Source organism: Salarias fasciatus, chromosome 4 (assembly GCF_902148845.1).
Source record: "Salarias fasciatus chromosome 4, fSalaFa1.1, whole genome shotgun sequence".
NCBI lineage: Eukaryota > Metazoa > Chordata > Actinopteri > Blenniiformes > Blenniidae > Salarias > Salarias fasciatus.
The window spans coordinates 7,613,919-7,684,613 of record NC_043748.1 but is presented as its reverse complement, the minus strand read 5'-3'; the positions used below and the strand labels follow the sequence as shown (position 1 = coordinate 7,684,613).

The window sequence follows — 70,695 nt, the reverse complement described above, 5'->3', positions numbered from 1 at the left end:
GATCAGAAAGTCCCAGCTGCTAACCTAAAGCACAGAACACAACCGTGCTTTGAGACAGCTGGAATATTTTTGGGATACTGACCCGGGCCTACGCCCTAATATCTCCCATCTGGACTGAATAAAGCAATACTGTTCATAAAATTCCCATACCTAGATCTGTTACGGCTGATTGTACAGCTGCAGGAGCCCGGAGGGTTCCCGAGTTTGAAAGGTTTGAAAAATACGATGGCGCAGTGATCTTTACAAAGGTGCTCTGTTCAGACAATCTCAACAAGTTGAAACTGAAGCTTCTTCAGAAGAGCTTTGTTTTTGTGACAGACAGCAAAAAGTAAACGGCGGGCGGCTTCTGAAAGCAGTGGTCTGGTCTGAGCATCCATAAATCAACGCCCAGGCAACGGTTCAAACGTCAGGAAAAGCCTATAGCATAAACGTAAAAGTTGAAGCAGAGGTGAGTTTTTATTAAACAGACGCTGAGCAGAAGCAGACATAATATTCCAGTGTCAGAAACTTCATGATCTCTTCAACTCTGGACATTTCTCTTCTGCTGTTCAGGAAGGTCTGATCGGTTTTTTTTGTTTTTTTTTCCAATAACTGTTTCTTTCCCGGAGATGAGCCATTTCCCCCATTTTCTCCTGCTCAGTTTTCACCTCGACTACCTGTTCAGGTGTTACCCTAAACAATAGCCATCTTGTCCGAGCTGTCACCCTTCGCATTCCTAAACCCTTGTAATCCCAGCTCCACTACATCATAGTGTTACCACAGGTGACGAATATCTGCAGCACACACACTGCGCCCTTTGTTCCCCTCTGATGTTTGGTTTTCCTTTTAAAAAAAACACGGGACGGCCAAGAATGGACACAGACGCTGGTGATCTGCACAGAATAGGATTCATTAGGAATCTGAGTCCCAGGCAGGTGCACGGCTTTGACACCGACACCCGGCACCTGTTAGGCACAGCAGACTGCAGGCCCATCCACTCCACTCAAAACATTTGTGACACTGTGAGGAACATGAATTCAAATCCCTGCTCATGAGACACATGTAACTCTCAGAGGTAAATCTTCTGCACCAAATAAAAAAAATAAATAAAAATGTACAGCTACACCTAATCCAGTAGGTGGCATCACTACACAGCAGAGAGTGACTAACACTTGTTGACTGACAACACACTGCAGGGTTTCTCACACACATTTTACATTTCCAGATATTTACATCCTTCAAAAAATATCTCAACATATATTGAGTCAGTAAGGTTAGTTAAACCATGCCTGATAAAACATGTAGTTATATCTTTATAGGAAGGTTCATGTGGACTTTAGCCAACACACACACATACATGCACACACATCCCAAATCTCCCCAGTAAATTACGCTACTAGCTTCTCGTCCCAGTTCTCCTTTGTTTTCTTGGACAGTCTCTGTTGGATTCTTCCCTCCTGCTATCGAAGTCACTGTGCTGTTGTACTCCGATAAGCCACCGCTGAAGGTGTGAGCTCTGTGTTCTCCTGTGGTCACACTTCACAATACGGTCCACAGTGTGAGGAACTGCTAAGGAAGCAGTGAGGAATGAGGACAGACTTATTAAATTAATCATCAGCAAGTTGATCCTTAATGACTGAACTGAGAAACAAACACTAGATGGTGAGAAGTCAGTTTATGTAAAAAACTGAAGATGATGGCTTCCCTTCTTATTCATTTATAATTCATAATATTTCATGATGATGTCTCATAGACTATTGAAAAGGTCAGAAATTCCCATTTTGGGTGTAAAAAACAAAAAACATATCAAACCCCTACAGCTCGGCTTCAACTTAACCGGTTGTCAGTCGGCGCTGAGACATGGACAGTCAGTAATCTGCCTCCGCACCGCTGAAATTACACATCAGGACTTGGAGTGGGTCTCTACGTAATCAGCTCAGAGTCCATGAAAACAGAGCGTGAGATTACTTCCCTCTGTCTCAGCATCGAGCGCTCGTCTGCTACGCCGCATCATCACGAGCAGCTTCACACACAATGCTTTGACAGTTGACAGGTCAAGCTAACAAATCCATCTTCAATCCTGGCAGAGGCTTTCCAGGAAGGCTCGAGGTGTGGGATCATCTCATAAAAACAACCAACAATACAGTGCAAAGCATGATGGGATGGAACCAATGACAGTTCTACAGGAATTCATTCAATCAAACTGGCAAAAAGTGAATATTATTGCTTTAATTTTGTAAACATCAGACACTCAGACTTTAAAAAATTGCACCATCATAACAAATAGAGGCCACCTGTATTTTTTTTTTCTCCATACTCACCCGTCCTGCCTGAAATCAGCAAAATTGCTTTGCCTGTTTATCTCTGTGTTCCCGTCAGTCACGGCTCTGAGACATATTGTGACTTCAGAGCAAATGCGGGCATAAAGTTTAAATATTTTAACCTTCAATCTCCTTTCGGTTGCATGAAAATATGCTCTTGACTGAAATCGCCTCCCAGCTGCCGGCCGAGGTAGACGTCTGAGAGATCACTTGAGAGATTTCTAGCCCTGCAAAGACGTCCCACTCATCTCTGATTCAGTGGCAGAGCTTAAAAAGACAGAGAGCGGGCCGAGAGAGCTCATAATCTTGTAAATCTTTCTGAATAGGCAGTAAGCTCCGCATCCCCAAACGGATCAAATCTCACATATGTATCTATACGACTCTTATATCACCACAGGGAAATAAAACTAGAACGAACTGCAAAGCTTTGCTTGTAAATCTTTAATTCCCAGAATCGATGCAACCATATCTAAACATGACTCTAGGATATTAAAGCAGGCTGCCAACTTCTTTATAAACAGCTTGTTCAGTATTGTTGTCTTGTATTTTCTCTTTTCTTGTCCCTCTTGTTTCCTCTTAAATCCATTGTAATCTCCCGTGAGGCGCTTTGAGTTGACATTAAACGTTGATTGATCGATCACGCAGTGAGCGGAGACGGCGGCGTGCGTTTGTGAGCGTTACAAGGGCGCGCATCTCAGCATGCTCAGCTGCAGTGTGAAATCTCTCGAGGACCTCTTCCTGTGGCTACGGCTGCAGGGAAGCCTTGTCTTTCAAGCCTCTCAATGACACACTGAGCCCAGCAGACCGTGATTCCCCATCACCGATCACGCTTTTCCATGTTCGGTTAAGATCCACAACGGAACCGCGGAGCTGGAAGTGAGGATTTAATTTCAAGTGAAGCTTATTTCAACAAGTTGTAATTGATGCAGGCTTAAGCCTGTTGGGCTGTTGCAATGCTCCGAGGATTGATTGGAGTAGCTACCTTTCAGCCAAAAACGCCATCTGCCTTTCCTCCCCCCACCCCCCCCCCCCCCCCCCCCTCCTCTATTTGTTTCATCGATTTCAGAAAGAAAGCCAGGAACACCCAGAGAGCTCTGTTGATTTTCCACTGTCTTCCAGTCATTTACACCAAATTACTCTGCAGTTCATTCTTTATTTTACAGATCTCGTTTTTCAACTGTTCAAACGGTTCGATGAAGCAGAAAAGTACCGCAGTGGTGCGAGGACGTTCAGGAAATGGCAGAGTGGCTGCAGATTCACAGCAGGAGCACGGTTCACGCCCGTGTTGAAATATATATAACTATTTGCAAAAAAATACATGTGTGGGTCGGAAAAAAAAATATCCTCACATGCAAACAACACTTGACATTTCAATGTACACTGTTTTTTTCTCATGGCTGATGAACCTTTCAGCATCCTGTTCTCAGACCTTCGCCCTCTTTAGATAAAGCTCACAGGCCAGTTTCACTCTGCGCGCTGTTCCTTCTGTATACAAATAACGAATGAAGACGTCAGGCCTTTGACATTCAGCAGACGCTAATGAGGAGTGTTTTGTTTTAATAGGTTGCCTTTGCATATAGTCTCCGCTCCAGGCCTGGCATTTCGGCGTGTAGCTCGTCCAGTAATTGCAGCGCTGTCGTGAACCCACGTACACAGTGTAAACTGTCTGAGCCGTAGCGGAAATCACACTCTTTCCTCTTGTCTGCTATAATTAAAAATTCCGTGTATTAAAACCCTCTGAATGAGTATAAAAGGTTATATCCCACAGGAATGTATCTGAAGGGAGTCGCTGCCAGCGCTGTTACGGCGTAACATTTCATCCAATTTTTAGAAGATTACAAACCTGCCACATGACTGTAGCACCACGCAGGCAAAATTCCTTCAGACTAGATATACAAAGTGGTAAGATCACCAGTCTATCAATCAATGGTTTTTTTTTCATGGAGGATTTTTCAAAATAATTAAATTCAGCACAACACGATGTTTCAGTGTCCATTGAACTGACAGCTGGTCGGAGAGACTTTGTCCTGAAATCCAATACGTCCTTTCTGTTTGATCACCTTTCTTGTCTGCATGCCACATTAACCAAGCAGCTATCAGGAAAGGCAGAATACAAATAAAACGCTGAAGAAATGGGTTAAACGCTCCAGCAAGCTGTCGATCAGAAAACAGTGTGCTGCAATATTTAAGGAAAGATGGGTTGGAACATGTCCTGCTTCCTGCCACATCTTTATCCTAATTTTGACTTGTCTGCATGATGCTGGGGTCTTAGATCCATCGGGGATCACCCTGCCTCCACCCTTCCATTGACCCAGAGTTGGATGAAGAACTATAAAAGACGGGTCGATGGATCGACACGATCCTCCAGCTCCCACTGCAAAGCTAACAACAGCATGAAGAGCAAACGTCAAATCATTGTGCTCGCAACATTTTTTTTTTTCTGTTTGGCCATGAATATCATCGATTTCAGGATATATTTAGCATCTTGTCAAAGAAAACCAGGCTTCAATAAACTGTTACGAGTCTGTGCCGTGGCAGAGCGTTCAATGCAGACGAGCTGCGATGACAGTATGGATGGCTCTCGTCCACGGACAATTACCTGCTGCCACTTTGCGGCCGCGATTCCAAAGGCAATTTCATCCACAATGTGCAGGACAGGATTTCCAATACAGTAAATGAGCGGCAAACAAGATTTGTATTATCCACAGCTGTGCCTTTGTTATTGTCGAATATGATGGATTTAACAGCTTGATTAGATCTTGCTGTGGCATCGGCCGAGCCGCTGTCCGCTCGGACAAGGCTTGACTCGACTCGAAGGCAACATCGTCCAGCAAAGATTCATTAGAGTGTGGAACTGGAGGGTAAGACCCAGAAATGGATGACGTATCAGTTTAAGAGTTCCTCTAACACAGGTCAACAAGCACAGCGAGCTTTGTGTGTAGATGCTCCTCTGCCAGCAGATCATTTCAGCGTATGCTGTCTCTCTGCTAAAATGGAAAACACATTAGAAGTGGAGCCGGCCTGCATTTTCTCATTTGAAAGATCACTTGGGGAGAGTTTTTCCCACTTAAAAGATATTGGATTTACATATTTGGGGAAAGAAAACAAAACCTTCAGCTTGCAGTGACTCGTATTTGGCCCATTAGTGCAGATAAAATATGAATGAGACCAAAAAAAAATATAAAAGGAGCTTATAGCAATATTATTGGCTCTAAAACATCATGCTGTATCAAATGCAAAAATGCTCACTTGTTTTCAGTCTGTACTGCTGTTTACTGAACCCAGGGATGTCAAACACCTTGGTGCTGCGACACATCCTGAGCTTCAGTCACAAAGACAAAAAGCCAAAGCTTCTTGAAACAGGCACGAAACGCGGAAAATAAAAATTTGTCTTATGGAGAACATGAATGTGAAGGCCTGTAGACCCGGTTTATGAGACTTTTATTGTTGTTTAGACATGTGGAGGGGCTCCTTTCATTGATGGACAGAGCGAGGACAAAACAAAGATGATAGCGCAGCTTCGACCAATACCCATAAAGCATCACCTGCAGGCCTGTGCAGACGCTCCCAGGCAAGCAGCTGATCTTTAACGAAAACCGCAGAGCGCGTGCTCCGAGATGCGATTCACTTCCAGCAGTAAAAAGAGCTGGGCGGCGTCCGACAAGACACAGAAAATGCATTTCGAATTCCGATCGATATCAACATTAAGCGCAGAAATGTGGCACAAACTGGAACTCATCTACTGCACCCTCCTGTATCATAGATTCCATCTGTCAGGCTGTTTATCCACATTCAAAAAGGTTAATAGTCAATTTACTCAAACTGTAAAAGTTGACATTCGCCTTTTGATATGTATGAAAACAAATGGGAACATTTGAAATGCAATAATGAGACTTTCAGAACTATCAGATGTAACTTCGAGGCTTCTAGCTTGAACCCCCCCCCATTATGTAACAGTGACTGGCCAGGTGTCTGTCTGGCTGATCTGGGTAACAGGGTACAGTATGTCTACTCTGAGAGGCAGCTGGCCTGACAGCGAGGGAGGGAGGTGAGAAGTTCCTGTGGCTCGCCAACTGCTCCCATGTCCTCACAAAAGACTCCGAGTATAAGACCAACTATCTGAATGTCGAGTGTGACATGCGGTAACCGTGGTGACGACCCCGCCGATTTAGTCAGAAAAGATCTTCGGCACAAGTTTGATGACAGGGAGACAAATGTGCACTGAATGAGTGTGTGTAGGCTAGAAGAATGAAGGCTGAGGGATACAATGGTGCATCCTGGTGGTTCAGTTTGTTAGAACATGTGGGACATTTTGCTCTCAGCTCGAGCTGCTCCCCCCACCCCCCCCCCCCCCCAAAAAAAAAAAAAAAAACAACCCTCAATTATCATTAAAAAGCTACTGGAAAGACTGTGCAGCCTGTATTGCCTCTGCACCGAGTGTTTCACCTTGAGCCGGCGAGATGTGACTCTTCCCAGCATTTCTCCTCATTTTGAAATAAATTCTGCAGCAGAATCGACTCTGTCATGAAACTGAGTCACTCCAAACCGAGGAACGTGAGTCACTCTTTAAAAATACTGACTGAGTCTCGGCTCGCTGGTGGGACAGCTCCCTCGCTGTCAAGCTGTCTTTCAGGCAGGGTCAGGGTTGAGAAATGCGGCGTGAGAACCGCGACGGAGGATTTATTGGCCCTGCAGGAGAGTGACAGATGGGTCACTGACACTGGTTATGAAATCGAGAGGGGGTTGCACCACAAGCAACCCAGGATGAGCCACCAAGCCTAAAGAATTACAGTATGTACAGCCACAGGCTGTAGATCATAAGAACCATGACAATAGTGACATTGCAAAAATATACAAAGTCAATGAGGCAATAATGTCCTGTGTGAAGACAAATGATATCATTTGTGATGTGAGGGAAAAACTGGAGGTAGGTCAAACTGTTTTCCTGGTATCGTTCAATAATTCAATACCAAAGCTCCTGAGGGCAGAACAGGTATTGCAGGATATTAGCAGGAAATTGCAGACCGATATCTTGCCTGTTTGTGATATTCTGCGCGGTGAACACCAGCTTTTAATATTTCACCCGGTGATTCTAACGGGAGCCTCTCAGCCTTAAAACTCACCCGAGGTCTGTTTGTTGTGAGATCTTTTGCACTGCTGACCGGTGAATGATGCTGCAAAGAACCAACATTGCTCATCAGTACAGAAACTGTGTTCTACTAAGACCAGTCAGAATCTGATTAATGAAATCTGATGACAGTCCAGTTAAACGCCCGGCCGTGAGTACGCGTCTGAAGGGTCAATGCAGGAGATTCCTTTGTCTTGAGAATAACACGTCTCTCAACAGTTTGCAGCTTTGAAAGTGACACCTCCTAATGTGCAAATGAAATTAGAGACCGATTAGTCTGCTCCTGACGACACTGCTGTTAACATTATGACACATCCAATAATAGAAGTCTGTCTGAGGTGAGTGAAGACAAAGCGCTCAGGCGGGAAAAGCTCTAAAAGATCCTTAAATCCTGACGGTCTTAACTCTGTAACAAGCTGTTCCTTTACATGTATCTCTGCAAGTCCAGAGCTGGTTTCAAGCAGCAGGATTTTACTGAAATATATGTCTAAATATTAATATTTTCCAACTCTCGGTTTCATTGATATTTTCGTCTGCCCACCTCTTCACTTCATTATGCTCGGCACTTTCCCGATACCCTGAGACTGAAGTCAGCCGTGAATCACTACCCTCCTTTTCGCTCCATCTGGCCACACCTGCCGCGTCTGGCTCCATGCAGCACGTCTTCAGGGAGCTTCAGTGAGCAGCAGCTGGAGCGTTACTGCTGACTCTGCTGAGCTTTGTGGGGAAGAAGAAAAAAAAAAAAATCATGCAGCCATTTATCTCTAACACTTTATTCAACCAAGAGTTGCAGGGAGCTGATCCCAGCTGACCATGGTCATCAGTCCATATGACTATAAAGGGATCAGCACAACTGTATGTAAATGATGAGAGCTACCGGTATGATAGTGAAGAAAATCAAAGTGATAGCCGAGCTCATGGTTGTTTAGTGCAGAGTTGCCGTCAGCAGCTTGTTGATGTGTCAGACTGGGACGTTTCGTGCCACTGAAGCCGATAAACAGGCTGAGTGAACCTGACGGGGAGATAATGTGCAGATGCTGTGAAGTGATTTTCATTTCCACAGCAGGGGGATCTTCGAATGACAAAAACAAAAAGAAATACAACCCAATGATCCCAATAATGGATGAAGAAAAAGAATGATTTGATCCATATCTTGTAGCTTTGTAAGATCTGACCTAAAGACAACAGATGTAATTCAAAGGGGCAAGATAAAAGAAAAAATTCAGGTGGAAAAAAAACAAAAACGTGCTTCAGAATCCCTTATCTTCACCAACCTGCAAATCACAGCCGATAGTTCAACTGTTGGCCAAGACTAAGCTTGTCTCCTTGTGAGATTGGCTTGTCATATATTGATTGTGTAAAACACACAGCTGACAGAAATCTGGAATGAAAAGCGTTCCTCACAAAGATTAAGAGTCTGGCTCTCACTATCAGCGGACAATCCGCTCACAGCCTTTTCAAAAGGGAGGAAAATACGGTAATCTCCCTTGTAAATCAGCGTGTCCTCTCAGTCCAAAGCTCCCAGGTGAAGCCGGGCCGACAGCTGCTTAGCTTTGGTCGACGTCCATTGGCATCGCGATCTCTGAGGTGTGTGTGTGAAATTTAAATATTGAAATCGCTGGTCAGAAATTCACACAGTGAAGCATGGATATCTGCTAAGATGCAGTTCTTTTCATTTCTTAGTTTGAGATATTATACCTAATCCCCTAAAAAGGCTTCAAAGATGAAAAAAAAAAAAAAAATCCCTGGGAGAGACATTAAGAGGAACAAAGAAAAAGTCATTTTGCTGTGCCGAGCTTATCGGGATGGCATTTCGAGCCGCATTCCCAGCCGTTATTACCTCTCAACGCACGATGAGAAATGCTTTCAGTGACAACTTTTCTTAAAGTTAGGCCCAAGAGGAGAAGGTTAATTAAATATATTATGTGACAGTATCGACTGCGTGTATTTCATTTACTTTGAGGGAGTGAAACGGACGCACGGTGAAAATGGATTTCAGACAGACCCATCACATGCTCACCTGAGTGGAATACTGAAGCCAGTGCTGGCCACAGTGCAGATGTCCCACTGAGGGATGTGATGATTTAAATCTCTCCCAACAGGTGTGTCCTGGATAATTCCACCATTTGTGGCATAAATACACCCAGAGCATTCAGAGATATTGAGTTTGCTCACACTGAGCCCTGCATGGAACAAAACCCAGCAGAAATTACAGGATTCATCAGGCTATTAGAGCAATGATAATGGGGATTATAATGGATTCTTGTGTCTGGAACTGCCTTTCAGGGCATTTGAATTGAAGCTTTTTAAGCCGTTCAATCAGAACAGCACATTTCACATCGTGAAGTACAAGTTGAATCCTGTCTGACGCCAAACACCGCCGGTTAGCCAAAAGCTAAAGGCTAAAGGGTTCAACCCAGCCTGTGGGAGGAAGATACAGCTCTGTGACTGCAGTGTCAGCCTGTTGCTGGTGGTAAAGTGGTCAAGTGCATGAATAAAGCACTAATTGGGCTTATTGATTGGTATTTCTGGTACCGATGAGAGAGGGCAGATGTTTAATCATTTAACAAGCTAATTACACACATCTCTAGTTCCTGATTTGTCCCCATGCTGTACAGTTTTGATTATGAAATGTCAAAATGCATCAATGTAGCCCAGAACTGAGCAGCAGATGATAACACTACCTTTAAGCTCTCCATTTGCTGCCCTCTTTGATACCCCTCTCTAATTACCTTTACACTATCCATAAGTTTCTGCTTTGTTTAAATATGAATTTTAAGCATTGGGCTCTGCTTTCTAATAGAAAGACAGAAATACGACAAAAGATTTGATTCCTAATATGGGTGTTTCTTCCTTCATCTCGGAGATAATTTCCATCATCTCATTAACCAAGTTTCACTAAAATTCCCACAAACAATCACACACAAACATAAATAGGGCGTTTCAGTGAGATTTCGTTTCCCAGTAGTGGGAACCTAATTAGTGATAAAATCTTTAAGCACGCGCCACCAAAGAGGTCACTCGCCAAGCGTGTTATTCTGCACGGAGAAGGAAAAGTGGAGCATTCGCCTGCAGTCTCTTGAATTCTCAAAGCACGATATAAGTCACCAGCTGAGAATGTATGAGGACGGTTCCATATTGTTAGTGAAAACCTTGTGGCTTCAGAAGCGACACGTGCGCTCCTCAATGCTTCAAGTGCGTGCCACACCGTGATTTTCCAAAAGCCTCATTTGCTGCGTTGTTCCACACTCCAGACTGTGTTCATCAAGATTAAGTATTCCGCTTTGAAATAGATGAGAAAAGAGATGAAGGAGGGAGGGGGCGGTCGTGTTTTCTTTTCTATAGCGCTTGAAGACCTGATGCAAAGACAGATATGAGCACGACTCCTGGACGAGGGTCTGCAGATGAGCAGTCAAACAGTGGCTGGCGAATGATTGAAAACATCGCTGGAGTGTCTGCTGTCACTGTAAAGTGTTAATTGAGAGACATGATGCCGGGTCGCAGACAGTAATGAGAAGCTGAATGAGAGCAGCTCGATTATCACAACGTACGTCCACGAGCTGAGGAATAATCCGAGAGGACATCATGCAAAATGTGCACAGTCTGCGTGACTGAACTGTAAAAGCTTTCAAGCCCTGAGACAGCGACACAGTTCATGTTTTGTCCTGTTCAGCCTCGAGCAGTTTTTATATTTGTTCAGAAGTTGCAGAGGAACGCAATGAACATGATGGAAGCTCAAACAGGTCAGGATGACCCGATAATCAATCAGCTGTCAGAGACAGTCCGAGTAGATCTCTTCACGAATGCAGCGCACTTCTTTGTTTAGAGTGGAAAAAAAAAAAAACATAATGAGATGAAATGGAGGGAAGCACAGCATGTCCCGTGTCAAACAGAGAGGAGGGGAGTGCTGTGGACTCGGATTATTGACACTGGAAGAATTTTGGGGGGAAATTTGTTACAGAGTGTAAAAACAACTCTAAATACAGAGAAAATCCAGACAAAAGAAAGAAAATAAAAGGAACAGTCTCTTTTTGAAACATGTGAGTGACTAAATCCAAATTAAAACCCCTGGAGATGAATTTTAGAAAGCTCTTGGTAAAACTGAAGGTTTCTGAAGAATGAGTGAAGCGGTGCGTGGAGGCAAACTTAATAAGCATATAAACCCAACTCTTCTGATTTTGCACTCATTTTCCAAAATCCAAGTTTAAAAACAAAACAAAAAAAAAACAAAAAACAAATCTGTGTTAATGAGCACTTCTGGAGATAATCCATCCAGCTCACCGGCGTGGCAGATCAGGATGCGGATGTGTGTCTTTTGGCTGGACACAGTTAAATCCCACTCTAAGCAGGTGTTTGAGAAACTCTGGTCAGCACCGATGATTCACTACTTTACTGTTTATATTCCACATAATGATGTTTTTCAAAGCACCCGAGCTGCAATTGCCAGAAATCTGACTTGCGATGAGAAAATGCTGTTTCGTTCAGTATCAGTTCTCTTTTTGATTAAATTTCATGTTAACGAATTGAATGCAGTGAATCGTCAAACTATCAGGTCTGCAGTCACTATTAAGGAAATAAATACCTATTCTTAGTTTTTTATTATTAGCAATTAATAAGCCGTTTTAGTTCCCAAATATAAAATTGGCATCATCTATCAGTAAAAGGTAACGGCGTACCACTCCTCCGTTGCGTGCTGGGTTTGCAAAAACAGCTTCCTATGCTTAGAGCTTAATTAAAAAGAGGTTGCTGTGTGTTATTTCCAAAAATATGTTTCCTCTTAGAGGAACTGACACAGAAAGTCTAGCCACACACAGAAAAGAAACTCAAATCTCAAGAAAAGGATTCAAACTTGCAAAAAACGATAAACTGATCGACAGCTCAATATTTCCTGTGTTTTGGTTTTTTTCCCAGGTTTACCTGAAAGCTCTCTGTCTCAGGAAGCTCTCTTCTCATCATACCGGATTCTCTCTGAGCCCACAGCTGAAGCAACAAATGCCCACTAAGCTTTAGCCCAGCCAGCAGCCCCCTTCATAATAAAGCTATTTAAATTCCACGGAGAAAGTGGTGGATAAAACTACTCCTTCTCTGACTCCGACAGCCAATCAGAACAGGGAAATAAATCCTCCCCTGCTGATTAAACTGTGCCACTTCACAACATTTCCTACAATAAGTTTTATGAGTCTCCATTAAATGGGATCAGAGTGGTTCCAGGGTCGCTGTGATGCATCTTCACAGGTGAGCCATTACTTTGCCGAACGTCAGAAGAAGTGATGGGTGGACCGAGACGTGGTACACTCGGCCCTCGGTGACTCCTGGATGGAACACGACGTGATTAGCTGGGTCACAGCGGACATGGCGCCGGCTCTGATTGCACTGATACAGCCAAGGTTTGTGAAAACCAGTGTTTGAGAGAACATTTAAGGTCTGAAGAGCGTTGCAATCTCACAGCTGAGTGTTTTAACTGTCAGGAGGCTTTATGTAATTCCCAGTCAGGTTTAGCTGAAGAGCACCTCCATCCATCCATCTTCTATAAAATGTCATACTTGGGTTCTCAGAGCTCTGAAGCTGATCCCAGCCGACTGAATGCGAAGACAGAGTGACAGTCACACACTCTCACATTCACACCGTGGGCCATCGAACGTCCCCAATCAACCTCGAATTTCTTGTTTTTTGATTATGGGAGGAAAAAACAATCACAGGCACTCTTAGGAAAGACAATCTCCACATGGAAAGATCCTAAAGTCCAACCTGGAGTCAATCAACTTCTCTCTCACGCCTGAATGGTACCGGTGGACAGACGACATCAACTTTGCCACAGACTTGATGCTTGTAGCCGAGTCCCATCTGTTGTTTTCTCTTCTCCGTGGGGTCCAGGCCGTCGTCCACGTCGGACGCGCCTCGGCCGAGGCAGGTACGGGCCTCAGAGTGCTAAACTGTCACTTCCAGTTTGGTGAACATAAGCGGCAAGCTGTGGAAAGTCTCGGCCGCGCATGTGTGACAGTGATTGGAAGGGACTCGGTCGCGGGTAACATTTGGTGTGAAAGGAGTGGGCAGACTTCTCCTCTCGCCGATTCTTTAGTCAGAGTTGAGCAGAAAACGCTCTCACCGCTGCAGCGTGCAGCCCGGTTTCCTGTGTTGACTTGTCATTATTCGCTCACATTCATACGAAGCCGTTCGTCACTAAACAAACGCAGCGTTGTGTGTTTTAATGAGACATAATTCATATGGAAGGAAACCTTGTTTGCTGGTAAATACTAAACACCACAACAGCTCTCAGTGCTCCGTTTGTAATCTGTTTTGTTGCTCATAATTTAAGATTATTTATATGCAACTACTGAATAATTCACACACATCCTCCTCAATTACGCAGCCCAAAACACATGGCAGCTTCCAATAACAGCGGCGCCCTCGGTTTGTTTTAATATTAAACATTCATTTACAGGCAGGCGATGCTTTATTGAAACAGGGCTTCTCGTCGTGGCGCGAGGCAGCCGGGCTCTCCATCTCTGTCACGGCATCTCCGGTCGTGCCGGGTAACACACTGGCGCCGTTGCCACAGGAAAGCAGCCCTCACACACACTCGCTCCTGCCCTCTTGATCAGCAGCAGCGTCTCTCCCCCTACAAAGCCATCTGTCTCCGGCCTGTGTGTGTTTTCTGCTGCTGAGCAAATATTATACAAGGCTTCATTGATTCAGTTTCCAGAAGCTAAAATCTGCAAGCCATGCCTGAGCAGCAGATACGCACATCCTAAAAACAGATTTTTCTATGGTAACGCATGTTCTCCAGGTGGATTTAAGTGACGACAAGAAGTGAAAGCAAGATTAAGACATGCTGGAGCTGACTTCACCTCAGAGTGGCTGTTTCTGCTTTTCCCAGGGTGCCTTTGAGATTTAAAGGAATGTCATTTATTTATAAGACATCCTTTATACAACTTAATATCTTACTTAAAAAAACTAAATAAAAGCTTTAACTGTGAGTGGGACAACTGCAACAATTAATAGAAGAAATATTACTTGTCCTTAGGACTCAAAAGTAATTGAAAATTGTATGATTCATTTTGCAGTTTATCAAGATATATTAAATCTGGCAAATGGTGTGAGATGTGTGTGTGTGTGTGTGTGTGTGTGTGTGTGTGTGTGTGTGTGTGTGTGTGTGTGTGTGAGTTGTAGGGGGCCTGCCGGTCTTGGCACTAGGGGTCCCGGCCAGGGCTTTCCTCTGCCCTTTTCTGGACCGGCGTGTTGGTATCTGCCTGGGGGAGTGGCTCCAATCTGGGCTCTGGGAGGGATGGCCGCCAGTTGTGGACCCTGAGGGCATCTCTGGCCTGCTTCTGGTCTTCTCAGGGGTCAGAGGTCATATATGCATGATCACTATCACTATCACAATTACATGATCACGCTGATCTTTAATCACTCTTCACATTCTACCTGTGGACACAGTCACCTGGCTCTCTTGTGGTGAGTTAGGCTAATGGCGATCTAGTAGGCCTCTCCTGATGCTCTGGTGTAATTTCATACCTTAATCCTCAGTTTGCACGCCCTAGTTCATTACCAGTTATATTCCCCAACAAAAAGTCCATAAGATGCCCTCTGTCATATCTTTTCTTTATGTAGGTGCAGTAGCCGATTGTCTAGAGTGTATAAAACAATAAATAAATTGTTGTATCCTAGTTCTACCTCTTCTTTCTCTTCACTCCCTTTTGTTGGTGTTGGCTTGTCTGTTCACTCATTTGTTTCTTTCACTTTCTGTCCCCCTGTCAGGTCATGTATTAGATTAGTACTCAAAATAAATAAAATAAAATACTATAAAAAAAAGCATGTTAATACGAGGAGCTTAACACTTATAAGCTCCTCTTGGAAAAGCAAATCTGTAGGCATATAGCAGCCAGACTCCCATTCTGCTGCTTCCATGCTGGACAGGACAGGTTGAATAAAAAAAAAGTTTAAATAAAAAAAAGATTATTTAGAATTGGAAATGTAACACTCTACTCTACTCTACTCTACTCTACTCTACTGTAGTATTAAAAATTAGAAAGATTTTGAAAATGACTCCTTTTGAAAAAAATGACTGCAGTAGTAAGACTGGCAGGACACCTCTGATGGGTTCAGACAAGTTTAATTTGTTACAGTGAAGTTATTTGAATTTCATTATGCACAAAATCCTTCAAACTATAAAAAAAGTTGGTTTTTAATATCAGAGTGTTTTTCTATTATTACACGAGACAAGTGAAGGTTGTAGTAATTATGGTGAGACTCCAGTGAATCTCAACGGTGGTATTACAATACTCTTGTATTTACTAAAAATGCATTTCCCCTTAATAAAATACAGAGAAACCATATCACTTGATGGGTATGTGATCACAAAACATTATGTCAGCCTCTGAGCTATGACGTCATCATTGGTTGCCATAGTGACCGCCACTTCAAAGGAGCCTTTTGACTTCATCAGAAGATCAGAATTACTTGTTTGCATCTGCCCGGCTTGAGATCACTTGGATTTCATTCCCGGAGCGAATTCAGCTTGTAGAAGAACTTCAGCTTTTGTTGTCTTTTACAGACTTTTTGCGATTTTCGAACGTTTTACAAGCCTTACTGTGAACAGTTTAACAAGAAGCCCAGAGCTACTTGTTTGTATCTGCCTAGCTTGAGATCACTTGTATTTGATTCCCAGAGCGAATTTAGCTTGTAGAACAACTTCAGCTTTTGTTGTCTTCTACAGACTTTTTGCTATTTTTGAACGTTTTACAAGCCTTACTCTGAACAGTTTAACCACAGGAAGTTCAATATGAACAATTCATATCTGCCAAATATGACTTCCCCAGAGACGAACCAGGACTGCAACCCACAGGTAAGACAAGAGCATTCAGTTCTTATAAACACAATTATTACATGTTAATATTTACCTGTAAATATTTACCTATTTACAACTTAGGACTAATACTAGACCAGTCAAGTTCCAGCATTCATGAGCCCTTAATTTAGCAGTGAGGTATTTCTTAACTTGAGTTGCAACTGTACCATCAGATACACCACTAAATTCATTTTTGACCGAAGCTACAATAATCAAAAATGCTTAGTTTTATTTTCCAGCAGCTATTAGCTACTTTAATGTTGCTCAAACATCAGATTTGTTTGCATTCACTATTTTCCATTTTTTTCTGCTAACGCGAACTCTGTATTCTCTATTTGTGTCTTGTTGTCTTCACAGCCCAAGGAAACTGGGGTTCAAGCTATCTGCTTGAAGGATGGTGAACTCAATAAGTGCAACAACGCTTGGAGACCCAGAATGAAGAGGAGCTCTCCTGCGAAGGACCCAGAAATGCTGCAAACGGAGGGCCTCCTGCGGAACATGCGGGCCATCTTGAATAAACTGACTCCGGAGAGGTTCAACCGGCTGGTGGAGCAGGTGCTGGAGCTGAACATCGACTCCGAGGAGAGGCTGAACGGTGTCGTGGACCTGGTCTTTGAGAAGGCCATTGACGAGCCCAGCTTCTCCGTCATGTACGGCCAGCTGTGCCACCGCCTCGCCCACTTGAAGGTGCAGATGGCCGAGAAAGCCGGCAGCCCCGTGACCTTCCGCAGGCTGCTGCTTAACCGCTGCCAGAAGGAGTTTGATGTGGAGAGAAGTGACGATGTGGTGGTTCAGAGGAAGCAGGCGAAGCTGGACTCTTCTTCTTCCACCACAGAGCGTGAGCAGCTTCAGGAGGAGCTGGAGGATGTGAAGAACAAGGCTCGGAGGCGCTCAGTCGGACTCGTCAAGCTCATTGGGGAACTCTTCAAGTTGAAGATGTTGACGGCGGCCATTATTTTCAGCTGTATCTTCCAGCTGTTAAAGAAGCAGGATGAGGTCTCGCTGCAGCAGCTGTGCACGCTGCTCACGACTGTCGGCAAAGAGCTCAACACTAATGGAGCCAAGCCAAAAATGGATCAGATGTTCAACCAGATAACAAAACTGATCGAGGAGTGCCAGACATCAACACAAATCCGCTTCATGCTGCAGGACGTGGTGGCATTAAAAGAGAAAAACTGGGTTCCTCGGAAGGCCGACCAGGGCCCAAAGACCATCCTCCAGGTCCACAAAGAGGCTGAGATGGAGCAACAGGAGGAGCAGCTCAAAATCATGAAGCAGCTGTTCTCCAACAATGACTGGAGACAAGCAGGAACCTCGGTCACTTCTCAGGACCGGCACGAAGAAACCAGTTCCACTGCTCCCACCAGGCTCTTCATCCCTCGTGAGACCCCCAGGATTTCAAAGTGGCCACAGTTGGATGAGGAGATCCAGCTGCGCCCACAGGGTCTGGCGTCATGGGCACAGGGATGTCGTGGATGGACTCCAGCTGCCAACTCTGAAACAAGAGTTTCCAAGACCGCCTGCCCCAAACCAAACTCTGTGCTGCAGTCTGCGCCTTTGTCTCGGCTCTCCACTCCCCCCACAAGACCCAGACATGTCAGTGCTGGAAAGAACACAGATATGAAGCAGAGACACAGTGAGACCAGCGAGATAGAGCGAAACTGGGTTGAGCCAATGAAAGCGGTGGAACCAGTGGAGCCATTGAAACCAGTGGAGCAGGTGGAGCAGGTGGGACCGATGGAGACTGTTCAGCCAGTTCAACAGGTGGAACAGGTGAAGCAGGTGGAACCAGTGGAGCCCATTCAGCCAGTGGAACAGGTGGAACAGGTGGAGCAGGTTGAACCGCTGGAGCCTGTTCAGCCAGTGGAACTGGTGGAACAGGTGGAGCAGGTGGAACTGCTGGAGCCCGTTCAGCCAGTGGAACTGGTGGAACAGGTGGAGCAGGTGGAACCGCTGGAACCCGTTCAGCCAGTGGAACAGGTGAAGCTGGCGGAACCACTGAAGCCCGTTCAGCCAGTGGAACTGGTGGAGCCGGTGCAACCGCTGGAGCCAGCTGAATGTAATTCTGAGGAACCATTGAAGATAGTAAAGAAGAAGAAAGCCAAGAAACAGAGACAAAGAGAGGCCAGAGAAAAAGTACCCATGGAGAAAAATAGAGTGGAGCCAGTGAAAGCGGTGGAACCAGTGGAGCCTTTTCAGCAAGTGGAACAGGTGGAACAGGTGGAGCTGGTGGAACCAGTGGCGCCTGTGGAGCCCGTACAGCCAGTGGAACAGGTGGAGCAGGTGGAGCTGGTGGAACCAGTGGCGCCTGTGGAGCCCGTACAGCCAGTGGAACAGGTGGAGCAGGTGGAACCAGTGGAGCCTGTTCATCAAGTGGAACAGGTGGAGCATTTGGAACCAGTGGAGCCTGTTCAGCCAGTGGAAAAGGTGGAACCGCTGGAGCCCATTCAGCCAGTGCAACCGCTGGAGCCAGCTGAAAGTCATTCTGAGGACCCATGGAAGATAGTGAAGAAGAAGAAAGCCAAGAAACAGAGACAAAGAGAGGCCAGAGAAAAAGCACCCATGGAGGAAAACAGAGTAGAGCCAGTGAAAGCGGTGGAACCAGTGGAGCCTGTTCAGCAAGTGGAACAGGTGGAGCAGGTGGAACCGCTGGAGCCTGTTCAGCAAGTGGAACAGGTGGAGCTGGTGGAACCACCGAAGCCCGTTCAGCCAGTGGAACAGGTGGAACGGGTGGAGCTGGTGGAACCAGTGGAGCCTGTTCAGTCAGTGGAGCAGGTGGAGCCGGTGCAACCAATGGCGCCAGTGGAGCTGGTGGAGGCCGCAGAGCCTTTAGAGCCGGTGTGTTTCTCTCTTTTTCAGGCCACCGTGGAAGAATGTCAGCTGAACTCGTCCTCCTTCATGGGAGCTGTGGTGAAGGCAGTGCATCAGCCCGCAGTGAACGATATTGAGGCCAGCTGTCTCGTGGACACAGTCGTCCTAAAGAAGAGCTTGCCACTCCTACGAAAATACCTGGAGTCCGACGATGAGCGACAGCTGCAGGCACTTTATGCCCTTCAGGCTCTGAACGAGTCCCTTGGTCACCCTAGAAACTTCCTGCGGATGTTGTTCGATTTCTTCTACGACTGGAGACTGATCTCAGCTGCCACGTTCTGCAAGTGGCAGATGAGCAGAGACGATGCCGAGCAGAAGGGAAAAGCCAAGGCCATCGAGTCCACCATGCCCTTCTTCACCTTCCTGCGGGTGTGTGAGGGACTCTGAGCTACGGACGAGAAGAGGAACAGAGGTGCCGGAATTTAGAACGAGGGGTGGAGAATTTAGAATGAGGTGTAGCGAAGTAGTGGAAGTTAGTAGCTAATTTCCAGTCCACAAATAGGTTGAAAACGAACAAAAAAGGAAAGCTAATTTCAAGACACAAAAAGGTCAAAACAAAGAAAGCTAATTTCCAGGACAAAAATATGTTAGACAAGAAGAAAACTGTTAAATTCAAGGCAATGGCAGCAGTGATGTGTAGTCAGAGGAGGCAGGGCCTCCCTTGCCATCATGGAAAGACAAAAAAAATAAAAATCAAAAAATCAAAACCAAAAAAAATCATTGTATTGTGCTCTGTGTGTGTGTGTGTGTGTGTGTGTGTGTGTGTGTGTGTGTGTGTGTGTGTGTGTCTTTCTGCATATATTCTGATCCCCGGCAGCACGAATGAATAAAATTATATTAAACTTGCTTAATATTTCCCTCTCGTTTAATGAGAGATCACTGTATCTACTTAAAATATGCTACCTGGGAGAGATAAGCATGGATGGAAACGTGCCAAGCAGCTTTTTGCCATTGCTGGTTCCCCTCTGGGGCTGCGAGCGGTGATTTGGTGATTTAGAGTTTTGAAGCTGACTTGGGAACAACTTAATTTCAAGGAGCGTGATTAGGACGCCTTTGCTCCACCAACCTCAACCCTGAGGGTCCTGAAAGCCTGAACTGTCCAAAGACTCAAATGAATTCTGGGCTACAGCAGCAGCAGCCTGGATGCTAAAATAAAAAAAAATAAAAAAAGAATAGCCGAAATTACATTTTAATCAAATCCTAACATGATGTGCAATTGATTAAAAAAAATTAACATATAAATTAATCTAGTGCAAAATACAACATAAAACAATCCCACTGCAGTCTTCGATGTGCAGGAGACATCTGGGGGAATAAGAGAGTGAAACTGTGAAATTAACTTTTTGTTAGCTAAATCTTTAATCATTCGTGGCAGCCTTCAAACTCAATGTTATCAAGTTCAGATGAGCAATAAAACTGCCTCATTATGAGTTTGAACGGGATAGAAATAAACTCGAGTTGTTTTGATTTTTTAGGAATATTGGCACGCCTTCACACACATATTTGTGGAAAAAAAAAGAAAAAAGTCACGCAGTTTGTTGTATTATGAGCAACTTTCAGTCGTTCTCCCTGCACAGATTGAGACTTCAGCAGCCTTTGATCACAGTCGAAGAAATAACTGGCTGACCTCTTCACTCACCAAGTAACTCAACTCACATCATTTGCATAAGTTCCATGACAAATCAACACTTGGTGCAACGGAATCACAAAACTTCATCGCATTCCACTGGGAAGTCCTTCAAACAGCCACTATCGGAGACAGCTCTCTGCTGGAGACCAAGAAATTCAGAGAAATCTGTGTATAAAAGTGGCTGATATATATGATATGCATGACTGAAAACAGGAGAAAAAAACTCTGTAAATTAATGGAAAAACTAGGGTTTACTATTAGGGATGTCGAAAACAATAACTTCAGTTTTAATCCATGAATTTTGCATAAATGTATATTGAAAGACGCAACAGTTGGCATTTAAATACTGTGAATATGCAGACTTTTTGCACTTCGTACAATCAGACTCTCAGGCTGCACATTCTGAGTGTGAGTGCAGTGCGAGGCGAGAGCGGTTCATCTGGACAGAGAACTCCACACAGCAGGTCGCCTCTAGTCTTATTCAACCAAGACTTTCATTGTGTGGTCCAACTCTTCCTCCGGCACCTCCCACCTGCACATGCATATATGGAACACGGTGGCAAGTGGTTGAATTTGAGACCGATAGTTACTGTGAGATTTCTTTCTTAAGATTTAATGTATTGATGCACAAATGTGCAACAACAGATAGCAAGTGGCTCTGCGGCTCTTTCTAAATGCACATATATCATTCTTGAGCACGGTAAATAAATTAACAGCAAATGCTGAGAGAGGCCTGCTGTCAGATGAAACCTCTGGCTCACCTCAAGGCATGCTTTGCCTTGACAAGGATTCTGAATGCTGGCAGGTGTTTTAGGGGGAGCTGCTGGGTGTGATGCCTGGGTTCTGTTTACACGACTGTTCTGCCCGACAGCCAGAACTGCAGCCAAATCTGTCCGTCCTGTTACTGAATGAACACCGATGTAGTATCTTGACTGGCTTTACAGTTGGCTGTAAGAAGAAAATCAATATTATGCCATTTTTAATGTGTGATCATGGCGTAAAATATAGAGAAACGTCTAAAACCCTTGTGAACCTGTGAAGAAAGGACCAAAGGGAATTCGTGACATTCAAACACATCTTTATGCTGCAACTACAGAACGCAGCCGACGTGCGACGTGTGATGTAACGTCTCCATTTGCTTCCCGTTCATTATCAGGCCGGGCACTTTAACAGCAATCCAACGTTTTGTGAGAAATTTGCAGCTTTATTAATGCTGAGCTTTTATCAGCTGTGGTTCAATTTATCCATTAATGAAAGTAAAGAAAATGCAGCCATTAGTGTTGCATTATTCGCCCCATTAGTTGCTCCAAAATCCTGGAACAATTATTAAATAAAATGTACTTCAAAGTCCAGGTTCAAGCTGTGTGCAGAGAAGCGAGGATTTTCTAAATATATACCACATGTCACAACTTTAATAAGAGCACAATACAGAATATAGACTAACTCATATGCAAAACATTAAGAAAAAACAAGTTTAGAGTTTGGATCAAAGTATGAAGAAACTTGCTTCCTTTTAAATCCTTTTTAAGAAGGATGATCACAAGTAAGTTTACAATATTTAGGACCATTTAAAGGAATACTCCGAAGATTTTGGACCCACGCCCTATCCCGATCATTTACACAGTGAGATAAGCTCATAAATACCTTTTTTGTGTCAGTTTGTCCGGAGCACAGCAGTAGAAGTCATAGACTCAGCGGCTGTGCGCCGGTATATCCTTCCGCAGCGCACTATGCTTGTGCAGGTCTGTGTGTGTCAAAATGCTATTTTAACAGACTGAAAAGATAACAGTCTTTTAAAATGTTTTATAACCATTCGGATTTACTTCACGTGCTAATACGCCGTCCCCTGGACCACTGGAAGGAGTATTTTGTCCACTTTTGTCAGTCCGGCTCTGTCTCCTCTTCACCTCCCGCAGCTGAGCTAAGCTAACTACGATGCTAACAGCTGGGAGCCCGCGGCTGGATGCACAGACACAAATAAGGTATTTATGAGCTTATCTCACTTTGTAAATGATCGGGATAGGGCGTGGGTCCAAAATCTTCGGAGTATTCTTTTAAAGAGCCCATATAAGGCAAAATTAAGTATTACTTAGGTTGTTTGTCTTGACCAAAACGGTAGTTTGAATGATGCCATAGTAAGAAACTGCATAATCGTTTAATGCTGCATTTTATATCTTTTTTTAACCTCTGGAAAAAAAAAAAAAAAAAAAAAAAAACTGGATTTGCAATCCAGTTTTCTCTCTTTCTCTTTCCAAACATTGAACACATTCCTGATTGCCTTCCTGATGTTGGCAATAGGTAATTGGCCCAATGAAAGATCAAAAACACAAGTACGTAGAAATCATAGAATGGTTTGTATATTGCTTGTACAATGTGCATTAATGGAACACTGCTTTGTCCATGAATAGTTACATCGATAACCCATGGCTGAAGAAAAGAACCACGAGGTGCAGAAAATGGCTATCTGCCTGTATATGACCAGATGAAGCTGTTAAAAGTCCAAAAATGATCCATAATAGGTCCTTTTTTCAAAAAAGAAACCTTTAAGAAATGGCTAGCAGAGCAAAGAGCACTGGTGAAATTGCAATGGCAATTTCCCCATCTCTAAAGGAAGCTCTGCACGCCACATAATGGGATGTCTGGATTCAGTGGAGCTGGAGATTTAAAATGACAGGCGAAATAAAACTTAAGCTGCTGTTTGAACCAATGGGCTTCATTTATCTGCAGTGCGCCCTGATCCTAAGATTATAGCTGTGAGGAGGTGGGGTGTGTGTGTTGCCAGACAGTGCGCCGTGAATCACGGCCGGCCGAGCGCGGCGGTCTGCGCCGCTGACAGCTCATTCAGACCAGCCCCACCTGAGAAATCTTATCCAGCGCCTGCCTCCCTGCTTGAGCCATATTATCTGTCATCTGTGCACTCTGAAAAGAAGAGTGAAAACCAATTGGTTTTCATGAAATTAGAAAGCTGCACGCAGTGACCGGCGGCTCCACTTCGCAGCTTGTACTCTCACGCGAGCGTGGTGAGGAGAAAGGACGGTTCACCGAAACAACGAGGGAATGATTTCCAACTAAGTACTGGCACACCTACAGGAATGTCACTGGTAGATCTATAAGCACCATTCCAGCCAGTAATATAAAATAAACTGTACTCTATCCATAAAAACAGGAATAGCTGCATGCATGACATAATCCATCACACAATCTGAAGATTCGGGCTCACCACAGCTGCCTCTGTGAAGCAAACCCAACACTAATGGAAAAAAGTTCTAACCACACCCAAGACACAAGGCGCTTCTTCTCTACTGTACTGGAATGGCTCAATCAATCCAATTCACCCACAATCCTCATCTCATTGTCATTCATAATTGAACTTTAGATGGCATGAATTATATCAGCATAATTGGCTGTTATTCACACGTCTCTTTGTCAAACCTCGCTTTCATATCTATTTCCAGAAATGTGGAAATTCATCATTGATTGCATCTTTTGTCAATCACTATAATTTGCTCTGCTAATTAAAATATATTTCATCATATACAGGTGTTTCTGCAGGAACCCTGGATTGGAGTGGCAGATGTGATTGCTCCCGTTTCCTTTTCTCCACTCGCCTTTTTAATTGGACGAAACGGGGACTGAACTTTACTTTTCGCTTTCTGACACCAGACCAGAGAACAGCTGATGGCTTCATCACCGCAAGGCCTCCAAGACAAGATCCTAATTACAGAGTCTGACAACTCTTGTTGAAACCCCAGAAAAAAAAAAAAAGCAAGAGTGGTTCCTGGCCTGTAATGAAGCTTCTCTACAATGAGATGCAAGTCACAGAAGTGTCCAAGTGTTTTCAGAGGCAGAGCGTAAAAACAGCTATAGTGAGAGACAAGACGAATGTTTCTGTATTCCTTTGTGCTCACTGCTCGAATGAGCACCAGGAAAAAACATCAAAACACAGACAAATTGTCCAGAATCAGCCAGTCGGCGCAGCCACGTTTCCCTGGAGTTGGAGTCATGCTCGCCGGGCTTTATCACAGCGGCTCAGACCTGCTTTATGTAAATGAACCGCAATGTGTAAAGAGCACAGACAGAGCCCAAAGCAACCCATCCGGCTTTTTGTTGACATAAGTTAACATGAGGCAGCAGGCGAGACTGTGGATGATCACGCCTGTTTCTTATGGGGTGAAAAATCCCTTTGAATAACGGAACCTCTCCAAACCTGCAACGATTCTGAAACTCAGTCCAAACTACAGCAGCAGGGCTGAGTCTGTCTGCAGCTCACATGGTACACAGACAACTTGAAAACATCACGCAAACTGGAACTGAATTGAGTTAAGAAGTTGGGTTAACTAGAAAACACCGGACTCTCACGGGATTTCGGACGATCCACCCCTTACCAGCCAGTCCGCAGCTAAAAAAACTCTTTTCTCTGCAGAGTCTGCATGTTTTCCCACCCATCTCCACCCATGTCACTGACGCAGGCATTAGATGAAACACTGATTCGCAATCAGGTGATAAATTGGTGTGAATGTGTGATTTTAAGTCTCAGTGTGTTTGGCTTAATGAAGTACTGTAAAGCATGAAGCTGCTTTTCATCCATTCTCAGGAGGGATCGACTCCATAAAACGAGCCCAGCAGATGGATGGAAACTCATCACACAGTGACATTTACAAAAACTGATCTGACAAATGCAGAAGACTGTGAAGCTCACCAATCAAACCTGAGGCTCGCATAAACAAGTGTAATTTGTCAATTAATGAATGTGAAAATGAGAGAAAGTTTTTACCAGCCACTGGAAAACAATTGCTTTTGTTCCGCGCTCAGACTTCTCACAAATACTTTCCAAGCCACTTATTTAATGTGTTTTTCTCGGAGCAGAATCACCGCGCAGAGAAATGTTCAGGGCGTCAGAGTCGTTCGCTTAATTTCGTGCGGCCGCCGCTGGCTGCTAAATGTTTGTCAGTTTACTGCATGTATAATCAATACCTTCACTTCACACTCCGAGACGCGCAGATGCTTGATCACGCCCTGGTAATTAAAAAGGAAACAAAGACCTGAGGTTGGGAGCAAATTAAGATTTCATTCAGCTGTGTCGTTTGTCGTTATGTAAGGGCGCGCCTCCTTCACCCTGACAGACGCCCCCCCGTTCGCCTCCATGTTCCAGGAATCCGAAGGGGAACACAATTCTACATGAAATGTTAATGTCAAAGTGTCACATGAAAATGATGACATCGCTCCATTTGGCTGTAAGTCAGGCTAATGGGGAATTGATTATCTGTTGGCGGTTACAGCGTGCCCGTGTTCTTCTTCTTTTCTTAAGTGCTATTCAAGCCAAACAAAAAATTGAAATCACAGCGCTGGGGCAAATTAATAAGAAACCAAGCAGCCACAGTGCACAACGCAAAAAAAACCATCTTTTCCCCTCCAATGCTCGGGTGTAGAAAACAAGTTGCACTTCTGAATTGCTAATGCACACTGTAAATTAGTAAATAATGTTATGTAAAAAAAATCCAAAGCCGAGGCGACGCGATGGAACTGAGCACATTCTCCCCGTTGCCACTGACTGATTTGAGAAATGCTCTTAATTTCTGCCACATCTGTTCTCTTCTTGTGCCACATGCAGAACATTAGTCTAGGAGCAGACGTGCCATTACAGTAGTTAGAGCCGCTGTGGAAGAACATCCACCTTCATTCAACACATTAACCTTTATGCTTGAGAAGCACTCCAGTGTTTGTCGTCTTCTTGACTAATGCAGCAGACGTCTCCCTGGCAGTCTCTTAAATGCACGTTATTACTTTAATCTTCCATTTGACACAAGTTTCTACTCAGCCATTACGATGACTGATGCTGCCAGAACCTCGAAACTAACAGACGGAATGGTTCCGTTAAAATCCTTCACTTTAACAAACTTTTGAAATATGTTGTCAAAAAGAACAAAACAAAAAAAAAAGCTTTCAGTCGTGTCAGAGCAGTCTGAATGTGCTGAGCTTGTTTGAAAGCTGCTGTCTTTAACCTTTAAACTTTAAGCTCCACCTGTCTGCTGACCATGGAAACTGGGGAAATGCAACTTCCTGAAAACTTTTTGTCACAAAAAACATATAGATGGGGTCTACATGTTTGTAGTTTACTGAAGTCGTTTTCCTTCTTCTTGATAGATGTAATTATTTAAAGAACAGGTAAAAATGTGTCAACTCAGACAGCCCAAAAATGGGATTTTTTTGTGTGCAAATAATACACAAATATGAGGGTTTTTTTTTTAAATCACCTTACCTGTGATCGTTGTGTTGACTGTGTTTCCCCTCATGCTTCGTGTTGTGTAGCGCGACTCCCTCTGCTTGTGTTCAGCTTCCTTTCGCACCTCCTCTGATTACTCCTGATTGCTTTCTGCTGTGTCTGCTTCAGTGTGTGTGTTTCAGCCAGAGACTCAACAGGAAGCTGAAGTTCAGGAAGAGTTTCTTGTCATTCGTGTGAGAAGCGCTGCCTGTCTTTGGCCAGTAAACTCTCTGTTTTTCAGGTATAACCTCTGATGTATGACTGCTTCACTGTCCAGACTTAAGGGTTTAAAACTGTTTGCGCAACGCCTCCTCCTCTGAAATCAAAGTGAAGCATGACAGTGGCTTTTATGAGCTTTGAAGCCGGTCCTGATTTTGAACAACCAAATAGAAACACAGTAAGTCAAATCATCCAGAGCAGAGCCGCAGGGTGTTTTATGGCTCTGGGGTCAGACTGGGCTCTTTGGCTGCTCTTGTCTTCATGATTTTGAGATCTCTGCCTGTCGTCACCAGGTTAAAGGATTGTAGTTTATCATTAACAGACAAGACACACAAAGAAAAACAAGAACTGAACTGGAACACATGCGTCTGGTTCATACAGAAACGTACAACTGCCACAGTCAATCAACATTTTTCTGAGCTGTATCTTATTATTACGAGGTTTTATAATAATACAACATTTTTCCTGTTGTGTTACTTTTCATGAAAGTTATTGATTAAATCTGTAATTATGAAGCGAAAACTGTGTTATAATGGAAAAATGTGTCGCACCACTAAAAAACTTGTAATAACAAAAAATTATGTCACATTAACAAGACAGCTTTCTCGTAATAATATAAAAACTATGTCGGACAACAAGAAAATTTCATTTTAATAATGACAAAAAGAATGTATTAATGATAAAACAGTCAAGTAATAATAAGGAAATTATGTCACATTAAGAAATGATGTTGTAATAACAATAAAACTTTCTCATAATAACAAAACTTTCTGGTAATAACACAAAAAGCTATCAACAAAAAATGTATTGAGAGTAAGAAAAGTAACAAGACGGTTTCTCATAATAACATAGAGCTCAGATAAATATGTTTTTTATTGTAGCAATTCTAGGTTTCTGTAAAGGTTCTCAGGTCTTTGGATTGATGCAGCAGTTTCCAGTCCTATTTCCAAAACTTAAAAATCACCTTTCAATGGAGTTTTAATGGTGAAGGAACATATTGATGGAGTATATTTTGGTGAGATCTATAACTTTAACCCTTCAGATGACACAAAGTCGGTGCATGACTGAATGTTTTGATGAAATCAGTTCGATAAGTGGGAGTTCAGATGGACTCCTGTCTCCTCTCTCGTCCAGTGTCTCGTCGCCTCATCAGTCAGATGCCATTAAACTGCGCTCCAGTAAAAATCACATCATTCTGCATGCAGGAGTGCATCTCGGGAGACAGCTCCATTCTTCCTCCGGAGGAGAGCGCGTGCGGCACCTCCTCGGCTCTGTGTCTGTGTGTGTGTGTGTGTGTGTGTGTGTGTGTGTGTGTGTGTGTGTGTGTGTGTGTGTGTGTGTGTGTGTGTGTGTCCGTCCTCTTAACATCCCTGCGCCCTCCAGCTGGAGAGACAGTCACCGCGCGCATCACGCAGCGCGCGCATCGGAGGACCTCGCTCCTTCACTAAAACACTGGACTTTCAACAGGGAGGGGGAAAAAAAAACATTCACAGTAACAAAATGTTTCCAGTCTTGATATCAGTGAGACAAACTTGTGGGATTTTTTTGGGATGGCGACAGAAGAGTGAAATACCTTCATCCACAGAGGAGTGGCGTGTTTTGAGCGCAGTGTCAGGTAAGATAACACACTTCAGAGCGCGAGACGTCCGAGCATTGACAAAACGTGTCATTATTATTTTTAATTAAAAATGTATTTGAAGAATTGTAACTGAGTCCTACGCAGGCTAGTGCTGGTTAAAAGACACAGTCAATGTCAAAAAAAGAAAAAAAATGTCCTCGTGTATTTACACAAATGGGATTTAAACCAAACAAATCTGACTGCATAATACAGAGTTTCCCAACGTGGTTAATGACTGACATGGCCTCAATATCACTTCCCGAAAGTGTATTTGCACAATTAACAGAAGCGATGGCACTATGTATTATGTATGCCTTTGTAGGTAGATCCATGTGTTCCTTCTGACAAATAAAAGTTTAAGAAAAGAGAAAAACTAATATTTGCCTGCAAAGATGGAATAAACGACAAAACCCGGTTTGTTTGGACTGTGTTTTCTCTTGGCTGAGAAAATACCTGTTGCATTGAATGTGCATCAGAAACACACGTCTGACTGATTGCACTGATTTTTCACAGTTAAGTCAAAATAATCTCCAGTTTTCAGTGGTTTCTGGATTAATTTCTGAAATTGGAAGCAATTCACCCAACTTTGTGTTTTCATCACTGTCAGGAATAATTATTCATCATATTGCCTGTCTAAAGCAAAGCTAACTAAACATGTTTATTTTGTGTTAGTGGACACATTATGCAATAATCTGTCCGTCCACCTGTTGCACAAAGTGGACTTTTGGCAGTCACTGACATCAAACATCCCTTTTTTGTAACATTTGGTCATCTGTTCACTCAGAATGAGATTCTCAGCACAAGTCATCCTGTCCTGCTGCTGTCGCAAACTGACAACTTGATAAAACCCTTTATGCGGCTGCCAACAAACTATATTTCAGGCCATGTTTTCATCCTGTGTATTGGCAGGGAAGAGCATTTCAATCTGACTGCGACACTGCTATTGGCAGCACTGCGATCTCCCTCATTCAATTACTTGGGCTGGGATTCATTTACATCCATGCTCGCGCCCTAATAAATTCTCAGAAATTGTCAGCAGAGAACTCGACGTAACTTGCTGCAGCAGTTCATTTTGAAACGTGAAAAGATGAAAATTTTCCTTTTGGGAAAGATAACACGGTGTGCCGGGTGATTTCCCCCGGTGCCATGGGTTTGACCCAATAAACACTCAAATAAGGTCAGACCTGCAGAAGATCACATGCAAAAAAATGTCATCAATCAGGTCTGTTCTGTGGCGATGATCAAGATGGGAACTGTATGAAATCCTTTCTGACACTCAGGCTATCTTATAGATCCGGAAAAAAACAACAGCAATACAATATCATGACTTGTTGTAGATTATTATTGCAAATGGTCTTGTAACACCTCACTACATTCTGACCAATTGGGTCAGTTTTCAACCATCTGACAGCTGGTGTCCTCAGGAGAGACAGGAAGAAGGATAACATCCAGTATCTGATGATGATGAAGGCTCTTTTTTCCATTTTTTTCTTCCACTGGGAAGAATAAAATCAATACCTCCATCTATATGAAGTGGAGTTATAATCTCATTCTCTGCCAATCGGACGATAACTGTCAGTGGGAAGCTATATCATGCTGTTAGTGATGACGCTCTTGTGTGCAGGTGGGATGCACAAACCAGCGTGAGGCAGCGAGAGAGACCGAGGTACCATGGACTCCTGGGTCTTCCCGTCGTCCCCTCCGAACCTGTCGGAGCACCTCATGTACGACGGCTTCGCGCAGGCCAACGAGTCCGGCGTCCAGGGGAACTACACGGACCACTTCTTCAACAGGACCAGCACGGTCGTCATCACCTGCATGTACTTCCTGGTCTGCACGGTGGGGCTGTGCGGGAACGCCCTGGTCATCTACGTCATCCTGCGCTACGCCAAGATGAAGACGGTCACCAACATCTACATCCTCAACCTGGCGGTGGCCGACGTGCTCTTCATGCTGGGCCTCCCGTTCATCGCCATCCAGCTGGCGCTGGTCAACTGGCCGTTCGGACCCGTGCTCTGCCGGGTGGTGATGACGGTCGACTCGCTCAATCAGTTCACGTCCATCTTTTGCCTGATGGTCATGAGCATCGACCGGTACCTGGCCGTGGTGCATCCCATCAAGTCCACCAAGTGGAGAAAGCCCCGCATGGCCAAGACGATCAACCTGGCGGTGTGGGGCATTTCGCTGATGGTCAATCTCCCCATTGTCATCTACAGCGGTGTGATTACAAAACCCGACGGCTGCTTCTGCACCATCGTGTGGCCCGAGCCTCAGGAGGCCTACTACACGGCCTTCATGTTCTACACCTTCATCCTGGGCTTTTTCCTGCCCCTCATGGTCATCTGCCTCTGCTACCTGTTCATCATCATCAAGGTGAAGTCGTCGGGCATTCGAGTGGGGTCATCCAAGAGGAAGCGCTCAGAGAGGAAGGTGACGCGCATGGTGTCCATCGTGGTGGCCGTGTTCGTCTTCTGCTGGCTGCCGTTCTACGTCTTCAACGTCACCTCGGTGACCGGCACCATCAGCACCACGCCCTTCCTGAGGAGCACCTTCGCGTTCGTGGTGGTTCTGGGATACGCCAACAGCTGCGCCAACCCCATCCTGTACGCCTTCCTGTCGGAGAACTTCAAGAAGAGTTTCCAGAACGTTCTGTGCCTCAAGAAGGTGGGGGGGCTGGACGAGGTGGACCGCAGCGACAGCCGCCAGGACAAATCCCGCATGATGAACGACCCCACAGAGACCCAGAACACACTGCTCAACGGGGACCTACAGACCAGCATCTGAGCGTCCTTTACCGGGAACATGAACGTCTCAACCGCCTCTCGAGGAGGACAAGGCATCAAAACATTTCAAACAGCATTTCTCGTGTTCGGCTTTTAGGATTGTAAACTTCAGTCCTGGAAGGACATTTTCAAAACTGTCTGTGTGTCGAGGGAGAACACACAACCGCCGTGCCACCCACCTGCACCGTCCCCAGGGGGGCGATTCCCTGGAAACCCAGGATGACAGAAATAGTTTCACAGCAAAGAGAGCCTGCCAAGTTTCTATATTTCTGTACTGTACTAAAAAAAACACAATGGGACAACATGCACATATGCTATAAAAGCTGTTGATGAAATCCCAGTTTGTTTTTTAATTTAAAGAAAGTTGTTTGATTGTAAATAACTAGACACAAAATAGGCAAACAATTACCGTAACAAGTTAAATTTTCTCATTTGGCGTCCTTTTATTTTTAATAGATTGATCTGATTTGTAAATAGACAATGACTTCTTTCAGATGCGGACCTTATTCAGCGTCAGTCAGGTTGTGTTTGGCATTATGTTCAGTATTGGAGTCGATTTCTTCACCCCAAAGGTTATTCTGGTGATACAAATGTGTCTATATATGAATATTGATGTTCAGTAAGAGAGCCAATAAGTAGTCGTTACCGTGTTGCTTTCTTCTCCTACATGCATCATTTATGGGTCATTAGGGATAATGGCTTGACAGGCCAGTCGCTGAGCGCTGCTAAGAGGCGTGGGAACCGACTGCATGTTGCATCTCATCAAATGGAGTTGATGCAACATTTACTGCACCGAAAATATTCAGTCTGTTGCTTTACATCGCTGCCGGTCTACAGTTATTTATGCATATCACTGACTGATATCTTCCTATTCTTGGAAAAATGTTTGGTATGAATCCTTTGCCACAGTTTTTCTTGTGTATTTATATGTTTAACAAAAAAGGAAAAGGCAGGGTGATATTTAATGAACTATTATTTAATACATGATTCCTGTCCACGTATCTCAAAGGGCTGCAGTGTGTGTGAGAGATCACAGACCAATGTTTACCTGCTTTTGAAGAGAATCATTCAAAAAGGAAGAGTGATGGTTCTCCAAGCTGTGTGTTACATGTTATTATGTGTGTTATAAGTGACTGAGTTTCACTTCAGGTGTGAGGTTTTCTTTTTCAGCTCACCTTCCTGTGTCATATAGGAGACTACATCTGAAGTGTGTGTGAATTTGTGAAGGGCTAGAACACTCCTCGAGAGGCTGCAGTGTTCCTTTATCTATGTCACAGCCGTGCAAACTCGTGGCTGCTGGTTTCAGCAGTCAGGAAACTATGATTGTGTTTTATCATCCAGTGTCAACCACATGCATAAAAGCTATAATGCTTTCTAATAATGCATGGAAGTCTTGACTGTAAGTTGGTCGTCTTTGCTGGAGGAGCTAACCAAACATCAATGTAAATATTCATGCAAACATGTTGATTTGAATGCTGTGTCCACAGCACCTCCTCATGCCCACTCCAAAGATACCAAGTCCTGACTTTCTATGATTTATCAAATTCCTTCACCAAGCTCTCTCTGCAGTACTGTCGAATTACTCACCCAGACTGTAACTTTTTTTTAATAACCATTTCAACACATGGCACACCTCTTGCCCCTGTATTTCTATGGCAACAGTGACCAGTGGAGTGTTGGTTGCATGAAAACATCATTTTAAAGATCAATGACTTTAGAAATGAGTCGGGGAGGAAAAATGCTAATACGGGCCACATTTGAAACCAAATACAGTTGTCAAATTGTTGTTGAGTGCTGCGTGTTGCTGTGGTGAAAATGTGAACCAGTGTGAAGACATTTGGATTATGTGTAATAACAGTGGCTTTTCCATAGAGTTGTGGTATTGTTTGCTAAAGTTTTGCAAACTTCATAACAACGCTTTATGTAGCTATATATCCTTAAAAAAAGCAGCGCTGTGTAAGACTGCAATGCCGATTTTCTATTCTGTATGGTTCCCATGTGATTTCTTTTTGTGTTTTTCTGTCTTTGTGGACACTTTGGGCTTCTGCTCTAATAACCGACATCAATAAAGCTTTACGAGTCGAGGCTGTGATGTGCTGAACCTCAAATAAATAATGCAGCTTTTGTGTGATGGGACGCCCCCAGCCTGAAATAAAGGAGTCAAATATAAACATTAAAAGCCAATTCAGTTCCTTAAACAATCATTTAATTGATGGTAAGATATGCTTACATCAAATTAAGGTTTAGAGATTCCACATGACATGTTTTTTTTTCTTCAAAATGTCATTGCAAATCACAAATATAGTACAACTTTAAGTCACATAGATATATTTCCGGTAATATGCGTGCCTGCTAATTACCATAGAAATGTGCAGCATGTTATAACAATAGTATGAAAACCATTTTTAATGTAAAGCTCTTTTCACTGAAAGGAATACAAGTTCCTTTTTTTTCTTTTTTTTTTTCAGTCTGGAATGTGTTTACACGCATTTAAGATTTTTTTTTTCTTCTTCTTCTTTTCAGACTGTGTTGTGCTTCTAGATGTGACCACAGAGTGGCGCCATAATCATATGCATAACTGTCTACTCAGAGAGCAGCAATACAACACTGACTTCCCAGCATGCCAGTTTCACTGTGTTCAGTCGATCAGATCTTGACAGACAGGTTGGTTTTGTTCTTTTTTTTTTTTTTCTTCCTCACTCTCTGCTGTTTCACCATGAAAACATAAGAGACTGCACAGAAGAACATCACTCCGGGAGTCGGCCGTGGCTCAGACGCGCGACACACCGCCCTAATGAGGTCATGTAAAAAAAGGGAGGATGAGACAAAAAGACAGCACGTACACATTCCAGTTTTGTTCTGAGTTTAATCACTGAAACGGATAATGAAGCTCTCCTCTTCCTCGTTTCTTTTTTTTGTTTGTTTTTTCTCGTTTCAGCTGTGTCCCTGAATGTGGCCTCAAACTGCTCCAGGATGCATCAAAACCATCCGCCTGACCCCGTTTTTCAAAAGTCTCGGAAATCCACCGTCACCCTCGACCAAAGGATATGCATGTTTGTGTCTGATCACAGAGCAGCTAATCAAACAGGGTATCTTTTTTCTTTTCTTTTTTTTTTTTTTTAAGTGTCATTGCTTCATGATAGATTAGGGTAATTTCATTTTTTTCCTCCATGAGGGGATATTCTTATTCCTTAATGTTTATGAAGACACGATCAGTAACCCCGACATGTATGTGCATTATCTAAAGTCTGACCCGACAGCATACTGATTGAATAGAGTACTAGTTTTTACTGCACTGCAGAGGCAAGACGTACTACAAACCACACCGGTCTCTACACCAGCCACAGTTGCCATGGAGAAGATTAACACTGATGGATTCAGAGCCAGGCTGTGGTCGCATAGTGCCAATATATGTGCAATGTGTTTCCCCCCCACTCTATATATCTGCTTTCCCACCGCCCAACTGGGGAGCCAAAAAAAAAAAAAAAAGAAGAAGAATCAAGATGGGCAGCAAGACTCCGACCGTCACCGAGGGCAGTTTCTCCACATATTAGCTAGAAGATCACGAGTGCCGCGTCGCATGCAGTGGAAATGGGCTTTTTCGTTTCGAGGTGTTGGATTCGGAGAGGACGCGTGGCCCCCGCGCGCGTTCAGGACCTGATCTGGAGTTGGTGTACTGAGTCGTCTCTTCAGAATGCCATACAAAACCTCCCCCCCCTCCCCCCCCCCCAAAAAAAAGCTCACATTCAACATAGTTTATAAACAGCGGGAAAAAAAAGGTGAGCCAATTAATCATCACCATCATTATACCAACGATTCCACAAGAATGAAAGTATAATACGTCCAGAGACATTTCCAGTACGAGGACAGCGAGGGACGACGACTGTACTGAAAATTAAAAACAAAACAAAAAAATAAAAGACACTGAAAAGAACAGTAAACAAAAACTCAAGATTCAATGAGTTGCTAAAAAAATAGATATTCCCTGCCCTCAACCAGACGTAAAAATGAAACAATCAACACAGTAAATAATAAAACATGAGAACACTCAGGTCCAAATCTGTTTAGTTTCCATGGCAGCGCTTCCCCAGCAGCCGGCAGAGGCAGAGGCGGCGTCTTCACGTCTCCCATGTTTGCTTTGCTCTTGAAAAATAGACGTATACTAGATTCATACAGTATTTCATAACTAAATTCACAAATGATAAGAATCATAACCATACCTTTAAAAATGTTCTTGCGAAGTTCATAATACACTGATTCAGATATATATATATTTTTTGCTTTCAGTCCTATATGCATATGACAACGTACTGTCCTCCATCGTGACTAAGTTAAATGCTTGGTCAGTTGAAATGAGAGCACCATGGGAGAGAAATGGGTTGTGTTTGTCGGGGAGGGGTGGTCAGAATACTGTCGGAGAAATCCAGATGTGCCCGATCGGCGCGTCAGTCACGCTCAGACTCTGCCCCAGCAGCAGGGAGAGGGGGGACGGAGAGAGAGAGAGCGAGGGTCGCCCGAGCCCGACTCTTCCTCCTCCTCTCCTCTTCATTCAGTTTTATCAAGTAGATGCCAAGAAGTAGCTCAGTGCATGGTTGTTGGGTTTTTTTTTTCTCTTTTGAAAGGTTGCATGATTATACACGTCTTTCTGTTCTGTTTGTTTTTTTCCCCTCTCTCTCTCTCTCTCTCTCTCTCTCTCTCTCTCTCTCCAGAGCCAGAAAAGCAGACTGGTAATCAAAAAGTTTCAGGTAGGTTTGTGTGTTTGCGTTTCGTCCTGCCCCAGTCCCTCTGACTCTCTCATTACAAGCAGTGGTTCTTCGTGGTCAGCGGTCGCAGAGACACTACTCGTACTCGAGGAACTGTTTATGGTAGAATAAGAGATACCTGAGAAGAGACGGACACGGGTTGAGTTCAGCGATCATCTCACATTTTGGCCGGCCATGCTGATGTGTGTGTGTGTGTGTGTGTGTGTGTGAGTCTCCCCTCCTTACCCTTCACTGTCGAGTACATCCTTAATGCTGGCCTTGGTAATAATGGCGTCGTCACATTTGAACCACTGGTCTTTGTGCTGGCGGATGAAGCTGGTGTAGTGGCCACTTTCTAATGTGCCTTGATGGTTGACCACCGCAAACAAGGAATACCTGAAATGAGAGAGAACGTCTCCTGGGTTAATTTAACATTAACATCCAAAAAAGCCCTATTATAATCTTTAAAAAGGAACACATTACTTTGGCCTTAAAGTTGTCACACTTTAAGGCTCGGGAATGAAAGCAGCTCTGAGTTGTGAATTTCTACAATAAGATAGTAAATTCCCGGTACATGTCTGGGAAAATGAAGGTCATTGTAAACGCCATGGATGAAGAGAACTAAGCCGCTTTTAATAGGCTTCAAAACTTATTTCATTATTGGAAGTCACGGCCGGGTGCTTCGGGTCATCAGCACGTGCTGCTGTGCTTTCCTCCCATGATGCTCTGTGACTGCTGAGAGTGGACGGTTTGCGTCAGGAACACGGTACTCACTTATTGTCGTTGTTTAATACGTCGACCGACTGTTGGTACTGGCCGTTCATTCTGCTCTCTTTACTGCGGAGGACAAAGAAGCAGAAGGCACAGACGCATTAATGTTTCATGTCACATGCTCGGCGTAAACATGTCACAGTGACACACACGTCCACTAGGGGGCAGGATCTCACTATCTGCAGCAGCAGATCACTTTCCTGCGTTGTTGCTGATTGCTTCCCTGTCTGAGGCTGAATGGATGTTACATTAAACGCCGCTGCTGCGTGTTCTATTGACATAAAGCTGCAGATGTCGGTGTTTGTACATCAAATGAAGACAAACTTGTCGACCCAGGCGTGTGTGAGGGTCCGCTCTCTGATTAAACAAAGCCTTACCTGGATGCCATGAAGGGCGTCATGTCCAACTCTAGAGGGAAGGAAACGTACGTAGTGATCTTCCGCCGCAGCTTCGCAGAGTGCTCAAACCGCTGCAGACGGAGCAAGGAGCAAGGATGAGCAGGGGAGGGGCAGAAAAAGACGAGAGAGGGTGAGGATGGTGGGGGGTGGGGGGAGAAACATTTAGAAACAACAGGCGTGATGATTACAACAAACTAAAAATAACAGCAAGTGGAATGTAAAAAGTGCAGGTTTTCCCACTCGGGTTGTCACACAGTAACACATTCATAACCGGATAATAATGGGTCGGGATTTATCGAAGACAATCTTCCCGCTGCCTGTTCCCATGAATATCATAAATACATTATAGGTCTCCAGTCGTGTAAGATAAATAAAAGATGGACAGTGGGGGACTGTTTGAGTCATACATGTCCCGGGACGGGGAACGCAGCGGGAGGTAACGCACCGACGACTAAATCGAATTATGAACACACCTACGCACAGGCGGCGCACCAGACAGCTAAAGTCACTGCGAAATCTCAACTCTTCCTCTGTGAAATGCAACACTGCGCGCGCACACACAGAGCAAAGCAGATTATACACCGCAAGCATCAGACGAGAAGTCATCCAGCCACCGTGCCGGAGTGGATGGCAGCTGACTGAGTGGAGGAAGGACACACCCAGAGACACACACACACTCACACACACCGATCACAGCTAACTCTTCAATATAATTCAGTCAGATGAAACTTTTCCTGGGAGATCTCCATCTCTGACAGCCTGCCAACTGAATTTACATGGCACAAGCTTTTTGAACATGCTGATCGAACAAAATGTATCAAGTACAAGTCTTTTTATTTGGACATCTTGGTAAAGTGGGACAGACAGCTCATGTTGAGTGAAACTCAGTGACTCTTACATCAAGCTCTCACCTCAACCACCTTCTGTATCACCTACAACAATTTCAGCTATTAATTGACGAGTTAAAATGTGGCCATTTGTCATGATGCCATTTGCAGAACAGCCAGTGTTGGCGATGAGAAACTGTGGTGGATGGTTTCTTCACATTTCAGAACCTGATGTACAACATCGGACAAATTTGTCCTCTTAAATACTTAAAACTGTCAGACGGCAAGAGAAAAATGTACCGAGGGATAATTGGCAGCGCACTGTCGCAGGCTGACTCACTTTGAGATGGAAACATGCTACGATGGGGAGCTTCTTCATTGTCAGCTGTTTGGTGGACTCCTGGTAACTATGGCAACCGCCACACTTGATTTTGGCACTGCTTCCTAGATGCTCAGGTCGCGTGAATCTGCAGTGGGGAAATGGATTAAGAGCGGGAGAGAGAAGGGGGAGATGTGTAAAAAAAAAAAAAAAGAAGAAGGAGACGACACTTGGCCTGCAGGAGCAGACAGAAGGCGCAAACTGCGAGGAACAAAGCTGCTTCTGTTCGGAGCGTGTTGGTTTTTGTTTTTTTTTTTTTTTTTGTCAAATGTCAATATCTGAGGGCCTGAATAATAAGCCCTGCCTGCGGGGCTTCGGCGCAGCCACTCTCTGTGTCAATTCACACAACCCAACGCCGTGCTGGTACTGCCAACGCCTCGATCGCCATGGCAACTGCACCAACCAGCCCTGTACCTTTAAGAGACTTGCTGCAGCAACTCGGGGTGTGTGTGTGTGTATGTGTGTGAGGAGCTGCAGTAAAAAAAAAAAATGTCAGCAGGAAAAGGAGGTGAGGGGGGGGGGGGATGAGACAAATGTGAGAGGTAGAGGGAGTTCATAGGGGAAAAACGGAATTAGGTGGAACGGGGGGGGTGAAATAAGATGAGGAGTGGTGGAAGAGAAACTGCAAGAATGAAGAGTCGGTGAAGGAGATGTGAGAGGTCACACCTGCACTGTCAACCTGCTGACGGGAGAGGATGAGACGCAGGCGTAACAAGGTTGCTGTGCCTCGGCAGACACCGTGTTTGACCCATTGTACAAGTGGAGGGATGAATTGGATTTGTTTGACTGCTACTGGAGAGACACAGGTGACGCTGTAGAGCTGCATTTCCTTTGAAAATGTCAGACATAATTTCTCTAATGGCGCTGACAATCAGTGTTATTGTCCATTTGCACAGAAAGATCGCAGCACCGCTCATCAATGGCATCTGATCTCTGCGGTATTTTGCAGGGAGATGGACTGAGATTTTTTTTTTTTTTTTTTTTTTACTAATTCAAGCACATATGTGTAACTATGTCCGCCTGATGTACCTGCGCAGGCAGTCTGTGAGCGTGGTGGATCCTGACAGGTGGCTCTCTCCGTTCACTGTGCTGCCGTCTCCTCCGGGACTGAGGGGCCAGAAAGGCGTGGACGAGCCGGGCAGGTCCAGACTGATGTCCCAGAAAGGATCTATTGTTGTGGAAACCCCGCTAGGAGAAAACACACAACGAAAAGCGGCGGGGCCGGTTATGATGTTGAATCAACAGTGTGTAGGTCTGTGTGTCACTTCCAGCGGCTCGTGAGGAGAGGATGACGACATGGACGGTAATGCACGGGGCTTAAATTTGGCACAGCCGCTGTAGATTCTGATCATGTTTTTTTGTTTAAGCCTGCCGGGAGACGAACGTGTGCGTGCGCATAATATCCACACTGTTTCTCCGGGTTCATTTGCAATTCAATGAAGTGTTACATCAGAGAAAATTGGCTTTGCATAGGGAATTTGTATTATTACAGCCCAATGACTGTGATGGACTGCAGCTTGAGCACAATGGAGGCCTCCAGTAGAGAATGCAGAGGCTGTGCATGAATATAAGCGCACAGAGATGGGCTGTCGTACATTATCACTGCTGATTAGATGAGTCATGGAGTTGTAATACCCCAGAGAGACCAGAGGGGGGGCTGCAAGGGCAAAAATCTATGCATTTATGGTAATTGCGAGAAGTAACCCTGCAGTTAATATGACACCATTAATATGAGCACTATTATTGGAAAGCCTTGGGCAATATATTTCATTATTTAAGGGTTTATCTGGTGATCTGCGCTCAACCAGGCAGTTAAATGACAACTCTACATCAGCGGCCTCCGTCTTTTACAGGGGAGGCAGGTAATGCTGCAGTGAGCCGTGTTTGGCTTGCCCGCTCTTCTGGGCGAGGTACTTTGCAGTTCAGTGCAGCCTGTTCGTGTTAATGTGACAGGACAGCTCTAGAGGGCAGGCGGGAAACGCTTGGATTGTGCCGCTGTCTAGACAACCCCCATTAAAAGCTGCTCTGCAGGGACCGGCCCTTCCAACCAGCGCAGTGGAGAAGACGCAACCAAGTGCTTCGCCAACTGCGAGAGGCTGGGCGGCGTCCGTCACAGGCGGAGCAGAAATAGATGGAAGAATAAATGAATGTCCTGAAGGAAAGGGTTGAGGTGGTCATGTTTTTCTTCGTCAGACGCAGTGGGTTGTGTCCCAATTGAAGAAGACCTGCACTTACTGGCAAACTTGACAGGTAACGTCTGATTGGAGGCCCCCGGTGAAGATTTGGTCGATGATGCAGTTACAGTGATTTGGATTGTTGGCCTTCTTCCCGTTGTCGTCTCCTGCAGGAGCACAGAGGACAGCGGACTGTGAAGCGTGCACACGCCACAAGCAGAAACGTCCTCTTTGGCACCTCTGAAAGACTGTCTGGCCCTCTTTCTCACTTTACCGTTCACCTGCAGCAGCGACCGTCTGCCGCTTCGCAGGTCCCTGGATCGGCTCCAGCCAATCACAGCCAGCCTCAACGTTGAGTCTGAGGGTGAGTCAGACTGTCGTTGCATTGCTGCAGGGCCTATTGACATTCCTCACACCGCTTCCTTGCTGTCCCCTTAATACACACCGTCAGCCTCTTAATATAGTGCCAAAGGAACAAAGCGGTGTTTTGTGTCCAGACGTAAGGTACAATTCAAATCAGCTCAGACTGGCTGGATGAGTCTGGAACTTTACATGTGAGGAAAACAGCTTCCAAGGAGCTTACTGATAGTGTCTCCTTTGCAGTGCCTGTGTAGCACATCCAGCGCCGCAATGAGGAACTCATGGGCGTCCTGCTGCTCGTAGCCTGCGAGGTGACGTGCGTGAGTCCACACCAGGTGCAGCAGCCGGAAGGGAATGTGAGGCGAACGGTGACCCGAGTAGAACTGAGAAGTGAGAAGGAAGACGAAAGGGAAGGAGGGAGAGGAGGACGATTAGCATATTTGTTCAGGTTGCTGGCTGCAGAGTTTTAATCACCCTTTATTTTACCAGTGTTCAAAAACGAACGGGGAACGCGAGTTGGAATTAGAATGCTTAGTTTTAATGATCTGATGAGGTGTTGTGGCAACAGTAATCCTGTTCAGAGACTAATTAGGACACATCGGTAAACAGCGGCAGTTCAAATGACAGCAAATCCAGAGAGGGGAGCAGCGTCTGAAGCAACACATGGCTGAATGGGGGGAGGAGGTATGGAGGAAATGCATCCAGCTAGACATTTCTGTATGGCAGAGGCTGTGTTTCCATGGGAATAGGAGTGACTGACAATCCAGGTCAGGGTGAAAGGATGCAGGTGAGAGAGAGAGAGAGAGAGAGAGAGAGAGAGAGAGAGAGAGAGAGAGAGAGAGAGAGAGAGCTGGCTGCACAAACAGTACAATGGAGTTTCAACTCATTAATGCCGGAGAGGCTCTCATTCCTCAACACGCTCACCTTGCTTTCCTCTTCACTCCTCTCTGAAGTCAGAATGAGTCTTGTTTGGGGAAAAACGAGCCAAGCTGACATCTCTCTCTCTCTCTTTTTTAATCTTTCTGTGTAACTCTTCCTTTTTCAGCGGCATGAAGGTGGTTGCCAAACAACAAATTCTACTACGAGACGAATCTCACTTTAATCCAAAAAAAAAAAAAAATCACGCGAGGGTAATTTTTTATGGTGACAGCGAAGTGATGTGGACAAAGGCGGCAAGACTTCACAAGAAGTGAATGTGTAAAAAGAATGACAGGCATGATAGCTCTGTGTGTCTGTGTGTGTGAGGAATCTTCATTGATTTTTCTTCCACGAATGACCCTGAATCTTCTCTCTCACCAGGGAGAGCGGCATGCTCAATCAATGCCTGCCTCCTTGGGTGATAGAGGTGAGCCATTACTTTCTCCATGTGTTATGTGGCAGAACACTTCGGCCGAGTGAGACCGGACAGGGCTCTGTGTGTGTGTGTGTGTGTGTGTGTGTGTGTGTGTGTGTGTGTGTGTGTGTGTGTGTGTGTGTGTGTGTGTTGGGAGCACTGGGTGGGGATGACTCAACTCATTAAACATTATAACACTGTTGCCATCTGTGGGCTCATATATATACCGAGGAGTGAGAGGGTGGAAGGAGAAAGCGAGGCAGTGTGGGAGCCGACCAGGCAGCCATTATGTAACACTTTTTTCACTTGATGAGTTTGTTAAAAACAAACAACGGACTTTTGTGGCGCGGAAGTGGGGGAGAATAGCAAACGGCTCTGGGACATATTCCGCGCCGAGTGATCAGCTTCAATAAAAGGTCGAAGTTCTGCATTTCTGTTTATTCATTTAGCGGGAGACATTCCTCCGAGGCGAGACGTCTCCCTCCCCTCCGCCTCAGTGACTCAGACGTCTGCGGCGGCTTAACTCTACGAGAAATCATTTCATATCGCTTGCTTGTTATACAATTAATTTTTTTGTTTTTTTTTCTTTTAGGGATTCGATAAAGTGGTGATCAGAGATCAAACCACTGGACCTGGACGTCGTACCTCCTGAAAGAGCTGCGACATCTCACACACCAGACAGGAGTTTGATTGCATCTCGCACTTGTGTCTGTCCGAAAGGAAGAAGTCCCGCAGCAGTGGCGTGTGTGTGAGCGCCTGAACGATACAGTTCATGAAACACGTGTTGCCCAGGTTTATTAACCCTCGTAAACCTGCGAAGGGAGGAGACAAAAAAAAAGACAAGAGTGAGATCGACATGACAGATAAATCAGCTCAGGACATCATCTTTACCACTGCAGGAAAATACGAAGAGACAAACATCACGAAAGACAAAAAGCATCTTTTACACCTATTTCTCACCAGCTGAATGATCTGGGAGGAGAGCAGTGCTTGAAGTTTGCAAAAAATACTTCTGTCCATTCAAGCAGCCAATAAAATACTTGACCTCATGTTCCCAAGGTCTCAAAGATGATTGTCCGACCCCATGTGGGCTGTTCTGCGTCTTTTACTTGACAATGCCATCCATCTATTTCGTTTAGTACCGCGCCTTTGACTGATGGAACGCTGCAGGGATGATTGTATTATCAGAGGAGTCGTGAAGCCGTCAATTGTTGAACCACTGTGCTCCTGGGAACCCTCAACGCTCTGGAAAGGGCTTTATACAGTCGCCCTGATCTACGACTCACCAGAGGTTAAACGATCAGACAGCAGGGGTTTACCTGGACAGCTGGAGTCAGCTTTTGTCCTGATATGTTCTTTGAATCGTGGCTCATTAAAGGATCTAAGTTACTACAGCAAACAGGAAACACAGTGTTTGAATTACTTTGTTTCAGGAATAACATATAAAAGCCAAAGATAACTGAAGAAAAACAAACAATGTAATCTTTTTGGAAGCTGCACAGTCAACAGTACTGCGTCGGGTCAAGGCTGCCAGCATATCTGAGTGTTCCAGAAAGAATCCCAAATCTGTGGAGAAAGCAAAGCCTTTCCGCCATCGGCCCGGCGGAACAGGTGAGACGCAGCGAGGTCTTGGCTCTGGTCCAAGCGAGCAGGGTTTTGGTTCAGGAAGAGAGAGAGAGCGCTCAGCAAGAGCTTAAACGCTTCAGACCGGCCCCGGAGCGCACACGTTCACAATAAAACACACGGTCTGACGGCCGACCGCGGCGACCAGCCAGGTCTGAGGAGATACAAAGGCGTGAGGGCCGGCTGGAGGGACGCCGGTACACGGGAGAAATTAGAGACACGATAGAAAAGGAGCAACAGACAAACAGAGGAGAAGCGGAATAGAGAGAAAACATTTGTGGAAGACAGACAGACAGACAAATCCAGGCCCACTGTGGCGAGTATCTACCGGAGAGGGAACACTGTGTTCCGCCTCTCACTTCGCCTGTGGGGGTGCCCGCCCCGGTTAACCCTGGGCATCCCACTTAAATACATGAGCGACCCAGAGAACATCTGCCCCTCAGGCACATGGACACACACACACACACACACACACTGGAGACGAAGATGCCCACCGATGGTACAGTTTGTAGTGATTTTCCTTCGCTTTGGATTGTGTCGTAATAGCTCCAGCTCCCTCTTGGTCGGCTCCCATGTTGTGTATTTCTCCCCGATGCCTGTCAAAACAACACGATAAAATAAACACACACACACACACACACACACACACAAATGGTATTAATGAGACTATCACGTGATCCTGCTTCAGATCCTTCAGAACAGTAACTCTACCTTGTAATTTCCAGGCCTTCCTCTGCTCCTCTTTGGCAATCTGCTCCATGTCTTTGTCGTATATGTAGTCTTGACACACAAAACAATATATTCCGCCGTATAATAAGTCTATTGCTGGAAAAAGAGAACAGAGGGAGGGAGAGAGAGAGAGATTATAATACCAAAATTGCAAACAGAATTCTTTTCCAGCGCAGTGATCCACATTAGGTTTCACTTTACTGGTCGGCCTCACTCGGCGCCGACCCGTCACTCGCTGCGTGACGTGACCGGCTCATTGTGCTAAACAATCAGAAGCAGTGTGTGAGGGGGAACAGTGATGGAATAGGTGTGTTTCACTACACCCCCACCCCACCCCCCACATTTCCTCTAATGCAGCCCACCTTCTTCCATTCTCAAACTCCACAGCAACAATACCTCTGCTCTGTTGCCGTGACAACCTATTTTTAGCATAACCGGACATTTTTTTTCTTTCTTTCTGTTTTTGGCGCTACCCACACTCGGAAAAGCGAGCATGTAATGTAGAAAATCTCACTGGTAAATCGGATCTCGTCGTCACAGCGTCGCGTCTTCTTGTTTCTTACCGATCGGCCATAACATTAAAACCACCCGCTGGCACAGGGATGAGGTGACACCGTGGTTAAGGACTTGTTTGTCCAGCGCTTCCCACAAATACTCAGCTGGATTAAGTTCTGGTAAATTTAAAGTCCAAGTCAACATCGGAAACTTGAAAGTGATGTCAAAGGAAACGGGATTAAGAAGAAAACAGGATCACTTTTGATAAGTACTGACGAGTGCGAACCAGGAAAACCTGCATCAGAGCTGCAGTTTTTGGCTTTTCTCTTAATCTTCTCAGTCAGAGGTCTGCAACGAGCCGCTCTGGAGTCACATGAGGCTCTCCAGCCTCTTTAGTGGCTCCATGAAGGGAGTCCTGAGAGCGAGGCCGCCCGCTCAGGACAGGAAGGGAGACCTGTGATGGGAGCTTTCCGTCTCTCAGACAGGGGAGTTTGCATTAATTTGATTAGACATGAACAGAGTGCTGGTGTCAGGGAGGCTCCTGTGGAAAGCTCAGAGCTAATTAACACTGCAGCCCTGCACTCTGTGTGTGTGTGTAACCAAACTGTTGAAATACATTTTAATTAATTAAAGCCATTAAGAAAGCGACCAAGCCACCCTATTGTCTCCACGGTTTCCATATTTAGTTGTCCTCATCAGGATAATATCACAATCTTGTTCATTAGTGCCACTGTCGTATTTTGCATCATTACCACGGAAGAATGACTGGAGCTTTCCTGCTTGCTGTGGATTAGTAAAGAAAACCCTCCAATCCCTCGTTGCAGCAAATTAACATCATTTGTCGAGCTATATTTATCAACGAGATCAACATAACTTATTCCAGTGGAACCCGAATATAGCAATAGGTGATACGACAGGGTTCTATCCCTGCTAATCAATGAAGCGTCTTTTCAGCTCCTCCCTTTTGCAGGCGTCGTTTGTCACTGCAGCTTCACTGCAGGCAGGGCAGGTTTTCACCCCAGACGCCTTTCTGACCACAGCCAAGATCTGACCATGGATCCCTCACATTCAAGGTCAAATACTTAAAATACTGATTCATAGAAGTAGCTCATATGAATGGAAGTTATTCAAGGAGAAAACATCTTCAGAGTAGGATCATTTTTTTTCTGTTGTGAAAGTTTTTTTGATATGTTAAACATCTGGAGAAAGAGTTGTAAATGCTGATTAACAACTTGAAATACTATTTAAAGACTCCTTATAACGCATTATTTGTTGGAAAAAAAAATGGGAAAGACCAATCTTGACCAGAGTTTGAGGAAAAAAAAAAGTCTGAAAATAAGTGACTTACCTAGATTGTGTCTCTTGTTTTTCGCGTGCTCGTGAATGTGTTTCTTCGTAAAACAGCCGAAAAAGACGCAGTAGAGACAAGAGTGGAGCCGGTTGAGGTGGGCGCCACACATGTGACAGATACACGACTTGGCCTAGAAATGCAGATCCAAACAGGGGGTTGGGTGGTGGTGGTGGGGGGTGGGGGAGGAGAGAGAAAAGAAATGGTAAGAAAAACTCTCACCGCAGCAGAGTAGCGTTAAGTACAGTGTAAAACTCGGTGACAGCTGAATTAGATTTCCATCTTTCAGGCCATCGCACAAACATTTCGGAGGACAGGGTGCTTGAGTAAACCTGGTTGGAAGTCGCACTAAAGACTGCTGCTCCTGTTGACAACTCCAATGCAGCTGAATAACAACATATTTCCCCGGCAAATCATTGGCTCTCTAACACATTCGGGGCATGATGGGATTTAATGCTTGGCAGGCACACTGAAGAGCCGAGCGGAGACTGTCTGAAACACACACACACTCACACACAGACAGCAGCGAGTGTGTGTGAGTGATTGGTTTGATGACAAGACTCAGAGGTGACCGGAGAAACTGGAAGACATTATTGCTCATCCTGGAAACAAACATTATCCAGTTTCCACAAATATACACATTTGTGCACCCCGGGACCAAAGGGTTTCTACAGACTGAGTGATTTTAACAGTTTTGTGTGTTTATTACAGGTTTTACTGTGCCAGTGTGGAGTCAGTACTGCATTGGCAGCGAGAATAACAAGGTTATCGTGGACAATATGTCACCTTAAAGCCCCCGGACCTTTAAATAAATAAGCAAAGTGAACCAAGAATCAAGCATTTCTAGTATTTCTGCACAGGTGGCAAGTAGTAGTGAATTAAATAGGGATTAGGGATGGAGATGAGAATTCCTTCTCCTTGGGAATCTGCAAAACGTTCATTTGATGGAGTTGTTTCGAGTCTTATTCTACAGCTTTAGCTTGTAAATAGCAGCCACTCTGTCGTGCAGTAACATTTCTGACACTGCCAGAAAATGACCGAGGGCTGTTTGTGACAATGCCCGTCCAGAAACCCTCTCACCGTACGATATAATCCCACAGATTTTAAACCACGATCAAAGACTGCTGCAGAATTACCCATCTTTCAAGTGAGGCGGCGGAACTCGGATAATGTGTTCCTGAGGCTCTGGTAGAGCAGTTACGCAATTAAAACCTCTTTTTTTCCCCTGCACATGCAATTTCCTGGTTGATTCCATTGTGAAACCGACAATGACTTTGAAGCAAATGACCTAAACGGTGTAAAGAAAATCACATATACAGGACATACGGCTGAGGACGAAGCAGAGATAATAGGATAAAGCTGTAACAAGGTAAATTTAACACCTCGTTTAAGCATTTTCCGTCATCCATCAGTCGCTGTGTGGAAGAACACTGGATTAAAAAAAAAAAAGTTAAATAAATTCAATAAAGCTGGGTCATTTCAAATGGCTCTGTTCTACTTTGTAAATTGGCTTTTATCCAAAGCAGCGTCGAAGAATCCATACGCTAAAAATCAATTACGACGTCAGCCTTTTAGAGGTGAGCGGCTTCTTCTTCTTTGTGTGTGAAGACGATTAAAGTATAGCAGAAAGTCATCTGCGTGCCTGCTTTGAAAGGGGAGAAATTAAATCAGAGAGGAGGGCGAGGACAGAGAGCAATCTAATCTCTCAAGGTGCAGACGGAGGAGCCGTGAAGCAGGTAAAGATCCAACGCGGTGAAAAAGAAACCTTTCCACTGGTTCACACTTTCTGCTACAATGTGTGAAAGTAGTTGTGAGATTAGAGTCCCGTGCTCCTAAACGACTTCAGTTACCGGATGTGAACTCGGCTGCCCTCCACTTGGCTTATTGCCGAATTCGAACAAGAGACTGAATAGTGTAATGAGAGTTCATTGTTGGAAGGGAATAGAAAGAGTTGTGCCACTCAGTTTCACTTCCCTATTCTTGGATGACACAAAATACTCAACAATGGATTTTTATTATTATAACACACCCATCAAAGGCAACTCCTTCTTGGTAATATTAAAGACACTGCATCTAAATAACACAAAGGAAGTTTTCTTAGAGGCTGAAAACTGTCGGTTTATCCTCCGAAATGAGTTTACAGTCAGTCAGACAGTTATTTGAATATTGGTCTCAGCTTCGCATAAATGTTTATGTTGTTACCAAACAGTTCTGCTGCAGCCATTTATCCTGTCAAGGAGAATATGCCGCAAGATCTTATTCAAAAATGTTGGGAAGATAAGCCTTCCCTCCCCGGGCTGCACCGTGTTTAGATATACTGACAATGATACTGACAGTGCTGCAGGAGAGGGCCGGGCGATTTTCAAAAGGGAGAAGAAAAAAAAATGGTTGCATGGAGACCTGAATCTCATCTCACTCCTGCAGGGAGTGGGTGGGAATGGTCAAAAAAAAAAAAAAACCTAAAATCTGGAGGAGTGGGTACAAAGATTGAAATAACAGGTCCACGCAGAGTTCTATTGTTGGGAGCATCCGAAATGCAATAAAACACCAGAACTGTTCAATTTTCACCCGACGGCTGGTGTGCTGCGATACCGGCCGCGCGGCGCCGCAGGGAGAGGCAGCGCCACTCCCCGCCCGGTCCGTGTTGTGGCTGAGCGTTAGCTGGCATGGGCCGGATTGTGATGACATTGCAGTGGAGGGGATACTCGTGGGGGGGGGGGCAGACACTAAGCTCTGTTTTCATTCGCACTGGCCGGCTCTGAGAGGGGGAAGCACCGAATCAGAGAGGGGAGCTTTTCCAAACAGGGGTGAAGGATGAGCGGCAGACAGAAGAGCAACACCAAGTATTTCTATAACAGTTTGGGATCAATAACTCCAAGTCAAAATCCAGGAACACACCTCGCCCTCCTCTTCACCCTCTACTACTATCATAAAAAAATGTCTCAGCCTCGCCCCTCTCACTCACAGCCAGTCCATTCCTCACTGTCAGCAGTCCTGTCCTCACTGCACCCTTGGCAATGTTGTATTAGATCAGCTATTGATCAACCGATGGCTCAAATGACTGAAACAAGTGTCAGACAGGTAGCCGGCTCATGTTCACGCTGCGCTGGGCTGCGTCTCCCATCTGGGCTGTGCTCTCTGAGGCCAGCTGGACGGCAGGGCAAAGAGCCTTTAATGCACAGAGCTGCTGATTGATTGGACAACAGATTCAGAAAGGCAACGGCTGAGAGATTAGATCTCAAACGCATTGTTAGCGTGAAAGGTAGATAGCCATTAACCCTTCACGGGTCGACTGAATCTGCGAGCTGACAATGAGCCTCTTCTAAACATCATAGCGAAATCTAAAACCTCACGCTTCATTCCTCCTCTCTCATTCCTTCAATCTGCCGGCATTATTCCCCCCTTCAGCATTTTAGGTTAATGCATTCATATATTCCAGCATAAGCAGTAATGTGATGAGCTGTGACTGATGAGAGCGAATGGCAAAGACAATTATGATGTGGACAAACGTCTGGCTCCACTGAGCACGCTCCGGCTGCTGCAAAGCGGCGAGCGCAGAGGGGCGGGGCGGGGAGAGTCAATACGGAGCAGAGCGCCCGGCTATATGAGAACAGTGACTCACCATGCTGCCTGATGCTCATAAGCCCGTGCAAGCTCCTCAACACACACACACACGCTCGTACATCAACAAACTGAACAATACTCGCACTAAATATGCCTAAAAGCACATGTAGAATTCCATGACGTAAACACACACTCAGACACACTCGGTCCTCTTGGATTCTATATTCGATAAGAACAAGCCAGAGAAGGCTCGGGAGGGAAACTGCTGGTGATGCTCCAGAGCCGTGCTGCTGACTGACCCCGTGGGGCTGCAGCCTGTCAGTGCCTTGGCAGGATGATGTTGTAGCAGCCCCCCCCAACCCCCCACTTTCTCCTGCAACATGCGCCTCTGAGAAGCTGCGCAAGATGAAACACATTCTATCTTTTCCTATCTGTCCTTCATCGGCTCTTCACGCCGTTGACGGTGGCGTGGTGGTGTGTGGCGATTTCCGCCTCATCCAAATGGGCCCGAGACGCAGGAGACACGAGGGATTTCCGGAGTGTGTCGTTTAGCCTCATACTGTCACACACTGCTATAAGGACATTACAGTTAAAGCCTAAGCCCCAGTCCATGGAGTCGAGCTTCTTGACAACTCCAGGAAATGAAATAAAGCCAAGTTGGGGGGGGGGGAAGTTAAGTTTATACCACAACCTGGCCTCGAATTTGTTTTATTCAGGGAGCCTTGTGAGGACACACTGCAAACACACAGACGTGCGGAAGGAGGCACGCTGCCTCAAAAGCTAATTGTGAATCAAAACAGAAAGCCTCATAACGCAGCAGTGTCTAGCTAACCTTCATGCAGTTCATCAGGCTGAGCACGGCTCTAAACAAACACACACACACAGCCACATTTGACTGCACAGATGGTTATCAGTCGATGCCCATGGTTAACAAAAGGCTGTGTGATCATTTGTCAAACCTTGCAGCCGCCATATGCCCACAGCCGCGCCACCAAAGTCACCCACATTTAATCTCCCCAAACACATGACCTGTGGGGACAGCTCATGTGACGACTGCCCACACCACAGAGGCTCTGAATGTCCTCCCAAGGAGTCGGATCCCATTAGATCATATATTTGATTCTTTCTTGGCCCCTCACAACAACAATTTCAAAGCTGCAATGCAACAATCTGCATCTCTTTCACAGAAATCTGACCAGGTTTTCCAAGCAGACTGCCTGGACTCAAGAAAAGTCGCCCTTTGGTTCCAAGGTTTTAACAATAGCGTGTCCACACTAAAAGAGATTGATTGCCTCAAAGTTCTGGGCTTGGTGTGCGGTGAGAGAATGAGTGACAGATCATTAGCCAGATGGCGGTTCGAGGGGAGGGCTGGACCGCCGCCTCATTGGCTGGATCGGGCCACGGCCAGCACGTTTTGTGGCCGTGGTGTCTTTCCAGAGACTGTCGAATGAGACGCGAAGTGGGGCGAAGAAGAGATGGACAAAGGAGGAGGGAGGAGTGGAGGTAGAGCTTTCAAGTGAGGAGGAGCTCAGAGATACGAGCTTATTCAAAACACAAAGCCGTGCTCAACAAACAAAGTAAAATCCCAAAGTGAAAGCTTATGAAGGTGAACAACAACTCGATAAAAAGATGAGAGCTTTGACTCCTTGTGTGTTTTTGTATGTCTCCTTTTCACTGCTGCTAGAGCTGCTGAACATTATATGGTCCAATTCCCAGCCTCATGCAGCAAACAACCCATGAGCAAATATTCTGATTTGTTCGCCCTGTTGTTCGTCCTCAAAACAAAGCAAATTCAATGATGCAGTAGAATAAAGATGGCAAGTCCATCACTACGCAGGGAGAATTTCCTGCGGCCGAGGAATTCTGGAAGGAAAATATAAGGAAAGGACGCCACAAGGTGACACACCAGGCTCACAATGACTCTGGGAGGAGTTCGCAGACCTTCTGCCCTTTGTTTAGTCTGAGTCACTGAAGCCACCGCCGCAGTGACTGACAGACCAAAAGCCACATTAGACAAGGCCGAGGAGTAACGAGGAGCCAGACTTGGAAGAAACAGGCCTGGATGAGGACCAGAAACCATCATGCAACATGGCCAAACCCACAGAATGTTTTCGACCAGTGAATGAATGGGATGAAGGAGGGGAAAGGAGAGGATAGGGAGAATTTAGAGAGCACCCATAATTTCTGATATAAACTGTACCAAAAAGAAAACTGCATGCACAAAATGAATAAAATCTTCTTTGTCACATAAATCACAGTGCGAATAAGAAAAAATTATGAAAGCTTTTTGTTTTTTCCACACTACTTTGATACGTTGTGCAGGAAGCAAGAAGAATTGTAATGAAAAGGGTTTTACAAACAGAAAAAAAATACTGAAAGCAAGAAAATGGAGGAAGCAGCAGCAGCAGCAGCGTGGGAGTGAGCGCAGCAGAGGAAGGAGCCAGCGATATGAAGAGTCTGTAGGAATAGATCCTGGTGCTCCGAACGTATGCTGATGAGTCAGGGAGCGGGGCCTGTGATGTGATGGAGGCGGATCTGACAGCGAGATCTGCTCACAGCTCAGGATTCAGCCGCTCTATGGGAGGGGCCGGGGCTTCATTACATTTGTGTGAGTGCATGCATGTGTGCGAATTGAAAAGGGAGGGGGGGAAGGGGGGGGTTGAAAGGGAGCAATGTAGATGCACCGTTTTTGACAATATTTTCCTACCAATGAAATTCCCGGCTACATCTCGTGCATTCTCTTTCATCTCCCCTTATCACGGGCAAAATGGAGCTTGTGCTTGTGGAAGGGGAAAAGGGGGGCTACGCCTCGCCCGTTCATACATGATTCATTAAAATGAGAAAATAAAAGTCAAGTTCGTTCCACTCTAATCATGACCTCCGCTCCTTTAATCAGACTGACAGCAAATTCTTCAAAGCAGCTATAGCTGGACATTCTGCCAACCAGCTCAGGTTTAACTGCATGAGTTTGTTTTATTATGGAAGTGTTTCAGTACACTGAAATAGTAAATGGGAGTCCATTCTGCCTGATGGAACAACCCTCAAATAAACAAACAAACAGACCCTTCATGAATATTCACCACCGCCAGCCAACTTCACAGCCATTCACTATTTATGAATTATGAATACGACTGGAGTTGAGATGTTGAAGCTGAATTCAATGTAAAGAAAACCTATTCGGTTGCTTAAAACAAGGGAAGGTTAAGTATCGCTCCAATAAATGCCAGTTTAATTTGAAAAATGAAACATTAAAACCTCACGTGAACATCATGGAGCGTACATGTGTGACTTACGTTGTTTTTCCACATGCTGGATGTGATCTGTGGCTATCTGACAAAACCAATCAACACCTTTTAATGACTGCTGATGGCCTGTCGCTCCTTTAACCAGAGTAAACACTAACGGACAGAAACATGGCAGAAAATCTCGTGATCTTGAATCCCAATACCAGCAAACTTCTGTTCATCCAAAACATAACAGAAAAATCCTCCTGGCTTTTGGTGGAGGGACCAGACTGCTGCAAACTCCTGAGTTGGCTTATAAAATTTGAAAAAAAAAATGCTGTCATCTCTGCACCACCTAATATTCCAAAGGATCAACCGAAATGAGATACAGTGGATTTTAAGTTACACTTGTCAAGGCGTCTCTGCCTGTCTGAGCCTCAGCTTGAGCATGCAGAGCATGTGACAGGTTTTCCACCTATGCTCCTGCACATCGGTCGGGAATTGATTCTAGCTTCAGGTGGAAAGGCTGAGAGCCGGCAGGAAGGCTGATGAGGACAGGCTGCAGAGGAGGAAAAAGGAGAAATGAGGGGAGAAAAAAAAAAACAGACGAGGTGAAAAACAGCAATTGGGGACACAAGGCGCTGGCTAATTAAGGCGAGCCAGTGAATGACAATGACTTGACTCCACACAAAGCATAAAGGGGGATCTTTTCGTTTTCTGTGTCCTCGCCAATGCCACTGCTGAATATGTAGTAAGCAGTGCAGTGATGAAGTGCCGTCCAATCAGCCATTCAGACTTCCACCCCAATGCCGCTGTCGTCTATTCAAAAACAAAGCGAATGTATTTCGCCGTATTAAGAGTCCCAACTTCCACGTCGCCGGCGTTTCGTAACTCAAGGCTGAACAAGCAATACGAGTTCCTGAGCTCACCTCATGAGCACACGCTGCCTGTGTGGCGGCAGAGCAGCGCCACAGCTCCCCTGCAAGCCACGCTGCTTTCACTGAGGGACAAATGAGGCAACAATGCTCCTGCAAAAATCCATTTACCCTGTACTGCAGTGAGGCAACATGGAGAACGCCTCAGCAAACCACTTCATCAGTCACCTGCGCCTCCAGCAGAAGATGTTAAAATAGTTGCAGTACAATGTGCAAAGCTAAAAGAATGATCACTACAACAACTAATCCTGACTTGAAAAACTAGTTACTGGTAAACTGGTTCCCTCGAAAGCTTCATTTATGAAATATATAAAGGAGAAGCACTTCTCTTTTCTTTCTACACACCTTCCATATCCTATATCTGGCAAAGATCTGCATAGATAACACAGCAAGAGCGAGCGATGTATTTAAATACCTCATAATTCAGCAGGCATGATGAAAATATCAGATAAAATGTTAAAAAAAAACTGATAACAAAACCTAAACTGCTTGAAAGCGGTAATTCATTCCATCTATGAGATTAATATGTGGAAGTCTCCATGATGTTTCAGGACAAACTTTACCTTAACCTCACAGAGACACACAAGTATTTCCAGAGCTGTTTTCTAGGTATAAAGCGACTGCTGGTAATGACTGTAGAAGTAATTATTTTGGATTTTTTTGTAAACTTAGTGTGACTTTGGCAAAAACGTTCATGAGAGGCTTTCGAAAATGATACTATGTTTTTTCCCCCCCATAAGTAAAGAATGAGCCAGATTTGCTAATCACAGCAAAGAGCTTGGCAAGAACATTACAATTTAATAAACAAGCAAATCAAAGCACCTCTGACATGTTTTTATTTTTTACTATGGCAAACCGTCTGAGCTCCTGTTGACTGCAATATTTTCAGGTAGTGTGAGAAAAGAGAAACTTAAACAGAGGAAATCAGTTGGTAAAAAAAAAAAAAATAGCTGCAGTTTCACACATTAGTTTAAATATAGATTTTAAGAAGCCAATTCAAAATGCAGTCATTCTTTTATCATTCAGGGTGCAGGGAAATGAACACATCGTAATGAAAAGCATCCAAGATTTGCCATTTAACCGTGACAAACTCACAATGTGGCTCATCTATACCTGTCCATCTGGCTGGAACAGTTCATCACAGGAGACAGAACAATGGGGGATGACTCCCCCCACCACTTTGTTTTACATCTAACATTCAGTCCATTAAATGAAGAGGCATTTGAGGCGGGCGGGTGAGCAGGAGGAGAGAGAAAAGCAAGCCAGCTCTTATTCATCAGGACTACCTGCATTATGTCAGTGAAGATGAGGAGTAGGATATGCATCAACTCACCAGCTCTGTCCATGCTGCATCACTCTGAAGCACCTATTTTAACCACAACGACATAAAAACGTATGACGTTCAGGGGAAAAAATAAATAAACTTCAAAACTTGTTTTCAATGTGCACATCAGAACAAAAAAAAAAAAATCAGAGACACGACGACTGACAACAAAAAAAGAAGGGGAGTGAGGGAAAGCTGCAACGCAAATCCACATCTGATCACAGTGGGTGAGAGCAGGCCGAGCAGGTGTGGGATGAACCCTAAAGACAATCAACTGAAGCCCCGGCCATCAAAGTGATGGAACAGCAGTGACCCGGGATGAAGAGAGAACTGCTAATGTGTGTGGACCCGGTGTGTGCGTGTGAACAGACACAATGGGTCCATTTGGTATGGTAATGTTAGCCTGTGGACACAATTCTCTTCCTCAAAGAAAAAAAAAACTCAAAAGTTTGAGCAATCTACAGCTAAAAATCTGACTCTCGACACAAAAAGCCTGGATTGTCGTCGCCTCGGCAGAAGAATCAAGTGTTGCAATCAATAAGAGGCAGTTCGCCGAGCACAGTCTTTCTGAAGCTAACTTGCCGGTGAAAACCTAGCAGGCTAACCGTGGTGTTGGAAACTGTTCCACAAAGAGCAGAATTCTGTCAAAAACACGTTCAGTGATTGTGCTTCATGTGAGACATTTTGGTTACGTGTGTGTCTATGCCACATCAAAAACATTATTCCACTTTTTGTATGTGAGGCTAACGTTGCAGTTCCTGTGTTTTTACCTTGCGTCTCCTGGTCTCAGCAGTACCACTCCAAACAAAGCATTGGTATATGACTCGGAGGTTTTGTTTCCAATTATCCACCTTATAACCGTTCACATGGGAGCACCCGGCCGGACTCATGACAGACAAAACATTCAGTTTGTTGTTTTTTTAGGTGACAATGAAAAGTCTCCTGGATTATTCACTTAGCTAGGCTAGCTAGCACGAACTGTCTGTCCAGAAATGGTTTCCGTTTGGAAATGGGACAATCGATGTAGTATCCAAAATGCTCCTCGGGCATCTGACAAACACGGTCTAAATCTGTTCATGTAGTCACCTAAAAGAATAACCAGTCCAGTTAAATTTCAGTCCCCCTAGCTGTTTGGACAGTTGTCTTTTCCTTTAGGGTTAGCTCCACTTCCACTCTCACGATTAGTTAGCTTTCTTTCTCTAGTTAGCCTGCTAACACTCAGCCACAGCTTCACAATGCCCGCCCAGCGTCAACCGTGATTTGACAACACAAAGACCTGACGTCACCACGCTCGCTTCGGAGCTCGCTGGGTGCGCTCGGTTTGTCGTGCGGGGTACTCCGCGAGAGCGGGGAAGTACGAGATTTGAACCACTAGCTGCATCAATGACGTCGCCTTAGCTGAAGCACCACCCACCCAGGGCAATCTGAAATATGCAGTCAACCTAATTTTTTTCACAGCGTATTATTCTGAATGGTGGAAATTACCTCTGTTTTATTATTGTCTCAACATTTATTTGCATCGCATAAGTATTTAATATTGTTTTTTTTATTGTTCCACATTGATGGATTTTGTCTTGATATTCAAGCATAACTGTCACATTATGTTCACAGTTTATTTGACTATTTGAGCTCATAATAGTACAAAACAGCTGAACCTGAAACTCAAAGACAACACGCACACTGAACAGGATGCATTATTTGTGGCAAATGTAACCCTTTGGAATGACCAGTGAAAGCCTACCACCTAGTGGATATGAGGTGTAGGTGTGTAGTTAGTGAGGACTTATTCAAAAGTCAACCTGTCTCGGTAAAAAAAAAAAAAAAAAAAAAAAAAAAAAAAACCATGATCACATGAAGCAATTAGAAATATCTTAAATTAACCTCTGTTCATACGGGCATTGAATTAAATTACTGGGTTTCCAACAAAAGGCAAAGCTCTCGAATATGAGGGGTTTTTTTTCAGAATGTTGTGCTGCATTTGGTGAATTTATGACAATTTTTACAGTTATACTTGATTGCTACTTTGTGGAATAATTCCTAATAAGGGAAAATGAAATGAAAAATGGCATACATCTTTTCTTGATAAAGGCATGCGAACATTTACACAAAAATGCTCAAATCGCCACTTCATTGAACTTTTGCACTCTAATATGAAAATGTCTTAAAAATGAACTACCTAGATTTTCTTTCGAGGCAACAATCAAGGACACAATGACCTGGATGGCCAAGAATCTTCTCAGACTATTGTTGTAACTGTCAATTCTGCTCTGAAACACAAAGGACAATTTAGTCAATGATGATGATGATGATGATAATGATGATGATGATGACGATGATGATGATGGAGGTGGTGGTGGTAGTAGTGGTTATGTTATATCTGAACCTCTTCATCCTTGCAAACTTCAGTAGGTCGTATTGAATGCAGGCTAGAAGATGCAACAACAGCATATGAAGTCATTAATAAATATACATGCATGTTCTAACCAGTCCCATTTTTTTCTGGTCACCGAAAATAACTTCCAATGTTTATTCCTGTTGATATAGTATCACCATCCCACCCCACAACAGCGAAAGTTTTATTTTTCACTTTGAGCACTTGGGGGCAGTATAAGACCCCACATGTGAATCATATAAATAAATAAAGAAATGAATAAAAATCAATGAGCAGAACTTCAGCTCCCATGAGATAACTTCAAAATGTTGGTTAATAGATAATAATGTCTAGTTATTAACATGCTACTTTATTTAATCATTTATATAATAATCGAATAGAAAATGTTTTTAGGATGTCCCACCGAGTTATGTGAACTTGTGAAAGCTTGCAACAGCCTCAAACTGTATGCTGAACACAGCTTTTTCCTCATCGACTGGACCTGCTGATCTGTGCAATAATGCAGGCACCTGCTTTCTGGACAGTCATATGAATGATTACGGGTTGAGGGGGAAAGAAAACACAGCATGTCCTTGTTTTCAATATTTTGAGGACAGGCCTTCAAAACTATCTCAAATAAGATCTTACAGACACAAATTTCTTTGGCAAAAGACAGTAGAAGAAAGTACAAAGTGTAGCCATATAGTGTGACATCGATTCTTAGATAATCTTTATGAGAACAAACACACACACACACACACACACACACACACACACACACACACACACACACACACACACACACGCATTGTTCAAAGTGAAAAGGGTCTGTTTAAATAAACAAGAGATCATTGAGATTCCAGGAAAATGAATTATTACTTTTCTGAGAAAGTACCTCAGGAGACATGAGACAATTCACATGGTGGCTGCTGAACACACATCTGAAAAAAATGTGTGGATAGAGAACGGCTGTAATCAGTGCCAGAGAATGTACAAGTCAAGACAGTACATTCACAGAAATTAACTTCTGAGTTATCAGTACTGGCTCCTCATCTTTTTTCTTCTCAGCAGAGGATTGCCTTGTCAAATATATTTTGTTGACCTCAAATAGCCATGACTGGAGGGCATTGTTCATGTGGTACTCTACAAACACATAATACACCCTCAGCATCTGACTGGTTACTCTACTTTGTTGCGTAATGATGATAGTTACTTGAAATTTATTTCCCAGAAACTTCTGTGGATGAGAGAAATATGATGTGCCCAAAGTTCATGGTTCGACATTTGGAATTCAAGAAGAAAAAAAAAAAAAACAAAAGAGAAAAGAAACCAGTGTTGATGCATAAAATTGAATCCAATACACTTTCAGTGACGGGTGGTGTGTTTTGCAGAGAATAGCATGCAAAGGTTAACTCTCAAATCAGATGACAAAGAATCAGCATCCCTTGGGCTCCATTAGAGCTTTTTTTGTGTGGGTCGTCGGTGCAAGACAAATCACTCTTGACAGATCGTTCAGTTTGAAGTGTCAGACGGAGTGCTTTCCACGCAGATGCTCCTGTTTTGAGTTCATGACTGGGTTATCGTTATGAATCTCTGCTGTATGATAACAGAAACCTTTTTGTTATAAGGTTGATTCCCTGCGGGAAAAATGCAGCCTATCAAAGATTCAGATCATCTTAATTGCTCTGGAGCAAACTTTTGTATCGAGTTTCCATGAAATGAATACTTTAAATGTTGTGGGTTTTTTTTAGAAAGCTAAAAATGCTCTTGCACAAATGGAAATTGAAGAAAATAAATACTTTATACTAGTAACTTATCATGGAAATGTAGGTTAATAGTAATCTTTTAGTAATATATTATAGCTGACTATTAGGCAAAGGCAGGATACACTCTAAATAATCACACCCAATCTGGTTTGGTGACCAACAAAAAATCGTTGCATGATTTAACTCACTTCAGACATGGCTGGGAGCGAAGAGGGAGGCCGCACACATGAATAAACCAGTCAACAGTTTCATTTCACTCAAAGATTTAAAGTATATCTAAATATCTAACGGTATCAATTTGGGAAGAGTCACATATGTCTAGCAGTTATGGACAACAGAAAGCTGCGTGTGATATTACATGTATTAAATCAAAGACATAAGAAGAAGAAAAAGATCCTGAGCTGTGAGGCAGGCTTTTATACTCTTTGAAAGCTTAACCCAGCTGACCAGGTGAATTAGACTATACTTCCCATCGCCACGTGCAATCTCTTGGTAGCTACAGGCAGCAGAAGAGCAAGACGTCATTGAGAATCTGACAAATGAGCATGACCAGCGATCATCACACTTATTTAGTCATTGATAAATGTGACTGAACAGTCACTGGCATCACTGAGAAACAGAAAATTATGGTTATTTGTCTATCTAATGCTGTTCAGCTTTGTGTGAGATTGTCAGGAAGGTGTCAGTATAAGCATTGTGTTGAGCTGGAAAATATTGTGAGGTCCTGATTAATATTAGTACTGTTTTCAGATATTCTGCTCCGCTGGTGTTTGTTAATGAGGCAGAAAAAAACTGTCCATAGTAAAGTAGGCAGTGATGTTAGTGAATATATTGTAAGAGAGAGAAGTGAGTAAAAAAAACCCTACATCTTCTGAAACACAAAAATTAATTAAAAAGCAAAATAATGAAATGATCTTTGATGTGTGTATCATAATATTTTTATGTCTCAGTGACAGTAAGATAGGATGTCTTACTGTCACTGCCACACGCACGTTATTCTCTGACATGCTCCAGTGTCATTCCAATTATGTGTATATTACGAGAGTCGAATATCTGATTTGTTTGTGTGGCATGAAATTGTTGGGTCACAAAATGACCCAGTTTTTCGAATGTGAGATGTCAGAGCTTTCCCCATGACCCAAATGGTACAACGTTTAGCCCACACAGTGCCCTACATGCTCATATGTAGGTCACCAAAACAAACTTTTTACAAATTAGCAGTTAAAGTCCTGTTAGAAATTAACAAGAATACACACAGGTTCATAAATACTGATGCTTTGGATGGAGAAGTGGAGAAAATGTCAGATTTTCCGCATGTGTTAATGTGGAGTTGCTTGCCTTTGAAGCTCCTCTTAAAAAGATGCTTGTGGCCATGTTGTGGAGGTTAAGGACTGCTTCATTCAGCTGGTGCTGAATGTAACATCTGAAATATGTAGGTCATCAAGATTTCAAAGATGGCATGGCAGGGCAGAGGACTCAGGTCAAGGGCTCAAATGCTAGAGCGGGGTTTGCATGTTCTCCCCGTGTTTTCTTCAGGTGCTACAGTTTCCTCGCATTGTTCAAATACATGCATGAGAGGTTAACTGGAGACTGTAAATTGCCCCTGGGTGTGTGTAGAGTTTTGTCTCTATGTTTGTCATTTGATGAACTGCCGGCCGGTGCAGGGAGTCTTCTGTCCTCCTGCTACCCGCTGGTCTGAACAGGAAGATGGATGTATCAAGACCTTAAATAAGAAAAATGTTTCAAGTGAGGCTACTCACAGACAAAATGAACTCTGTTTACAAAATGAACTCTGTTTGTTTGTAGAACAACACGGTCATGATACCGTTCATTAAGCTATGTTATACTTTTTAACTGACAAATGAAAAGACTGGGGTTCACGGCAAACACAATGAGAGCGCAGAGAACCGTCAGGGACTGCAGCCTGATATCACCAGAATATAGGTCAGTGATCAAGAAAGAAAATATGGACCAGCTCGGCTTATGTGCTGTGCTTGTCTGTAATCTGTTGGCACCAAAAGAGAGATGGGTCACCATGTGTGTCACCAGTTGCATTTGAGTAGCAATTAGCTGTTTCTCAGAAAAAAAAAAGTAGACGGAAGGCCTGTATGGTTTATTAGCTTTTCCCTTTTATCCAATACCATTAGTGTGGTTTCAATATGAACAAGCCAGGTGTGCGAGCATGGAAGAGGGCTACCCTGACAAGTACGCGTGACCTCAATAGAACCCTTCCGTTATCTGTAAATCAAACATATAGAATGTGACATTCTCCTCCATTAGAGTATGTTCATTCCAGTCATGCACACCACTGTCTTCACAGGTTGCCATGTTTCAGTTTCCAGCTGCATATCACGTGTCGTGCTTGTAGACACAGTGGATTGAAACAACATATAGGTGCTTAAGGTTGCTAGGAAGTAGCATATGAAACATGTTACTCCCAGTCACCAGAGGTCAGCTTCAAGTCATTTGTGTCTTAATAGGTCTGTGGCCTACTTTTAGGGAATAGTATATGGGTTATCTGGGGTTTCATTTAAAGAAAGGAATTCATTTCTTAAATTAATAGTAGGATTATTGAAAAAATACAGTAATTGATTATTCATTTATCCATCAATGCTCATTACCATTTTATCCTGTTCAGGATGCTAGAGTCAATCCCAACTAACTGTGGGAAAAAGCAGGGTACACCTGGTAACCAGTCCATCACAGGGCAAACACAGAGACAGACAACCACACATACTCACATTTATACCCAGATAGCAATTTAGTCTCCGATAAATCTTACATGCATGTTTTTAGTGATGGAAGGAAACTGAGGTAAAACCAGGCGTACACAGGGAGAACACGCAAACTCCAAGCCGAAGGGTCCTATTTAAACCCAAGACTTTGTTTTTAATTTTTTTTATTGTGTCAATTTGACACCTTTACAACAGCAGAAGTTAACTTTTTTGGAAAATTTCCTGATGCATGTGGGGAACTTTTGCTGATATTTATCAGTAGGCGCCAAGTGTAGGTGCTATGAAGAAAAACAAGAGCAATGCTTCAGCTTCTTCATTTTTTTTTTACATGAGTTTATGACAATAAAGCAGCCATATAAATCTCATTTCTAAATTTGCCCGTTGAAATAAGTGTATAATTCGCTAATTTAATATCATTGGTTGTTTCCCGATGTGAATCATCTATTATTTCCTCGTTAGGAGTATGCATTGTTTTACTATCTTACGTGATTACGTCATCAAGCTGACGTATTACGTCAGATTTCTGCGCCGGGAGCTTGAACAGCGATGGCGGTGGCTCAGCCTGCGCTCGAGAAAGAAAGCGAGGATTGCTCTTTGTTGCCTTTAGTCCACGATATTATAAAATGGTAAGAGTACGGACGTGTATTAATATGACACGTGCATTCACTACTTGACTGTTTTTTTGTGGTAAACGGACACACGGTGGTGATATTGTGCTCCTTTGTGCGTTAGCTGAAGCTAATGCAAACAGGTGTCTTTTCTAAACACTGCCTTTCTGTGTGTGTTTGTCGTGTAAAGCATGGACAAAGACAGCCAGGATGTGCACCAGGAGCTGGCTAAACTGAAGGCGAAGATCCAGGAGGCTCGGGAGCAGATCTCCAACATGCCCGGGATCGACAGCAGTCCGCAGGAGCAGCAGCAGCAGCTGGCCACGCTCCGGGAGCAGGTCCGCACCAAGAACCAGCTGCTCCACAAATACAAAGGACTGTGCATGTTTGATGTGCCAAAAGCATCCTGAGACTCGGTACTGGATTACTGCACGGACAGCACGAAGAAAAGAGAGCGTGAAGACGCAGCGTTTTGTTATCCACCCTTTAAACACATGGACACTATGGGTGTTTGAATAAAGACGTGTTTTCATTTGTATTATTGAGTAACTTGTGTTCAAATTCCCCCTACTGTTAATACATTGGCACACCGTGAATGTTATGTCTCATCTCCTTTTTTATTATCTTGTAATATTCCTTATTTGTAATTAAATAACTTGTTTAAAAAAAAACCTCCCCTAGCATTTCTTCTCTACACATGTTTTTCTGAATTGAGATAGGTAAAAGAGCCATCATGAGCCAGACAGTGAAGTGATCAATCCCCCTGGCTTCACTCTGGCTTGGCTTTGGGACATTTTATCTGTATGGAGTTTGCATGTTCTCCATGTAAGCAACATTGTTCTAAATGATTCCCAGCTAAAGACCATGTATTTGTGACTCTAAATCGGCTCATGTGATAGCTGGTGAATTGTAAAGAGTAGTATATCCTGCGTTTATGAATTGTTAGCAGGGTTTGGATCTGATATTCTGCAACCCAAGATGGATCAAACATAGAGAATATCATGAATGGGTGGATGGAAAACAGCCTTGAGTGTGTCTGTCGGTGTCTGGTCTGTTAAACACAGCAAAAACCTTTTATGTTTTCAAAGTGTTTGGGACTGTGAATGGCATTTTTGGATGTGCCTTTTTAAAACATATTAAACCCTGACAGGGTGTTTCAATGTGTTCTACCATGCAGGTGAGTAGTGGAGAATTGCTGAGAACTATAGTGAAACAAAAAATAAGGATGCTTCGTTGTTGTATGTTTAGAATGAAACACAGGAAAAAGATTATGAAAGTAAGAAGTTGTTTTATTTCTCATCTTATGGAAAAAAAAGTATGACTTCAACATAATAAATACACATGTAGAGATAAATTTGTTCGCAATGCAACAAACATTCAAGTTCCATGACATCTTGGAAAAAAAACGAAACAAATGTAAACATTCTTGAGTTGAGTGCTGCTCTCAGAGCCTCTTGCTGCACCAGACTGGGGAAGCTTCGCCCCTGAGGGCCGAGCAGCTTCTGGTCTCAGTGAGGCGCAGCTCTGCAGTCTAAACTTTACAGACTGATGCTCCCTGTAGGCAGGCAGGCTGGTGAGTATCCGAGCAAGTCTTTTTTTTTTTTTTTCACTCTTCAGTGTCAGCATATGATGCAGCCTTTCTCTTTGGTCTGGCTGCCGCCGACTGCTTTCTCCTTGATGTACATCAAGTCACTGTGCACGCTCGGTCTCCGCGCGAACGGCGCCACCACTCCGTACGCGGCCCCGTCCTTGCACTTCTTGCCTCTGAAGGACTTTCTGTGGAGCACGTCGCAGTACTGCAGGGAAACTTTGCAGTGCCGGTCGGGGCTCATTTCGTTCGGCAGCTTGGCCATGGTGAAGAGAGTCTGGAACATCTGGTCCACGTTGGTGTTCTTTTTGGCGGAGATTTCAAAGTACGCGCAATGCTCGTCCCCGCCGACCAGCTGCTCGATTTCTTCCTCCTGCACCTCGCGGTAAAAGTCCCGGTCGCACTTGTTGCCGCAGATGACGAGCGGGACGTCCACGTTTTCCTTGGTTTTGTTCCGCAGGCAGGACTTGGTCTCGTAGATCTGGCGCTTCAGGCGCTGCACCTCCTGGAAGGAGTCTCTGCTGTCCAGGCTGAACACCAAGATGAACACATCGCCTGAAGAAAACACAGCAAATAAGAGTTTATTTCCAACTCATAGAAACATTTATGCAATGGATCAGTCACTTGATACAGAGTTGATTTCAAGAGAGAGAAAAAAAAACTCACCAGTGAGAATTGAAAGCCTCCTCATCGCAGGGAAGGGGTGATTTCCAGATGTGTCCAGGATGTCCAGCTGGTAAACGTCCCCCCTGATGCTGTAGAATTTCCTGTGGAAGTCTTCGATAGTTGGCGTGTACTGGTCGTCAAACCTCCCGTTCAAAAAACGAGAGATGACGGCGGTCTTCCCAACTTTGGTGGAGCCCAGAATCACCATCCGGTGGCAGTTCTTGGCCGGAATGTCAAACTCGTTCTCCGAAGGAGACATCTTCTTGATCATAATCACGGCGGATGCACCCGGCAAGGAGACGGCGCGGTGGATTTAAGTCCGTCCAGTGATGCGGAGGGTCTGACCTCGCTCCCTGTCTGAGTCCGGAGGACAGCCGGCTGGAGATTTATGGGCGAAGCTTTGCCGCGCCTCCGGTGCGTCATGCGTCATCCTCCGGCTCGGGGAGCGAGTCCTGAAACTCGAACGTTACCTCCACTGTTTTGGTGCGTCAGCTCAGTCCACCCATCAACCAGACACAAAAAGAAAGAAAGAAAAAAGAAAACAAAGAAAACGAAAGAAAGATGGAAACTTGTTTTGAAATATAATGCCTGCTTTTTCGTCGCGCACAATATCATTTATTAAATAACCGTATTATATTTTTGGGGAGTAAGAAAAAAATTGCAGTGTGTTCTTTTTCATAAAAAACAAGATTCGTGTTCGAGATTTTCTCGTGGAAAACAAACAAAGAGAATTCAAACTTGCAAACGCACGGTGCGCCTTAATAAAAGGACTTTTTTCTGTTCGGAGAAAGCAGGCTGGGTTCGGGGGAACAGACGGGGGCGCAGTGTGTCACACCGGCACATCAGGCATATTAAAGAGGTTTTCCTTTGACTTCTCCTGCTGTCGGTGTTTTCCTTCATAAACAACCTGACTCTGAAGTCAATTTATTAATCTTTATTGGATAATTAATTTTTTGGCAATTAAAAATCAATTGAATCTCACAATGTGGAAACCATGCAGCGCGTTAAACGTCACGAAGGGGAAACAAACCCACAGGAGGATCACAACTCAGTGCCACTGAGGCCCACCAGCAACCCTAACCAATTTATATTGACTTTCTAGTATATCTTAATTGCAGAAGCCCAAGATAGAGCCGCTGTTTGTGACTCATACCCCACTCATCTAATTTGCCACTTCAGACACTTATCAACTTTCTCTTTTTTCAACTGTGAGTCAGTGGAGAAAGACAAAGGAAAAAAATCTAAGAAGAAGAAGGTCCTGTGTGTGATGCATGTGCTAAACTCCTGTCCAGCTCTGTCTGCATTTCACTTTAAAATATGTTTTTGTGTGTGACAATCAGCTTGAAACCTGAAAAATATTGGGAAAATGAGATGATTCTGCATGAAACTTGTCCTTGAATTTATTTTCTAGACAATTGTAATGATGTGTTTATATGTCTTGTGGAGCACATTACAGCTCATATTCAATCACTGTACTGTAAGACTTTAAAACCTTACGTCTTGTCTATAACGCTGTAGTCTTGTGCATAAATCCAACTCCTGAGGAAGAGGTTTACTGCGTATTCAGTCAGAAGCAACAAAGCCTAAACTTTGACTACAACACAGCTTCACAGCCTTGAAATAATGAGCTGTTTCCTTGTGGTTGAAGATGTCTTTATTATGTTGTGAACAGCTGGAGAACATGCTGTCCTCGATTCTTTTCAGCGTATCAAGGTTACCCGGATTTACAAATATCATGTCTTAATTACAATGAATCACGACAAACAAGACCGACAGACTGAACTTGTATTTTTGAACAACTTCCAACAATACCTTAAGAAAAAAAAAAAGCTAACATTTAACACAAAAATCCTCAAATCTTGGAAAAATCCTGTCATATGTCTTGGTATTTATATTTATTTCATGTGAAACCCAAAACTTGCCAACACTGATGACCTTTGTAGTCCGCTGTGGGGCAGCAGGAATGAAATCAGATAGGAGTACTTAAGCCTGGTTGTTCAAGGCTCCAGCACTGGGTTTGTGTAACCGGGGTAGAACGAAGCAGCGCTCCCTCCCTGCCGATTGGTCAGTAATTAAACCAGTGTGTTCCCTGTGATGGGTATAACAAGACACGTGCAGACGGACCTGTCCAGCAGGACACTGCCACATTAAAAAAAAAAAAAAAAAAAAAAAAAAAAAACGCCTGCAGAGGAACAAAACCAAATAGCAGTATTGTTTTTGAGGTTAAAATGGGAATCTGGCCGTTGCCTCTTATCTTCAAGTGAGCAGGTCATGGCTGAAAACAAGCTGACAGTGTTTCTATATTTGTTGAAAAAAGAGGAAAACAAACATTTTTCCGAACCTCGGTGGCTTAGAGTCCCTGGCTGCTCACCTGAGAACCAGCTCATGGTCACTTATAAAAAAAACACACACACACATACACACACACACAGGAGCACAGTGTGTTTGTTTCTTTCCTCAAATCTGCAACCATGTTTGTGTCCGAGCCTGTTTGGTCAGACGGTCCGATCGCGGCACACGCACTGTCCAGGCAGCAGGGTCCTCAGCAGAGTACACACACACCAGCTGCAGCACACTCAGGCCCCGGCCAATCACACCCATTAGGCTTCCGAGCCATGTTTGCTTTCATCCGTTGGTAAAGATGTGAAGAAAGGGTGGAGGAAAAAAAAAAATACAAGTGTTGCATTCTCTTGAGAGAACACAGCAGCTCACAGCTGGTGTAAAATCAGAATTTAATTTTTTTTTAGTCTGGTGTAGTGTCTGGATCAGTGACTGTTTCCGTCAGTCTTGTTGCTTCAGGGAACCCCAAAGCCCACATGAAATAAATCAATAAAGCTGAAAATAAACAAACAACCAATAGGAACAAGACGTTTCTTTTTGTTCTTGTCAATGAGAATTATATAAAATGTTATATAACCACTGGTGACTGAGGTTAATTTTTTTGTTGTTGTTTTTTTTTTTTAAGGGATTTGTTTGGAACTGAAACTTTATGTAAGGACCATTACATTCCTGTTGCTCAGATAAGAAACCCGTAGAAACGCTTGTACTGATTTTGTGAGCACCGGTGATGAATCTTTGACCTTGAGCGTGTTTGGTTTTGTGGCAGAGACAGAACAGGGTGTGAAAACTCACCAGCGATGTCCGACTCCTGTCCAAGGGAGCAACGTAATACACGTTTCATGCAAGCATGGATGTTCTTGAGCCTGATGCATGATTTGGTCAGTGTGGAAACACAACGTGGAACACTTGTCAGCTCAGTTTTCTTTCTAACAAAACCCGACGGGGACAAGAACAGATTCAGCACAGGTGTGGAGTTACGTCAGATCCTTCCACGCTCCTGTAATTAATAGTTGTTTCCGCAGGTGCAGTATGTGATGCCGTTTCTAAAAATATATTTAGAAGCCTGCTTGTGCTGCCTGCAGATTTCATGGATGTGCTTACTCCTTGCAAGATCTTTTCTTTTTTATTTTTTTAAATCAATTCACTGACCTTCCCTCCAGAAGGTCATAGTTCATTTTGCCTCATCAGTTTGCTTGCTAACAATTGACTCATTTAACAACGTAACCATCACAGTTGAGTCAGTTTATCCTTAAAGAATCCGGGTTTGTTGTTGCCAGTGCGAGGCGTCTGAATTCATATGTTCAGAGTGAGGAGGGGCGCGGTGATGTTTACATGGCGTGAGACTTTGTGCGCTCGCGTGTCAGGCTGCGCCATCTTGCAGAGAGACTGTTGAATGAAGCATGAGCCGCAGATATCTGATACCAGAAAAGCTTTATGTGTCAGAGCCAATCACAGGCCTGGCCTCGGTCCAGGCTGAGCCCGTCGACCACCTGTGTGTTTTGATAGTGCAGCGATCTGTCAGCTTTGCCTCTGTCCCTGACATGCGGCGCGGCGGCGGCTCCGCGTGTGACGTACGGTCTGAGGTAGTAAGAATGTGAGTCAAAACATTTGTCGTTGGCAGCAGGAGGAGGGACGCCTGCGCCTGCAGGATTTTATGTTCCTGACCTCTTTAAAAAAACTTGAAATCAAGAAATGATCGTGGTTTAGCCCCTTGGAAGATGACGGTAATGGCAGCAAAAACAAGTTGTTAAAACTATCAGCAAAATATTTTCAGGTTTCCGTCCTCTTTCTCTGAGTAATCACAAACTGCCCTTACATACACCCATCAGTCATTATTCAGAGTACTCACCCTGACTGACCTATCTGACCTGAAATGTTTCCTGCCAGCCAGTTGTTTTCCTCATGGACTAAAGAGCAGTGAGTGTACAGACAAACACATCTCATTATGTTCACAAAGAAACCTGAACAAACCTTACAGTGCTGCAATGAGCTCAAGAAAACCCCCAACGCTCATGAGTCAGCATGGACACACACACAATACAGAGATGTCCATTGATTTAGTGGGACTCAGCCTTGAGAGTGGCTTTTAAAGATCAATAGTTTTAACAATGACATCTAATCAAATCACCATGTTTTTGTGTAAAGGATCACTGTCACTGATGATTAAGACAAACTGTGCAGTCAATCTCAGAGTTTTCTTTAGTCTCTGTGATCAGTCTGAGACTCAGTATTGTTTTCAGTTACAGAAAAATTTAAATCTGCAAAAAATACTTAACAGATTGTGTTAACTACTGGATGATGTTTAGGGTCAGAGGTCACTACAGATGGACTGGGACATACAGTGCGATATGTCACCTGCTGATGTTCCTCTTTCGGGATTCAACAGCAGCTGCTTTGAAGATAAACTCTGTAGTTTATATTGTGGTTTGGAACAGAGATGATGCCATGTGGGAGGAGCCTACATCAGAGATCATATGACAGTGACGAAGAACCAACATGGCCGCCTCCAGCGGTGCAGTTTGATTACTGCGCTCAGAGTTCAGAGCCACGGCTGTTGCTTTCTTTATTCTTTTACCAAGTTTGTAAATTGAAGGGCATCAGTTCACTGGTGGATCGAGGTGCTCCATTAAATTTTGGAAATGAGCTCACAGGTATATTTCACATTTTCCACCCTGTAGTCTTTAATCACAGTCAACAAGTCAATTCCAAATGTTTCACTCCAAGAAGCAGTGTGGG

General features: G+C 44.1%; 5 protein-coding genes across 6 annotated transcripts; 3 read left to right on the top strand and 2 right to left on the bottom strand.

Moving 5' to 3' along the window:
* Nucleotides 1–16,234: 16,234 nt before the first annotated feature.
* LOC115386769 (eukaryotic translation initiation factor 4 gamma 3-like) lies at nucleotides 16,235–19,534 on the top strand. Its single transcript, XM_030089238.1, has 4 exons — nucleotides 16,235–16,273; nucleotides 16,634–18,310; nucleotides 18,476–18,658; nucleotides 18,896–19,534. The coding sequence occupies exons 1-4, from the start codon at nucleotides 16,235–16,237 to the stop codon at nucleotides 19,532–19,534; spliced, it is 2,538 nt and encodes an 845-aa protein (XP_029945098.1).
* Nucleotides 19,535–30,540: 11,006 nt separating this feature from the next.
* On the top strand, nucleotides 30,541–31,660 carry LOC115386755 (somatostatin receptor type 2-like). The gene has a single exon (XM_030089221.1). The coding sequence runs from the start codon at nucleotides 30,548–30,550 to the stop codon at nucleotides 31,658–31,660; it is 1,113 nt and encodes a 370-aa protein (XP_029945081.1). The 5' UTR covers nucleotides 30,541–30,547.
* Nucleotides 31,661–35,932: 4,272 nt separating this feature from the next.
* On the bottom strand, nucleotides 35,933–57,121 carry LOC115386753 (ubiquitin carboxyl-terminal hydrolase 22). 2 transcript variants are annotated; one of them, XM_030089219.1, is made up of 14 exons: nucleotides 56,656–57,121; nucleotides 55,895–55,927; nucleotides 46,839–46,971; nucleotides 44,978–45,091; nucleotides 44,761–44,862; nucleotides 43,289–43,455; nucleotides 41,534–41,693; nucleotides 41,012–41,117; nucleotides 39,806–39,964; nucleotides 38,738–38,864; nucleotides 37,550–37,641; nucleotides 37,176–37,238; nucleotides 36,648–36,797; nucleotides 35,933–36,540 (listed from the first exon to the last, which is right to left on the bottom strand). In XM_030089219.1, exons 1-14 carry the CDS (start codon nucleotides 56,773–56,775, stop codon nucleotides 36,498–36,500), a joined length of 1,569 nt encoding a protein of 522 aa, XP_029945079.1. In that variant the 5' UTR covers nucleotides 56,776–57,121; the 3' UTR covers nucleotides 35,933–36,497. The 2 variants fall into 2 exon arrangements, with proteins under 2 accessions (XP_029945079.1, XP_029945080.1); XM_030089220.1 differs by lacking the exon at nucleotides 55,895–55,927.
* Nucleotides 57,122–63,242: 6,121 nt separating this feature from the next.
* On the top strand, nucleotides 63,243–64,056 carry med9 (mediator complex subunit 9). Its single transcript, XM_030090100.1, has 2 exons — nucleotides 63,243–63,383; nucleotides 63,556–64,056. The coding sequence occupies exons 1-2, from the start codon at nucleotides 63,304–63,306 to the stop codon at nucleotides 63,773–63,775; spliced, it is 300 nt and encodes a 99-aa protein (XP_029945960.1). The 5' UTR covers nucleotides 63,243–63,303; the 3' UTR covers nucleotides 63,776–64,056.
* A 602-nt stretch (nucleotides 64,057–64,658) lies between these two features.
* Nucleotides 64,659–65,986, bottom strand: LOC115387299 (dexamethasone-induced Ras-related protein 1-like). Its single transcript, XM_030089967.1, has 2 exons — nucleotides 65,620–65,986; nucleotides 64,659–65,508 (listed from the first exon to the last, which is right to left on the bottom strand). The coding sequence occupies exons 1-2, from the start codon at nucleotides 65,888–65,890 to the stop codon at nucleotides 64,985–64,987; spliced, it is 795 nt and encodes a 264-aa protein (XP_029945827.1). The 5' UTR covers nucleotides 65,891–65,986; the 3' UTR covers nucleotides 64,659–64,984.
* Between the last annotated feature and the right edge of the window lie 4,709 nt (nucleotides 65,987–70,695).

Bases quoted from the DNA above. Each gene is read 5' to 3' on its own strand.
- LOC115386769 (XM_030089238.1), top strand. From the start codon at position 16,235: ATGACTTCCCCAGAGACGAACCAGGACTGCAACCCACAG. The intron at 16,274-16,633 runs GTAAGACAAGAG...TTGTCTTCACAG, and splicing joins ACCAGGACTGCAACCCACAG to CCCAAGGAAACTGGGGTTCA. The intron at 18,311-18,475 runs GTGCAACCGCTG...GAGCCTTTTCAG, and splicing joins CAGTGGAACTGGTGGAGCCG to CAAGTGGAACAGGTGGAACA.
- LOC115386755 (XM_030089221.1), top strand. From the start codon at position 30,548: ATGGACTCCTGGGTCTTCCCGTCGTCCCCTCCGAACCTGTCGGAGCAC.
- LOC115386753 (XM_030089219.1), bottom strand. From the start codon at position 56,775: ATGAGTCCGGCCGGGTGCTCCCATGTGAACGGTTATAAGGTGGATAAT. The intron at 43,456-44,760 runs GTGGGCATCTTC...CTCCCTTCGCAG, and splicing joins CACTACAAACTGTACCATCG to GTTTACGAGGGTTAATAAAC. The intron at 38,865-39,805 runs GTACATCAGGCG...TCCCCACTGCAG, and splicing joins CTCACAGACTGCCTGCGCAG to ATTCACGCGACCTGAGCATC.
- med9 (XM_030090100.1), top strand. From the start codon at position 63,304: ATGGCGGTGGCTCAGCCTGCGCTCGAGAAAGAAAGCGAGGATTGCTCT. The intron at 63,384-63,555 runs GTAAGAGTACGG...TGTCGTGTAAAG, and splicing joins GTCCACGATATTATAAAATG to CATGGACAAAGACAGCCAGG.
- LOC115387299 (XM_030089967.1), bottom strand. From the start codon at position 65,890: ATGATCAAGAAGATGTCTCCTTCGGAGAACGAGTTTGACATTCCGGCC. The intron at 65,509-65,619 runs GTGAGTTTTTTT...TGTTTTCTTCAG, and splicing joins GAGGCTTTCAATTCTCACTG to GCGATGTGTTCATCTTGGTG.